The sequence below is a fragment of the Mauremys mutica genome, chromosome 12 (genome assembly GCF_020497125.1).
Source record: "Mauremys mutica isolate MM-2020 ecotype Southern chromosome 12, ASM2049712v1, whole genome shotgun sequence".
NCBI lineage: Eukaryota > Metazoa > Chordata > Testudines > Geoemydidae > Mauremys > Mauremys mutica.
In genome coordinates this window covers 52579060-52640463 of record NC_059083.1, presented here as the reverse complement: position 1 = coordinate 52640463, position 61404 = coordinate 52579060, and the positions used below count along the sequence as shown (strand labels likewise).

The 61404-nt window shown below is 49.2% G+C and overlaps 2 protein-coding genes and 2 pseudogenes across 2 annotated transcripts; all 4 read left to right on the top strand.

The window, feature by feature from the left end:
- Positions 1-7341: 7341 nt before the first annotated feature.
- On the top strand, positions 7342-8358 carry LOC123347065 (olfactory receptor 11A1-like). The gene has a single exon (XM_044984512.1). The coding sequence runs from the start codon at positions 7342-7344 to the stop codon at positions 8356-8358; it is 1017 nt and encodes a 338-aa protein (XP_044840447.1).
- An 11549-nt stretch (positions 8359-19907) lies between these two features.
- On the top strand, positions 19908-20919 carry LOC123347070 (annotated as a pseudogene).
- A 21193-nt stretch (positions 20920-42112) lies between these two features.
- On the top strand, positions 42113-43123 carry LOC123347069 (olfactory receptor 6C4-like). Its single transcript, XM_044984516.1, has one exon. The coding sequence runs from the start codon at positions 42155-42157 to the stop codon at positions 43121-43123; it is 969 nt and encodes a 322-aa protein (XP_044840451.1). The 5' UTR covers positions 42113-42154.
- A 9701-nt stretch (positions 43124-52824) lies between these two features.
- LOC123346943 lies at positions 52825-53874 on the top strand (annotated as a pseudogene).
- Positions 53875-61404: the final 7530 nt, after the last annotated feature.

Below are 61404 nucleotides of genomic sequence, written 5' to 3'. Positions count from 1 at the left end.
TTCACCGCCCCAAGCACGGCGGCATGCCGCGGGGGGCGCTCTGCTGGTCGCCGGGAGGGCAGCAGGCGGCTCCGGTGGACCTCCCGCAGGCGTGCCTACAGAGGGTCCGCTGGTCCCACGGTCTGCTGGTCCTGCGACTTTGGTGGACCTCCCGCAGGCACGCCTCATTGTATATTAATGATGAGGTAGACTGTTTTGGCACGCCTGCGGGAGGTCCACCGGAGTCGCGGTACCAGCGCCCCCCGTGGCATGCCGCCCTAAGCACGCACTTGGCGTGCTGGGGCCTGGAGCTGCCCCTGCTCCTGGAGAGCACATACCCATCAATACCTGGTCTCCAGTCATGACTATTATTCCACCATGTTTCTGTTATCCCTATAATACCTGGTTTCACTTCCAGCACCAGTAGTTCTAGTTCCTCCATTTTGTCACACCTTGCATTGTTGTACAAACTCTTAACTGTTGCTACTTGGCTTCGCCCACATTCCCTGCCTGATTGGGTACAGTTATTCTACTTCCCATATCACCTGTCTGACTGGTATCAGCACTATCCTTCCTCTTAATGTCCATTCTCCTACCCTCTGTGGCTCCTTTCTCCAGTGCTGTAACCTTTCTTATTTGATTTTCCTCCCTCTCAATGTTAGAATCAGGCATGGAGATTACATGAGCATCTCCCCCAAGTTTCTAGTTTGAAGCTCGTTTAATCAGTTGTGCCTACCTCCATCCCCAAATGGTCCCTTTTGGTCTTAAATCTAAGAATCAATGAATGAAAAAAGTTGGGGTATGGGGCAGAAGAGGAGCAAATTAACTGGGTGACAGCTCTTTGGGGTGTATGGAGAATATCTATGAATTTCTCTGAAGTGAAGAAGTTTCTCTGTTGTGAAAGAATATAAACCCAGCTCTCAGTTTGCAGGGAGAACTCTTCTGGGATCTGTCATGAACATACAGCAAAGGGTCGCATAAAACCCCTCCTTTACCTGTAAAGGGTTAAGAAGCTCAGATAACCTGGTTGGCACCTGACCAAAAGGACCAATAAGTGGAGAAAATGCTTTCAAATCTGTGGGGGAAGGTTTTTGTTGTGTGTTCCTTTGTTCTCTCTGGGACAGCCAGGAACCAGGGCAGGGAAAATACATCTCCTAAACCCATACCTGAACTAAGCATCTAAGAATACAAATTGTAAGCAATAGGAAGGAAATGCATTAGATTATCTTTTGTTTTAGCTTGTGAATTTTCCCTGTGCAAAGAGGGAGGTTTTTCCCTGTTTTTGTAACTTTAAAGTTTTGCCTAGACGGGAATCCTCCATGTTTTGAATCTGATTACCCTGTAAATTACCTTCCATCTTGATTTTACAAAGGTGCTTCTTTTACTTTTTTCTTTATAATAAAGTTCTTTTTTTAAGAATCTGATTGGGTTTTTAGTGTCCTGAAAACCCAAAGATCTGGTCTGTTTTCACGTTGGTTACTCTCAAACCTCCCCAGGAAAGGTGGTGAAGGGGTTTGGGGGGGATATTTTGGGGAAACAGGAACTCTAAGTGGTCCTTTTCCTAAATCTTTGTCTAACTCACTTGGTGGTGGCAGCAATACTGTCCAAGGGTAAGGAAGAATTTGTGCCTTGGGGAATTTTTAACCAAAGCAGGTAGAAATAAGCTTAGGGGGTCTTTCATGCGTGTCCCCACATCTGTACCCTAGAGTTTAGCGTGGAGAGGGAACCCTGACATGGAGGCAGTGCGGTGGGATCATTTTGAACCAGAAGCACAAACCTCAGGATATTAAAAGGATTATTTCTTTCTTTCTTTTGGCTGCTTGGAAAGCAGGAAGGGGTTTTGGGGGTTTTTTTTTTTTGCTGAGAGCAGCTGGAGTTTTGATTTTTTTCTCTGCCTCAGGGCAGAGTACTGAAGTCCTGCAAGGGAATTCACAAGCTTGTTTTGTTTTGTTTTGTTTTGTTTTTTCTTTCTAGCTCTTGGGTTCAGATAGACTAAGTGCAGAAAGGCTAGGATGACAGAAAATGATGTCCAGAAAAAACTGGAATTACCCAGTTTGAAGCTGAGGAAAGAAGGAAGGAACATGAAAAACAGCTGGAACTTAGATGGAGATTGACGCACAAGTGGCAGAGAAAAAGCTGCTAGGGAGGAGAGGGAAAGAGAGAGGCAGCATGCTGAGAAGGAGAGAGGAAAAGAGAGGAAACATGAACTGGAGGTGATGGAGTGGAAATGACAGAACCCTTCAGCAGCTGGCTCCACTTCCCCAAAAATCCACAAATGGGAGCGACTTTATTCACAGTATGATGAATCCAGTGACATTGCTGAATATTTCATCATCTTTGAAAGACTGTGCACCCTCCATGCAATTCCTGATGATCACAAGATGACCACATTGGTAGCAAAATTGACTAGAAGAGCTCTGCACATATTCAACAAGATACCTATTGAGGCTGCTTCAGACTTTGGTAAATTTAAGGATTTGGTTTTGAAACAATTTCAAATTACACCTGAAACTTGCAGAGTAAAATTTAGAGCCCTTAAGAGAGGGGCTGGACTAAGTAATGTGGCTTATACAAACCAGATGAAGGCTCTGTTAGATAAATGGGTCAAAGTCAGGGGTGTAACTAGCTTTGAAGGAATGTGTGATTTGGTTGTACAGGAGCTATTCCTGACTATGGCCAATGATGATGTAAAACGGTGTTGATGGGATAAGAAAATGGACTCAGCAGAAAGTCTTGCTTCTTATGCTGATCAATACGAGCAGTCCCAGACTGTCAGAGAGACGGGGCAAATCAGAACAAAATGGGTGGAGGTAGCAGAGGGGAACAACCCTGATCGCAGTTTAGGTGCATACCAGAAGGGACACCCCGAGACCACACCATACCACCGGGGGCAGCCCAAGGCCCCAACTACACCCCAAGGAAAACCCCAGACACCTTATCATCCAATTATCCAGCAACCCACCTCACCCGAGTGACCAGTCAGCTGGACGATGTTTTAAATGTAATGAGCTGGGACATGTAAAGGCCAACTCCCCAAGAACCCAAATAGATTACAGTTCATTGCACCAGGGTCACACCAAAGGTCCTCATGCCCAGATGCCTCCCAGATACCCTCAGAGCGAAGGGAAACTGTGAGTGTGAGTGAGAAGAAAGTTATTGCGTGGAGGGACACTGAAGCACAGGTGTCAGCTATCCACCAATCCTTAGTGGACCCCAAATTCATCAACCCAGAGGCCCAAGTGACAATTCAACCCTTCAAGTCAAACCCTTTTGACTTCCCTACAGTCAAGTTGCCTGCCCAGTACAAAGGCTGGCCAGGAATGTGGATGTTTGCAGTCTATGATGATTATCCCATTCCTATGCTGCTGGGGGAAGACTTGGCCAACCATGTGAAGCTAGCCAAAAGGGTGGGAATGGTAACCCACAGCCAGGCTAAGCAAGGCTTCACACCTAGCTCTGTTCCTGTGCCGTCTACAGGGGCCCAGTCTGTGTTACCAGAGACCCAGACTGAGGTGGTAGAACTGGACCCCATGCCAACATCTGCGACAACAGTAGTGGATCCAGTTGCAGAGACCCAGCCAGAGCCAATCCCAGAACTGGAACAGGTGGAGAAACCAGCACCAGAACCATTGCCAACACTGAATCCAGTGCTTGCAACCCCGTCTGCAACCCCAACACCAGAGGGCACCACTGAGCCTGCACTGGCTACAGCAGCTAAACCTTCACAACAGGCTCAACCAGAGCCTGAAATACAACATAATGCACCAGCAGAGAGTGTTTCACAGTCAACAGAAACAGCCGCATCTCCTACATCGCTTCCAGAAAGACCAAGCCTAAGTCCACAATCCAGTGAGGAACTGATGTCCCCAGCATCAAGGGAACAGTTCCAGGCTGAGCAGGAAGCAGATGAAAGCCTCCAGGGAGCTTGGACAGCAGCACGGAGCACTCCACCGCCTCTCAGCTCTTCTAACCGATCTTGGTTTGTTGTAGAAAGAGGACTTTTATACAAGGAGACTCTTTCTGGTGGGCACCAGGAAGACTGGCATCCTCAAAGACAGTTGGTAGTTCCAACTAACTACCGGATAAAGTTCTTGAGCTTAGCTCACGATCATCCTAGTAGCCATGTCCTTCCACTGAGAGGGAATGGGCAAGGACGTTTCTACTTATGTCCCGTCTTCTGAGGTATGTCAAAGAGTGGGAAAACCCCAAGACCAGGTCAAAGCCCATCTCTAGCCACTCCCCATCATTGAGGTTCCCTTTCAGCGAGTAGCTGTGGATATTCTGGGTCCTTTTCCAAAAAAGACACCCAGAGGAAAGGAGCACATACTGACTTTCATGGATTTGGCCACCCGATGGCCGGAAGCAGTAGCTCTAAGCAACACCAATGCTAAAAGTGTGTGCCAGGGATTAACAGACATTTTTGCCAGGGTACATTGGCCCTCAGACATCTTATGGATTCGGGAACTAATTTCCTGGCAGGAACCATGAAAAGCCTTTGGGAAGCTCATGGGGTGAACCACTTGTTTTCCAACCCTTTACTACCATCAAACAAATGGCCTGGTGGAGAAGTTTAATGGAATTTTGGGGACCATGATACATAAATTCATAAATGAGCACTTCAATGATTGGGCCTAGTGTTGCAGCAGTTGCTCTTTGCCTACAAGGCTGTACCACATCCCAGTTTAGGGTTTTCAGCATTTGAACTTGTGTATGGCTGCGAGGTTAAGGGGCCATTACAGTTGGTGAAGAAGCAATGGGAGGGTTTTATGCCTTCTCCAGGAACTAACATTCTGCACTTTGTAAACAGCCTACAAAACACCCTCTGAACCTCTGTAGTCCTTGCTAGAGAAAACCTAAAAGATGCTCAGGAAGAGCAAAAAGCTTGGTATGATAAACATGCCAGAGAGCATTCCTTCAAAGTAGGGGACCAAGTCATGGTCTTGAAGGTGCTCCAGGCCCATAAGATGGAAGCATCATGGGAAGGGCCATTCATGGCCCAAGAGCATCTGGGAGCTGTCAACTATCTCACAGCATCTCCCACCTCAAACTTAAAGCCTAAAGTGTACCATGTTTATTCTCTTAAGCCCTTTTATTCCAGAGAATTCAAGGTTTGTCAGTTTATAGCCCAGGGAGGAGATGATGCTGAGTGGCCTAAAGGTGTCTACTACAAAGGAAAAAGTGACGGTGGAATGGAAGAGGTGAATCTCTCCATGACTCTTGGATGTATGCAGCGACAGAAGATCAAGGAGCTGTGCACTAGCTTCATGCCAATGTTTTAGCCACCCCAGGACGGACTGAATAGGCATACCACTCCATTGACACAGGTAATGCTCACCCAATTAGAGTCCAACCTTACCAGGTGTCTCCTCATGCCAAAACTGCTATAGAATGGGAGATCCAGGACATGCTACAGATGGGTGTAATCTGCCCCTCTAACAGTGCATGGGCATGTCCAGTGGTTCTAGTTCCCAAACCAGATGGGGAGATGCACTTTTGCATGGACTACCGTAAGCTAAATGCTGTAACTCATCCAGACAACTATCCAATGCCACGCACAGAAGAGCTATTGGAGAAACTGGGATGTGCCCAGTTCATCTCTACCTTAGACTTAACCAAGAGGTACTGGCAAGTACCACTGGATTAAACCACCAAGGGAAGGTCAGGCTTCATCACCCATGAAGGGCTGTATGAATATAATGTCCTCCCTTTCGGGCTGTGAAATGCACCTGCCACTTTCCAAAAACTTGTAGGTTGTCTCCTAGTGGGATTGGGAGTATCTGCAGTCACCTACCTTGATGATGTGGCCATTTTTTTCTGATTCATGGGCAGAACACCTGGAGCATCTGCAAAAAGTCTTCAAGCGCATAAGGGAGGCAGAACTTAACTGTTAAGGCTAAAAAGTGTCAAATAGGCCTAAACAGAGTGACTTACCTTGGGCACCAGGTGGGTCAAGGAACTATCAACCCCCTACAGGCCAAAGTGAATACTATCTAAAAGTAGCCTATCCCAAAGTCAAAGAAACAGGTCCAATCCTTCTTAGGCTTGGTCGGATATTACAGGCGATTTGTACTGCACTACAGCCAAATTGCCACCCCACGGACAGACCTAACGAAAAAGAAACAGCCAAATGCAGTTCAGTGGACTGAAGAGTGTCAGAAGGCCTTTAACCAGCTTAAAGCGACACTCATGTCTGACCCTGTGCTAAGGGTCCCAGACTTTGACAAACCGTGCATAGTAACCACAGATGCATCCGAGCGTGGTGTGGGAGCAGTTTGAATGCAGAAAGGACCAGATCAAGAATTCCATCCTGCCATGTTTCTCAGGAAAAAACTGTCTGAGAGGAAAACCCACTGGTCAACCAGAGAAAAGGAATGTTACGCCATTGTGTACACACTGAAAAAGCTACGCCCATACGTTTGGGGGACTGCATTTCCACCTGCAAACCGACCATGCTGCATTGAAGTGGCTTCATACTGTCAAGTACAATAACAAAAAAACTTCTTTGGTGGAATTTAGCTCTCCAGGATTTTGATTTTGAAATACAACACATTTCAGGAGCTTCTAACAAAGTGGCTGATGCACTCTCCCATGAAAGTTTTCCAGAATCAACTGGTTAAAATCGTTCTTGAAATGTGGAAAATATTGTTAGTTTTTTATATAATCAGTAGTATGTCTAGAGGTGCATGTATCTTATTAATTCTGTTTTCTCCTAGAGCTCCAGGAAGAAATCACAGCCAGTGTGGAGCAGGCTGCCCAGCACTGCCTATGACTTGGGGGGGGGGGCGTGTCATGAACATACAGCTAAGGGTAGCATAAAAACCCTCCTTTACCTGTAAAGGGTTAAGAAGCTCAGAAAACCTGGTAGGCACCTGACCAAAAGGACCAATAAAGGGGAGAAGATACTTTCAAATCTGTGGGGGAAGGTTTTTGTTGTGTGTTCCTTTGTTCTCTCTGGGACAGCCAGGAACCAGGGCAGGGAAAATACATCTTCTAAAGCCATATCTGCATTTAGCATCTAAGATTACAAATTGTAAGTAATTGGAAGGAAATGCATTAGATTATTTTTTTGTTTTAGCTTGTGAATTTTCCCTGTGCTAAGAGAGAGGTTTTTCCCTGTTTTTGTAACTTTAAAGTTTTGCCTAGAGGGGAATCCGCCATGTTTTGAATCTGATTGCTCTGTAAATTACCTTCCATCCTGATTTTACAGAGGTGCTTCTTTTACTTTTTTCATTATAATAAAGTTTTGTTTTTAAGAATCTGATTGGGTTTTTAGGACACTAAAAACCCAAGGGTCCGGTCACTAGAGTTTAGAGTGGGGAGGTAACCCAGACAGGATCAAAAGATGGAAATCTATCTAATTTCATGGTACAGCCAAATCTTCTGAAGTTCATTACTTTTCACTATCACAGGATGCAGCTTATGGAGAAAGGAGATGTGGAAAATCAAACAGATATAACAGAATTCATTCTCCTGGGGTTTGGGGATCTCCCAGAACTGCAGATCCTTCTCTTCCTGGTTTTCCTAGTGATCTACATTGTGACCATGGCCGGGAACATCCTCATCATTGCTCTAGTTGTGACTGATCAGCACCTTCACACCCCCATGTACTTCTTCCTGGGGAACTTGTCCTGCCTGGAGACCTGCTACACTTCTGCTGTCCTGCCCAGGATGCTGGCCAGTTTCCTGACAGGGGACAGAACCATTTCTGTGGGGGGCTGCATGACACAGTTTTTTTTCTTTTGTTTTCTAGCAACTACAGAGTGTTATCTCCTGGCAGCGATGTCTTATGACCGGTATTTAGCCATATGCAAACCACTGCACTATGGAACATGTATGAATGGCAAGTTGTGCCTCCAACTCGTAGCGGGGTGTTGGATAATTGGATTTCTACCTTGTACAATAACGATGTGTTTTATGTCACAATTAATTTTCTGTGGCCCCAATGAAATGGACCATTTCTTTTGTGATTTCACCCCAATGCTAAAGCTCTCCTGCAGTGACACCAGCCAGATGATGCTGGTTCTTCATATATTTTCCTTCCCAGATGCAGTTTCCCCATTTCTATTAACCTTGACATCCTATGTCTGTATAGTTAGCACCATCCTGAGAATCCCTTCCACCACCGGGAGGCAAAGGGCTTTTTCCACCTGCTCCTCTCACCTCATTGTGGTAACACTTTTCTATGGGACCATAATGATTGTCTACATGCTACCAAAATCCAGCAACCTGAGAGCCCTGAACAAAGTGTTCTCTGTCTGCTACACAGTCCTGACTCCCCTGGCCAATCCCCTCATCTACAGCCTGAGAAACAGAGAGGTCAACGAGGCCCTGAGAAAAGCTGTCAGGAAATATCTGGCCCTCCCAAAGAATTCAGACTAGTTGAATGAAATGAGGATCAATCAATCTGGTTTCTATTGTGAAAGAAGGAGGGTTTAAGTGGGCCCTGATACAGAAATGCAGTATACAAGAGATGTGTGTGCGTGCACACATACACACACACATATATATAAGAGAGATACAGATGGTTGGAATTTTGCAGGGGGAGGAGGGGAGAGAAGGTTTTGACTTTTCATCAAAATAACTGAAACCTGAAAAATGAAAAAAAAAATTTGCTTTTTTGAAACTGACATCTGAAAACCTTCAGATGGAAACTGTAAAAATAAATAATAAAAAAAAGTTATGAACTGTTGTTATGGCTGTGTTGGTCCCAGAATATTACAAAGACAAGGTATGACCCTCTGTACCTCAAAATAGCACCCTAGACCCCAATATTGACTACTGTGATATGGTTATGGTGTGTTTGGTACAAAATATGCCTTGGGAGGTATCATTTGAGAAGTCTTGATCTGCTGAACAATAATTATCCTGTTGAATTGTGGGTACTATAATTGTATTTGATGTTATGAAGTATTGCTAAATGTGTTACTGAAATATAGTGAGGTTGGGAGATGGCCACAGCTGGCCTTTCTGTAAAAACAAAGGGGCAACCATCGCTGGCCAGACAGGCGTTGATGGCCCATCAAGAAGAATCCACTCTCCCAGAGACTCCACTGAGGGCACGTACGCAATGGGTACTGCCTGACCTCACATCACAGCAAGGAGAGAAAGTATATGGAGGGTCAATAATATCACCACTTGGTCTCTCTCCTCCACCATCTCAACACCTGGAAGATCGTCTGGAAGACAAAGACTTTGAACTGGGGAAGACTGGTCCCAGGCTGGGAAGGGATTCCAGCCTGTGTATAGAGAACTGTGAGCTGCCTGTAACATCTATTAGGTGAGAAACTGTTTGATTGAAATCTTACTTCATTTGTAGAATTTAGACTGCAAATTTATTTTTATTTCTTATGTAACTAACTCTGATCTCTATGCCTGCTTTTTATAATCACTTAAAATCTATCTTTCTGTAGTTAACAAATCTGTTTTATATTTTACCTAAAACCCTGTGTTTCTGGTTGAAGTGCTTGGGGAAATCTCAGCTCGGCTTAACAAGGGCTGTTGCATGTCTACTTTTAATTGTTGGCATGGCAAACTAATTAATGAGTTTGCACTGTCTAAGGGAGTCTTGAGCAGTGTAAGCCGGTATATTTCTAGGGTGCAAGGTTGGGGTGATTGGCTGATGCCTCTCTCTGGGTATGTCTACACTACAAAATTAGGTCGATTTTATAGAAGTCGATTGTGTATGTCCCCATTAAGGGTATTAAGTTGGCGGAGTGCATCCTCACTACCATGGCTATCATCGACTTATGGAGCGCTTCACTGAGGGAAGCTATCCCACAGATCCCGCAGTCTCCGCTGCCCATTGGAATTCTGGGTTAAACTCCCAATGCCTGATGGGGCAAAAATATTGTTGCGGGTGGTTTGGGGTACGTCGCATGATACATGAAAGCAATGGCAGGCAATTGATTCGTGTCTTTTTTCCTGGAATACCCATGCAGATGCCATAACACGGCAAGCACAGAGCCCTCTCAGCTCCCTTTCACCGCTGCTGCCTGCCTGGAATATCGTGCGAGCTGGAGGCTTCTGTCTCAGGCTGCTCTCCCAGCGGCAGTACCGCACGGTTGCACCTACCCCAGCCTACCCCTTGCTCCCATGGATCATGAAGCCTGGACAATAGTAAGAAGCAGTTAAGAGTAGGTTAGATAAATGTCTATCAGGGATGGTCTAGACAGTATTTGGCCCTGCCATGAGGGCAGGGGACTGGACTCGGTGGCCTCTCAAGGTCCCTTCCAGCCCTAGAATCTATGAATCTATAGGCTGAGCAAGTGCAGAATGGTGGTAGAATGTACCTTTGGATGTTTAAAAGCTCGCTGGTGCTGTTTGCTGACTAGGTCAGACCTCAGCACAACCAACATTCCCATTGTTATTGCTGCTTGCTGTGTGCTCCATAATATCTGTGTGAGTAAGGGGGAGACATTTATGGTGGGGTGGGAGGCTGAGGCAAATTGCCTGGCATCCGATTTTGAGGAGCCAGACACCAGTGCAATTAGAAGAGCACAGCAAGGCATGCTGAGCATGAGAGAGGCTTTGGAAACCAGTTTCATGACTGGCCAGGCTTTGGTGTGACAGTTGTTTGTGTTTCTCCTTGATGCAAACCCATCTCCTTTGTTAATTTTAATTCCCTGTAAGCCAACTCCCCCACCCTCGAAATAAAGTAAGTATTGTTTTTAAACCATGCATTCTTTCTTTATTAATTTAAAAAAAAATGAGATAATGGACAAGGTAGCCCAGGTGGGGTGGGGAGGAGGGAAGGACAAGGCCACATTGCTTATTGTAGTCACACTAAAAAACAAACTGTTTGAATGACAGCCGTCTGTTGCTTGGACCATCCCCTGGAGTGGAGTGGATGGGTGCCTAGAGCCTCTCGCCCTCCCTGCATTCTTGGGCGTCTGGGTGAGGAGGCTATGGAACATGGGGAGGAGGGTAGGCAGTTATACAGTGGATGCAGCAGGGAGTCTGTGCTCTTGTTGGCTTTCCTGCAGCTCTAACAGATGTTTCATCATGTCCATTTGCTACCCCATTAGCCTCAGCATCAGGTCCTGCCTCCGCTCTTCGTGCTCACATAATTCTTTCCTGACCTCTGCCACTGAATGCCTCCATGCATTAAGCTGTGCCCTATCAGTGCGGGAGGACTGCAGGAGCTCGGAAAACATGTAATCGCTAGCGCATTTTTTTCGCCTTCTAATCTGCGATAACCTCAGGAACAGAGATGATAGGGGGAGAGTAGAAACATCCTACGCTTTACAATTCTGGAGGGACTGCATGGTCACCTGTGCTGCTGAGTGCTGCTGAGTTCACCACTCTGACCAAACAGGAAATGAAATTCAAAAGTTCCCGGGGCTTTTCCTGTGTACCCAGCTAGTGCATGGATGATTTAGTTGGGGATTGGTCCTGCTTTGAGCAGGGGGTTGGACTAGATGACCTCCTGAGGTCCCTTCCAACCCTGAGATTCTATGATTCTATGATCAGAGTTCAAAGTGCTGTCCAGAGTGGTCACAAAGGAGCACTCTGGGATAGCTCCCGGAAGCAAATACCATCGATTTGCATCTGCACTACCACAAATTCGACCCAGCAAGGTCGATTTTAGCGGTACTCCACTAATCGGGGAGGAGTACAGAAGTCGATTTTAAGAGCCCTTTAGGTCAACGGAAAGGGTTTGGTTGTGTGGAGGCAGTAATTTTAAAATCAACCTAACGTGGCTAAATTTGACCTAACCCCGTAGTGTAGACCAGGGCTTTGTATAATTCATGACTGGCTTAGAGAACATTCATGCAATTTAACTGAGTGTGGGTCTCCACAAGCTGATGGCTGAGTCATCACAGCAACTGGAGGGGTTTGCTGCTTGTCACTGGCATACTATTGTGAGGGACAGCCCAGGCTGCAGAGTTAAGGGGACACAGCGGTCCCACACCTCCAGGTTGTACCCTGGGGATCCCATCACACAAGGAGGGTGAGGTAATATCTTTTATTGGACCATCTTCTGCTGGTGAGAGACTCAAGCTTATACAGAAGAGCTCTTCCTCAGGACTGGGAAATGTACTCAGTGTGTCAGCTAAATACAAGGCGGAACAGACTGTTTAGCATAAGTAGTTGACATATTTCAAGGGACTGCAGTAGAGTGATCTCTTTGTGAAAAGTGTTCACCCAGAGGTGATACAGTGTTTATCTTTTATCATTTTTCTGTGTCAGTTCATCTGAGAGCATAGCGATTGTCTGGTTTCACCCACATAGCTGTTGTCTGGGCATTTGATTCACTGGGTGAAGTACACCACATGTCGTGATAGGCACATGTAAGACCCATGGATCTTGAAACGTGTGTTGGGGGCAGTATTGCTCATCTTAACAGTGGAGATATGTCTGCTGCTTTTACATCTGTTGTTCTGGAAGGATCTGATGCTGCTTTGAGTTGGTGTGTCCTGATCTGTGGGGAACTTGCTTCTGATGATGAGCTTAGAAAGGATGGGGGGTTGTTTGAAAGCCAGAAGAGGGGGTTCAGGAAAGATTTCTTTTAGGATGTGGTCCCCATCGAGTGTGGATTGTAATTGTTTAATGACACTTTTCACAAAGCGATCACTGTACATCTGACCTCTCAGGCCTTTGCTACACTTGAGAGTTACAGTGCTGTTAGTGGCTTTATAGCGCTGTAACTCACACTGGCAAGGCACATACAGCGGTGTATCTCCGTGGCTACAGCACTGTTTGTATTCCACCTCCCCGAGAGGAATAAAGAGAATAGTGCTGCTGCTGCCGCGCTGGGGTGTCAGTGTAAACAGGGAATAATCTTAGTATACTGTGACTGACTTCCAGAAGCTTCCCATAATCCTTTTAAGTGACGATTACTCTCTTTGTTTTGTTGTGATGCCTCTCTTTGTTTTGTTGTTAACTCCAGGCTCCGGAGCTCCTTATCAAAAAAACAAACACAGCTACTGTTTGCTGTGAATGAGCAGAGGCAGGGGGCTCCCTTTGGAAAGCCGACAGCTAGTATTTGCTTGAGGATAGGGGGAGGGAGGGGGCTTGAGGAGAGAAGCAGCCCGGTGGGCGGGGGGGTGGTCTGTTTCAGAGCGGCTGCCTATCTGGTCTGTGAGGAAAAAAAACAACAGCTGCTGTTTGCTTTCAGTGAGTGAGAGAGGGGTTGGGGAGGGGGTCGGAACGTGCAAGGCAGCTGCTGACATAGTGTCGGCTCCAAAAACCCACTCTCTCTCTCCCCCACGCTCCCTGTCACACTCCACCCCACCCCCCACCCCTTTTGAAAAGCATGTTGCAGCCACTTGAACGCTGGGATAGCTGCCCATAATTCACCGCTCCCAATGCCGCTGCAGATGCTGCAAAATGTGGCCACGACAGTGCGCTGGTAGCTGTCAGTGTGGACAGACTGCAGCGCTTTCCCTACTCAGCTGTACGAAGACAGGTTTAACTCCCAGCGCTGTACAGCTGCAAGTTTAGCCATACCCTCAGTCCTCATTCTCAAAGAAATCTGCACAACCCTGTCAAAAGATGAGCCTGGGAACTTAAATTCATAACTTTGCAAGACACAAAAAATCATGAACTGAATAGATATGCTAGATTTATGGCTTATTACAACAAACTGTAACCAACTAACCCTCTGCCCCTGCCCCCCACCCCCACAGAGCTGCCTTTTCCACCCCTCCCTGCCACGACTGGATGGGTGTTAATGGACAGTTTCAACTTGACTGGTCCCTTGTAATGTGTGTTAACTGCATATGATAAACTATCTGTTCCAGCTTGTATTTAACTGCGATATTGAGTACATTCCCCAGACTGAAGAAGAGCTCTGTGTAAGCTCAAAAGCTTGTCTCTCTCACCAACAGAAGCTGGCCCAATCAAAGGTATCACCTCACCCACTCTGTCTCTCTCAAAAAATGTTCTCTTGCTTTCAGTTTTCTGTCAGAAAGTTAAAATCTTTGGAGGTGGTTTGCACCGTGCTCCTTTCTACTCAGCTGAGGAAAGACTCACAATCCCCCGCACCCTCACTGCTGCCCATGCGCACACACCTACTCTCCATCCTGCAGGACTCACACTTCCCCATTAACCCACTTTTCCTGGGGTGGAAGGAGCTCCTAGATACATAGATTTTAAGGTAAAAAAAAATCCATTCTGAGCATTTTAGTCCCATCTCCCACATAGCAGAGGCCGGAGCACTCCAGCCAGTGATCCCGCCTCAGGCCCATCACCCTAGGGGGCTGGTGAAGATACCCTTTGGGGGAGCTCAGTGAAACTCTCAGGCCCCACTCCCCAGTGTGGGGGGTCACTGTCTCTATCCCAGCCTGGTGCAGAGATGAGGCCCCAGCAAGGAGGGGAGGGAGGTTGTAGAGCCAGCCTGCCCCATGCTCACCCCACAGCAGCGTGTCACATAAAAGAAGAACCAGGGGTCACCCAATGAAATTAAAAGGCAGCAGGTTTAACACGCACACACGGAAGTTGATCTTCACACAACGCACATCCAGCCTGTGGAACTCATTGCCAGGGGATGTTGTGAAGGCCAAAAGTATAAGTGGGTTCAAAAAAGAATTAGATCAGTTTATGGAGGATATGTCTATTGATGGCTATTAGCCAAGATGCTCTGGGTGTCCCTAAACCTCTGCCTGTCAGAAGCTGGGACTGGATGACAGGGGATTGATCACTTGATAATTTCCCTGTTCTGGTCATTTCCTCTGAAGCATCTGACACCGGCCACTGCCAGAAACAGGACCCTGGGCTAGATGGACCATTAGTCTGACCCAGAGTAGCTATTCTTGTGATCAGATATCAAAGGGGGAGATGTGTTAGTCTGAATCTGTAAAAAGCAACAAACAAACAAACAAACAAATGCCACAGGACTCTTTGTTGCATTCTCATGATGTTACACTGTTTTAACAAGTAACACAGCATCAATACCCCTATGGAGGGAATCCAGACGATCACATGCAGCAGTCCCAAGGGAGATCCCAACAGCAGCGGCAAGGGGCAGGGGCTGGCTGCTTTCCCAGAAAAACCCTGCAAGAATCCAGAGCAGGAGACATTAAGGGTTTGTGTGATGCCAACAATCAACCCAGGCTGAGAGAGACGCCCATCCCAGCAGCCACAGGCAGGTGTCTGCCCACGAACTGAGACAAGAAGGCTGACTGACACCAGACCCACTCACTGGCGATGGGGAGCTCACTGCTTCATGTGGAGGTTTGAAGGTAAGTGTCACTAACCTCATGGCAAATCCTCAGGTCCTTGCTCATATGAAGCCCTTGCTCTGAGACATCCCCCTTGGACAGTGTCCTCACATGCTGGGAGCTCTGCTGGAGTAAGGACGTCAGAGTCCGTTTCTCTGTGGTTCACAGCTAGAAAAACTGATGAATCAGAAAGAAGACCCAGCTATCATCTCTGCCCTAACGCATCCCTCTGTCTGTCCTCCTCTTACCCTCCTGCTCGCTGGCTGGATCTCCCCATCTCTCTCTCCCTGACAGATCATTGTTTTCTCAGGGACCGTGGCCTTCAGTTTCTCAACTACTTATCAGCTGCCTCTCCAGACTTTTCTGGGGGGCAGATACCTATGCACCATCCCAGCCCAATCCTCAGATGCTTCATATCTACTGCTGAGTATCTCCTCCCTGGATTTCCATGGGGCTTGAGGGCCCTCAGCATTTCTTGGGCAGTATTGAGCACCCCACAGAGTGGCTGTATAAACAGCGGAGCAAGGAGGGGATTTCACCTCTGTAAAGAGCACTGGTGACACCAATTCTGGAATACCGTGGGCAGCGCTGGGGTGAATGTTTTAAATGCCTTTAAGGTGCCACAAGTACTCCTGTTCTTTTTGCAGATACAGACAAACACAGATGCTACTCTGAAACTTACAGTGGACAAATAACTCAACTTCTGCTCCCAGCATGATGCTGCGGGGCGAGGGCTGATGCGATCCGTGGCTGATATCTTCAAATCAAGACTGGCTGCCTTTCTGGAAGGTACGTCTTAGTCAAACAAGTTATTGATCTCAGTGTAGGGGTACAGGGGAAATTCTGTGGTTATTTTTAAGCAGGAGCTCAGACTGGATGATCTAATGACTAATAGACTTTCAAGTGTTTTAAAACAGATGTTGAAAGATAGGTGAGGGAGCAGAAAAGAGCCGGAAAAACAGTTTGAGAGCTAGAGAAGAATTCTTCCAGTGAGAAACTTATAGAGTTTGATGTGTTCAGTTTATCAAAGAGGAGACAGAGGTGATTTGATCACAGCGTATCAGCAGCTTCCTGGGGAGATAACACTGGTTATCAAAGTGCTGTTTTTTCGAACAGGAAAAGGCACAATTAGAACCAATGGCTGGAAGCTAAAGCCAGACACATTTCAATGAGAAATAAGGCACAGTTTGTTGCCAATGAGTGTGACTTTTAATGATCGACTTTAAGGGACCATCATGATCATCTACTCTGACTTCCTGCACATCACAAGCTACAGAACCTCATCCACCCACTCCTGTAATAGACTCCTAACTTCTCACTGAGTTATTGAAGTCCTCAAATCATGGTTTAAAGACTTCAAGGGACAGAGAATCCACCATTTACACTTGTTTAAACTTGCAAGTTACCTGTGCTCCATGCTGCAGAGGAAGATGAAAAACCCCAAGGGTCTCTGCCAATCTGACCTGGGGAAAAATTCCTTCCCAACCCCAAATATGGTGATCAGTTAGACCCTGAGTATGTGGGCAAAACCCATCAGGCAAAACCTGTGAAAGAATTATCTGTAGTAATTCAGAGCCCTCCCCATCTAGTGTCCCATCACCAGCCACTGGAGATATTTGCTGCAAGCAGTTGCATATCGGCTCCATGCCATTATGGGCAATCTCATCATACCATCCACACCAGAAACTTATCAAGCTCAGTCTTGAAGCAAGTTTCATTTTTTGCCACCACTGCTCCTCATGGAAAGCTGTTCCAGAACTTCACTCTTGTGATGGTTAGAAACCTTAATATAATTTCAAATGTAATCTTGTTGATGACCAGTTTGTATCCATTTTTTCATGTGTCCACATTTGTATTTAATTTAAATAACTCCTCTCCCTCCCTGGTGTTTATCCCTCTAAGGTATTTGTGGAAAACAATCATATCAACCCAGCTTTCCTTTGGTTAAGCTAAACAAGCCAAGTTCTTTGAGTCTCCTCTCATAAGAAAAGTTCTCTATTCGTCGGATCAGCCTAGTAACGCATCTCTGCACCTGTTCCAGTTTGAATTCATCTTTCTTAAACATAGGAAACCAGAATTGCACACAGTATTTCTGATGAGGTCTCACCAATGCCTTGTATGATGGGACTACCACTTCCCTCTCTCTACTGGAAATACCTCACCTGATGCATCCTAGGACTGCATTAGTCTTTTTCACGATCGCATCACATTAGTGGCTCATGGTAATCCTGTGATCAGCCAATACACCCAGGTCTTTCTCCTCCTCTGTTACTTCCAACTGATATGTCCCCAGTTTATACCAAAAATTTGTGTTGTTAGTCCCTAAATGCATGACCTTGCAATTTGCATTATTAAATTTCATCCCATTTTTATTACTCCAGTTTTCAAGGTCGCCCAGATCTTCTTGTATGATATTCTGGTCCTCCTCCACATCGGCAATAACTCCCAACTTTGTGTCATCCACAAATTTTATTAGAACACTCCCACTTTTTGTGCCAAGGTCAGTAATAAAAATGTTAAATAAGATTGGTCCCAAGACCGATCCCTGAGCCACTCCATTAGTAACCTCCCTCCAGCCTGACAGTTCACCTTTCGGTATGATCCATTGTAGTCTTCCCTTTAACCAGTTCCTTTATCCACCTTTCAAGTCTCATATTAATCCCCATCTTTTCCCATTTAACTAATAATTTCCCATGTGGAACTGTATCAGATGCTTTACTGAAATCCAGGTAGATTAAATCTACTGCAATTCCTTTGTCTAGAAAATCAGTTATCTTCTTAAAGAAAGAGATCATGTTGGTCTGGCACAATTTACCTTTTCTAAACCCACCTTTATTTTATGCCAATTACTGTTTACCTCTATGTCCTTAACTACTTTTTCTTTCAAAATTTGCTCTAAGATCTTGCATACAACTGAGGTCAAATTTAACAGATCTGTAGCTTCCTGGCTCACTTTTTTCACCTTTCTTTAATAGAGGTAGTATATTTGCAATTCTCCAGTCCTAGGATATGATCCCCTAGTTTACAGATTTATTAAAATTCTTCCCTACACTTTCTGACCTCCATGTGGTACCTTTCCTTGCTGAACCATCCCATCTTCCATTCCTTACAGGCTTTCTCTTAATCACCTGTTTGAGAAGCTTTCTCATCTGGGCTGGTCTGCAACCCTTCCCTATGAATTTTTCCCCCTTTCTTGGGATGCGGGCTTCAGATTGCTTCTGCAAGTTTGACAAAATAATTCCAAGCCACTTCCACATTCAGATCATGAAGTTCTTCACACCAGACCACTTCCCAAATAATTCCCTTAATTTTTTTAAGTTAGCCCTTTTCAAATCACACACCCTAGTTGTAGATCCAGTTTTGTTTATCCTTCCATTTAGTTTAAACTCAATTAGCTCATGATCACTCAAACCAAGGTTGTACCCTACAACCAATTTTTCTATGAGGTCCTAATTGCTCACCAATACCAAATCTCAAATGGCATCACCTCTTGTTCGTTCAGCAACTAGTTAGTGAAGGAATCTGTCAGCAATCACCTCCAGGAAAATCTGGGTCCCTACTATTATTAGTTTCAGAGTGGTAGCCTGTTAGTCTCTATCAGCAAAAACAATGAGGAATCCTTGTGGCATCTTAGAGACTAACAAATGTATTTGGGCATAAGCTTGTGTGGGCTAGAACCCACTTCATCAGATGCATGGAGTGAAAAATACAGCAAACATAATATATATTCTAGCACATGAAAAGATGGGAGTTGCCTCACCAAGTGGTGGTGGGGGGGTGTCAGTGCTTACGAGCCAACTCAAGGTGAAAGTAGCCTATTCTCAATAGTTGACAAGAGGGGGTGAATACCAAGGGAGGGAAAATTACTTTTGTAGTGCCAACTAGGCCAATGCAATCAAGGTGGCCGATTTCCAACAGTTGACAAGAAGGTGTGAGTATCAGCAGAGGGAAAATTATTTTTTGTAGCATTTGTCCTCCAATCTATCACTTCCCCAAAGTGATTTTGGCCATAAACTAGTCCATCACTTCTAATTTCTTTACAATCTATCTCATCATTAATATTCAATGCTGATCCACCACCTTTGCCTTTATTTCTGTCTTTCCTGAACAGCACATACCCATCAATACCTGGTATCCAGTCATGACTGTTATTCCACCATGTTTCTCTTATCCCTATAATACCTGGTTTCACTTCCAGCACCAGTAGTTCTAGTTCCTCCATTTTGTCACCCAGGCTCCTTGCATTGGTGTACAAACATCTTAACTGTTGCTGCTTGGCTTCGCCCACATTCCTTGCCTGATTGGGTACAGTTATTCTACTTCCCATATCACCTATCTCACAGGCATCAGCACTATCCTTCCTCTTAATGTCCATTCTCCTACCCACCTTGGCTCTTTTCTCCATTGCTGTATTCTTTCTTACTTGATTTTCCTTCCTCTCAATGCTAGAATCAGGCACGGAGATTACATGAGCATCTTCCCCAAGTTTCTAGTTTAAAGCTCTTTTAATCAATTGTGCCAACCTCCATCCCCAAATGGTCCCTTTTGGTCTAAAATCTAAGAATCATTGAATGAAAAAAGTTGGGGTATGGGGCAGAAGAGGGGCAAATTAACTGGGTGACAGCTCTTTGGGGTGTGTGAGGAATCTCTATGAATCTCTCTGAAATGAAAAAGTTTCTCAGTTGAGAGACAATATAAACCCAGCTCTCAGTTTGTAATGGGAACTCTTATGGGATCAAAAGATGGAAATTTTCTAATTTCATAGTACAGTCAAATCTACTGAAGTTCATTAACTATCACTATCACAGGATGCAGCTCATGGAGAAAGGAGATGTGGAAAATCAGACAGATTTCACAGAATTCATCCTCCTGGGATTTGGGGATCTCCCAGAACTGCAGATCCTTCTCTTCCTGGTTTTCCTAGTGATCTACATTGTGACCATGGCCGGGAACATCCTCATCATTGCTCTAGCTGTGACTGATCAGCACCTTCACACTCCCATGTACTTCTTCCTGGGGAACTTGTCCTGCCTGGAGACCTGCTACACTTCTGCCGTCCTGCCCAGGATGCTGGCCAGTTTCCTGACTGGGGACAGAACCATTTCTGTTGGGGGCTGCATGACACAGTTTTTTGTCTTTTGTTTTCTAGCAACTACGGAATGTTATCTCCTGGCAGCGATGTCTTATGATCGGTATTTAGCCATATGCAAACCACTGCACTATGGAACATGTATGAATGGCAAGTTGTGCCTCCAAGTCGCAGCTGGGTGTTGGATAAGTGGATTTCTACCTTGTACAATAATGATGTGTGTTATGTCACAATTAATTTTCTGTGGCCCCAATGAAATGGATCATTTCTTTTGTGATCTCATACCAATTTTAAAGCTCTCCTGCAGCGACACCAGCCAGATGATGCTGGTTTTTTATATATTTTTCTTCCCAGATGCAGTTTCCCCTATTTCTATTAACCTTGACATCCTATGTCTGTATTGTTAGCACCATCCTGAGAATTCCTTCCACCACCGGGAGGCAAAAGGCCTTTTCCATCTGCTCCTCTCACCTCATTGTGGTAACACTTTTCTATGGGACCATAATGATTGTCTACATGCTACCAAAATCCAGTAACTTGAGAGCCCTGAACAAAGTGTTCTCTGTCTGCTACACAGTCCTGACTCCCCTGGCCAATCCCCTCGTCTACAGCCTGAGAAACAGAGAGGTCAAGGAGGCCCTGAGAAATGCTGTCAGGAAATGTCTGGCCTTCACAAAGAATTCAGACTAGTTGAATGAAATGAGGATCAATCAATCTGGTTTCTATTGTGAAAGAAGGAGGGTTTAAGTGGGCCCTGATACAGAAATTCAGTATACAAAGAGATGTGTGTGCATGCACACATACACACACACATATATATGAGAGATACAAATGGTTGGAATTTTGCAGGGAGATGAGGAGAGAGAAGGTTTTGACTTTTCATCAAAATAACTGAAACCTGAAAAATGAAAAAAAAATTGCTTTTTTGAAACTGACATCTGAAAACGTTCAGATAGAAACTGTAAAAAAAAAAAAGTTATGCACTGTGGTTGTGGCTGTGTTGGTCCCAGAATATTACAAAGACAAGGTGTGACCCTCTGTACCTCAAAATAGAACCCTGGACCTCCATATTCACCACTGTGATATGATTATGATGAGTTTGGTACAAATTATGCCTTGGGAGGTATCATTTAAGAAGTCTTGATCCGCTGAACAGTAATATCCTGTTGAATTGTGGGTATTTCATTGTATGTGATGTTATGAAATATTGCTAAATGTGTTGGGAGGTTGGAAGATGGCCACAGCTGGCCTTTCTGTAACAAAAAAGAGGCAACCATCGCTTGCTAGACAGGCGTTGATGGCCCATCAAGAAGAATCCACTCTCCCAGAAACTCCAGAGGGCAGGTAAGCAGTGGGTACTACCCCACCTCATGTCACAGCGAGGTTTTTTTCTAGCACCTGGAGAGAAAGTATAAGGAGGGTGTACTATTGGGTTATCCGGGAGAGGGGGCGGGCGGAAGCCCGCCCCATGCTAACGGATCCCCCCCCCAGCCCAAGGGGAGGATCTACAGGGCCACGGAAACCCACTAAGTGCGGGGGACAACTAAGAAAAGAACAGGGACAGGAGTGAGGTCAAAGGGTCATAAGGAGGGAGCCTGATGGGGACACCGAGCAGAGAACCCCGGACAGCGCCCACTGCTCCTCGAAGGCGTCAAGGGAGCCAGCGGACGCCGCCCAGAGGAACTCTGCCCGGAGACGTGAGCGGACGAGGGACCGGAAACAAGCCCCACAGTCGCAGGAGTCTCCGTCGGCCAACCTCCTCTCCCTGGTCGCGTGGATGGCTTTTTTTGCCAGGGCGAGGAGGAGGTTGACCAGGAGGTCCCGCGACTTTGTGGGGCCACGGATAGGGAGTGCATGGATAAGGAGGTGAGGGGAAAAGTGCAGCCAGAAACGTAACAGAATGTCGGTGAGGAGCCGGTATAGGGGCTGCAACCTGGCGCACTCTAGGTAAGCATGCGCCAGGGTCTCCCTCACGCCGCAGAAGGGGCAGGTGTCCGGGACAGGGGTGAACCGCGCCAAGTACACGCCCGTGCTCACGGCCCCGTGAAGGAGCCGCCAGCTGATATCCCCGGCGGGCCTCGGGACCAGGGTGGAGTACAGGCTGGCCCACCGGGGCTCCTCACCCTCCAGAGGTGGCAGGAGGTCCCGCCACTTGGTGTCGGGGCGGGACACGAGGGCGAGGAAGTGGACGGTATGGAGCACGAGCGCGTAGAGTTGTTTCCTTGGCGCGGTTTGGAAATGGACCGGCTGCAGATCGTGCAGCCGGCTGGCGGAGAAGGGGCGGGGGGCCGGTCGGGTCCACGGGGCAGGGGCCCGATGAAGAGGTCCGGAGGGCTCGGGGTGGAGGGTGGGCGGGGCGTGCCCTCGCGCAGGACCCGGTCGAGGTAAGCCCGAGCAGCGGGCGGCAAAGCGGCCTTCACCTCCTGTAGTACGAGCCGGGGAGTACAAGGTCTGGAGAGCCCCATCCGCCGAGCGAGCGTCAGGGGATCCAGCCAGTCTCCCCGGTCGTAGTCCAGGAGGTCTCCGACCCTGGTGGCTTCTGCCAGGACCAACCTCTGGCGCACCGCGGGGGACTCCGCCACCTGCACACGGAGCTGAGGGTTGTGTAGCAGGGGCTCCGCGAGGAGGTCTGCCCCCTCGGTGGCCGCCACGGACCTGGTCGCAGAGAACAGCTTCCAGGTCCGGAGGAGGTCCTGGTAGAAGACCGGCAGCCCGGAGAGGTCTCGCGGAAGGCCCCTCGGGTCGAGATAAAGGAGCTGCCGGTCGTATCGGAGCCCTCGGAAGCGGCGCAGGAAGGCGTGCGCCAGGGCTCTCCATGCCGGACTACCCGCACCATAAAGGAGCCTCTGCAGTGCCTGGAGGCGGAAGACGTGGACCTGAGTGCGGAGGCACTTCAGGCCCTGCCCTCCCTCCTCCAGGGGCAGGTGGAGTACCCCTGCAGGGACCCAGTGCAGTCCTGGCCAAAAGAACTCCAGCACCACCCGCCGGAGGTCGGTCAGGAACACCGGGCCGGGACCAGGGTGTTGAGCCGGTACCAGAGCATGGACAGGACCAGTTGATTGAGCACCAGTGCCCTCCCTCGGAGGGAAAGGCACCGGAGGAGTCCTGTCCATTTCCGGAGCCGCTCCGCCACCCTGCCCTGCAAACCGTGCCAGTTCTCCGGCGGAGAGGGATGCGTGGCAGAAAGGTAAACGCCGAGATAGAGCAGCGGACCCGCGCTCCACCGGATGGCCTGAAGCGCGGGTGGGAGGGAGCTCGCCTGCCACCCGTCCCCTACCACCAAGCCAGAGCTCTTGACCCAGTTGACCCGGGCGGAGGAGGCCGCCGAGTACACGGCCTGGCAGGCCTCCACCCGCGCCAAGTCGCCCGGGTCCTGGACCACGAGGAGCACATCGTCGGCGTACGCCGACAGGACCAGCCGCAGCTCCGGCTCCCGAAGCACCAACCCCGTCAACCTCCTGCGGAGGAGACAGAGGAAGGGCTCGATCGCCAGGGCGTACAGCTGGCCCGAGAGGGGGCACCCCTGCCGCACTCCCCGCCCGAAGCTGACCGGCTCGGTCAGGGTCCAGTTGAGCCTGACCAGACACTCTGCGGAGGCGTACAGCACCTGGAGAAAACCCACAAACTGGGACCCGAAGCCTAACGCCTGCAGAGTGCCCAGGAGATACCCGTGGTCCACCCTGTCGAACGCCTTCTCCTGATCCAGGGACAGGAGGGCGAACGACAGACCATCCCTGCACCCAAGCTCCAAGAGATCCCGGACCAGATACAGGTTATCGAAGATGGTACGGCCCGGGACGGTGTAGGTCTGGTCTGGGTGGATCACGTCCTCCAGCACGGACCCTAGCCGAATCGAAATGGCCTTCGCGACAATTTTATAGTCCGTGCTGAGGAGCGAGATGGGACGCCAATTCCGTAAATCGCGGAGGTCCCCCCTCTTCGGCAATAAAGCGAGCACGGCTCGCCTGCACGAGAGAGGGAGGACCCCGCTCCGCAAGGACTCGGCCCAGACGGTGACTAGGTCCGGGCCGAGGACGTCCCAGAACACGCGGTAGAACTCCACGGTCAGCCCGTCCATGCCCGGGGATTTATTGGTGGGCATGCGACGGAGGGCTTCCGAGAACTCGGCCAGAGTGAGAGGCAGCTCTAGCCGGTCCCGGTCGCCCGCGCTGACCGTCGGGAGTCCGTCCCAGAGCACTTTGCAAGCGGCAGGATCGGTCGGATCCGGGGAGAAAAGGCGCGCGTAGAAGGTCCGGGCCCTCTCGCACATCTCCGCCGGATCCGTGAGGGGGGAGCCGTCCTCCGCCAGGAGGCAGGTGACGTGCTTCTTGGCCCCCCTCCGTTTCTCCAGGGCGTAGAAGAAGCGGGAGCCGCGATCCATCTCCCGAAGGAGGCGGATGCGGGATCGAACAAAGGCGCCCCGGGCCCGATGGTCTTCGAGGACCCGGAGCTCCTCCCGCTTCTCCCGGCACGCTCCGCAAAGGGATGGATCCTCGGGGCTGGCGGCCAGACGCCTCTCCAGCTCTAAGACCTCCCGCTCCAACTGCCCTATCGCCGCATCCCTCCGTCGGCTGGCGCCCCGGGTGTAGTCACGGCAGAAGAGCCGGGCGCGCACCTTCCCCACGTCCCACCACCGCCGCGCCGAGGGAAAGGCGCACCGCTGCCCTCGCCAGGCCAGCCAGAACTCCCGGAAGGACGCCACGAAGCCCCCATCCTCCAGCAAGCTGTTGTTGAAGTGCCAATAGGCCGGCCCCGGCCTCTCCGCGCAGAGAGAGGCCGTCACAGTGACGAGGTGGTGGTCCGAAAAAGGGGCCGGCCGGATGCTGGAGGACTGGGCCCGTGAGAGATGGAACCGGGACAGATAGATGCGGTCCAACCGGGAGTGGCACGACCGATGGGCTTCCACCCGGACATAGGTGTACGTGGAGGCGTCGTCCGGGTGGTGGTCGCGCCAGACGTCCACCAGGGAGTGATGGGCGACGATCTCCCTGAGGACGTCCGCGGCGGCCGGGCTCTGCTCGGTTCCCGACCGGTCCCGCTCCTCGAGGACGGTGTTAAAGTCCCCGCCCAGGACCAGGCACTCGCGAGGATCCAGGGAGCCGAGGAAGGCGGACGCCTGCCGATAGAACTGCAGCCGCTCCGGGGCAAATGCCGGGGCATAGATGTTGATGAGGTTGACCACAAGCCCCGCCATGCGGACCCGGAGGTGCAGCAGGCGGCCCGGCACAGCCTCGGCGACCCCCAGCACCTCTGGCCGTAGGTCGGGGGAGAACAGGGTAGCCACTCCAGCCTGATGGGTGGTGAGATGGCTGAAGTAGACCCCGTCCCCCCACTCCAGCCGCCAGTTAGCTTCGGCGGCCGGATCCGTGTGGGTCTCCTGCAGGAAAACCACGGAGTACCCCCCCTCCCGAAGGAAGGAGAGCACCTGGCTCCTGCGGAAACCCACCCTACAGCTCCGGGTGTTTAGTGTGGCAAAGGTGATGACTGCCATGAGGAGGGCTGGGGGGGATCTACATCAGCAGGGGCGCTCACGGCTCCCGTTGGGCCGCGCAGCAAACTGTGGCCCACCCCGAAGGCGAGCAGGGAGTCACGGAAGCCGCGCGCCCGGTGGTAAGCCGCGACATTCCGCTTCCCGGTCCCCTTGCCCTCCCCTATGAGGGCCCGCGTGGCCAGGAGGAGCTGGTGGAAGTCCCCCCAGCGCTGGAGAGCAAGCACGACCTTGTTGCGGGAGCCCCGGACGTCCTCCAGGAACTCCTGCAACTCCTCTCTCAGCACATGGGGGGGTGGGGCCTCTGGCGCAGCCCCGTGGCCGACTGGGACGGGCAAGCAAGGGGCGGACCCCGGCTCAGTGGGGGGCGGCGGAGGGAAGATTGCAGCCCCTAGTGGGTCGGGACTGTGAAATTCAAAGGCCGCTCCCTGGGAGTCATCCTCTGGGAAAGGGAAGGAGACAGCCCCAGGGGCGGCAATAATATCATGGGAGGTGGAGGGGGCAGGGCTGGGGTCAGGAGCAGGGGTGGGGGGAGGGAGAGAGACGGGACCCTGGGCCTCAGGAGCTGAGCCATCAGTAAGAGGCTCCTCGCGGCCAGGTAGGGGAGTTGGAGGGGAAGGGAGGGGGTCCCCAACGACACCGGGCTCAGGCTCAACGGCAGGCAGAGCAGCCTCGGCACGGGGAGATGTGGAAGCCTCAGGGGGGCCCCCACCCGGGAAGGAACCCGATTGCTCCGCACCACCGAGGGACACCCCCGGTAGCCCATCTCCCTGCCACGAGGCACCGGCCGTCATTCCAACAGGCTCGGCGGCCAGCAGCGGGGTGCCATCCGCAGCCGGGCAGGTCGAGGAGTCCAGGGGACCCTCGGAGGCGGGAGCAGACGCAGCTGGAGGGTTGGTGGAGCATGGGGAAGGGGAAGCTGGGGTGAGGTCGGCTAGATCAAGGCCCGTCGGCAGAGGGTCGTCCTCCCCCGGGGTGACCGGGGTCAGACCCAGGGCCTCGATCTCCTCGAAGATGGAGGGGAGCTCGCCTCCCACCACCCCGGGGTCCTCCCCACTCGCGCCCGAGGCGACGCTCACCTCGGGTGTTGCAGGGGGTACAGGCGGCAAGGGACCAGGAGGGGCCGCAGCGGAGGCCTCCGCAGGGGGGGACTGCGGGGGAGGGATGGTGGTACCCTCCGGCGCTGCCACGTCTGCCCTAGCCGTCATCGGCGGATGGGTTGTCCCCGTGGGCATGGCGGAAGGCTCGGTGCCTGCGGCCCCCCGTCTGGTCTTACAGGGGGCTTCCGCCTCAGGTGGCACGGGCGGAGCCCGAGCCTTCCGCTTACCCCGCTTACCCTCCACCCGGGTCCAGCCCTCCATGGCATCGCCTGCGGGCTGGTCAACAGGGATCGGGTCGGGGGGTAGGGAAGACAGTTTGGGGGCTGGGAGAGGCACTGGTGGAACAACAGGAGGGAGGGAGGAGTCCCCCTGGGGAGCCCCCTCCCATGCCCGGCAGTACCCCTGCCGCACCCTCCTCCACAGGCCCCGCCAGAGTGCAGGCAGCGGAGGCGGGGCTCTCCCGCTCATCTGGGCGCTCCGGAGAATGCACCCCTGAGGCCCGAGCGGGAGCAGTGACGGACCGAGGGGGAGGAGGGGCGACTCTGGGTACCGGGCGGTCAGGGGCACCGGCGATGGCGGGGCCGGCACCCTGCCGGGGCTCGGGGGTCCCGAGAACTCCTCCGAGCCGGGCCAAGGGGCAGTCCCTCCGGACGTGCCCCGTCGCCCGGCAGAGGAAGCACCGGGCCTCCCCCGTCGAATAGTGCACCCGGTAATGGGCCCCCTGGTAGGGGACCAGGAAAGACCCCTCAAGCGCCTCTCCGCCACGCGCCGCCGGCGGCAGTTGAATCTGCACCTGCCGGCGGAACGAGAGAACGTGACGGAGGGCGGGGTCTTTGCAGCCCAAGGGGAGAGGGCTCACAATGGAAATGGGCTTCCCCAGGGTCGAGAGGGCGGGTAACAGGGCGGCATTGGGCAGGAAGGGAGGGACGGAGGTCAGGACGACACGGACCCCCAGGTCCTCCAGCGGCTCCAGGGGGACGAACACGCCCCCCACCGCCAGGCCCTTCTCCACCGCCTCCTGTGCGGCGGCCTCCGAGGCAAGGAAGAAGACCACCTTGCCGTACATTTTGGAGGCCGCCACGATGGCCGTGGGCCCCACCACCCTCGCCAACGCCCGCACGTAGGTCTCCACGTGGGGCGAGGCGGGCACCAGGAGGCAACGGACGCCGTGCTTCCGGGTCAAGGTGGGGAAGGGGCCCCGGCCGCTGTAGATGGTAGCGGAGGCGGCGGTCGGGGGAGATGACGTAGCGGCGGGCGGGGGGGCCGCCGCCACCTGGGCGTACGCTCTGGGGGCCGAGGAAGGGACACCCGCAGAGCTGGTGGAGGGAACAGCGGGGAGGGACGCCGCGGCCGGTGGCGGGGCCGCGGCAGCGGGGGCAGGCACCGCCATGGAGGGCTTCGTCTTCCTAGCGGGGCCCTTTCCCTTCTTTTTGCCCTGGCCCTTTCCGCCGGCTGGGGGGGCTCCCCCAGAGGCGGAAGGGGCGAGGGACGTGGCAGCAGCAGAGGGCACCCCGTCGGTCGCCGCTGCCGGCGCCTCAGCGGGAGCGGTGGCAGGTGGTCCGGCAGCGGCGGGTGAGGTCGAGACCGGGAGGCGTTTGGGGGGAGCAGGCGAGGGAGGGGGGGCAGACGTCGTCCGGGAATCCCACCCGCCGCGCCCCCTGCCATGCTGAACGGGGAGGGAGGGCAAACACAGGAGAAAGGGGGGTGGGGGTAAGGGACAGGTCACCTACTCCTCCCTGCTAGGCTGTGGGCAGGGAGGATGGTGCCAACAATAGAGAGGGGGGGGGCAGATACGGGGACTATCAAGGACTTCGGGGGGGGGGGGTAGTCACCGACAGAAGATCGAAAACCGGCTCCTCTAGCTGCACTAGGGGAGGGGAGGGGAAACAAGAGCAATGGGGGTGCAGTGCAAGAGGGGCAACTTAAACAAGGGAGAGGCACAAGCGCACTGATGGGGCTATGGGCGCACGAGGGGAGGGGCTAATCAGGGCGAGGGGCCGCGGAGGGAGGGGAGCAACCAGGCTGGGAGTGGGGCAGAGGGACTAAGGGGCTGGCTTCAGGGCTGGGGCAGGACAAACAAAGCTGCAAAGGGAGACGGGCGGGGCAGGCAAACAAACTGAAGCTGGGCGGGGCGGGGGAGGGGGGGCCACAAGGGGCAAACGGGGCAGGCAACAAGGGGCAAAGCTAGGGGGCCTGTTGCAGAGGGGCAGGGGGGAGTCCGGGGAAGGGGGGGGGTGCGTGCACCCACAAGCGCTTGTGCAAAGTCAATGGCTGGCTGGCTGCTGCTGGAGGCCCAAACGGTGGCAATAGGGCGCGGCAGGCCAGGCAAGCAGCTGAGTCCCAGAGGCAGGAACTGAGGCAGATGGTAAGGGGCCAGCAGGGGTGGTGGAGGGGGCAGCGGTGGTGGTGGGGGTTGGGGGGGGACACAGATGGACCAGGGGGCAGGCTCAACGCCTCACCCCCTGTGTCCCCACAAACACAGTCTAAACCCCCACCACTAGAGCACAGTCAAAGAGTTACTCAGTTTTTAAGGCCCCCTCCACAGTGGTCTTCAGATTCCTGTGCACTTCCCAGCAGCCGGTGGTCTTCTCAATCCTCCTCCAGGCTCCAGCAGCTCCCCGGGACAAACACAGCTCCAGCAGCAGCAGCCTCTCCTCCTCCAGCAGCCCTGGTGGCCAGGCAGGGAGGACCCCCCACAGGTGGTAGCTGTAGTGGTGGTGGTGGGGTCCTGGCTTCTCCCTCCAGAGGTGGGGGAGTGGGGGCTGGCCAGCAAGGCCCCCCCCCACCCCTCACTCACCCACTCAGCAGCAGTTGTAGCAGGAGCAGCAGTCTGGGAAGAAGCACTCCAGCCAGCAGCAGCAGCCCAGGAAGGGTGAAGGAGCTCCAGCCAGCAAGGCAGCCAGAGAAGGGGGGGCACTCCAGCCAGCAGGGCAGCCCAAGCAAGCAGAGTGCTCCCTGTAGCAGGGTGGACCCTGCTCCGGCCCTGAGGGCTTGGAAAAGCAGCCTGGCAGGGCTTGAGAGCTGCGGCTGGAGGCTGGGCTGATGGGGAAAGTGGCTACAGCTGGAGGCCACGCCCCAAACTGAAGCCCTGGGGCTTATAAGAGGCAGGGAAGCTAGAGCCCAGGCAGAGTCTCTCTCTGCTCCAGAGAGAGATGGGCCTAGCTGCTTAGGGAGCTGAGAAGGCACCTAGGGTGAACCAGAGCTGGGGGATAGGCTGAGGAGCCAGGGAAGCTCTAGCCAGGACAGCCCCAGGCTGCGGCCTAGCGAAGGGCCATAGGTACTGTGGGTTGCAAGGGTCAGCCCAGGGGTAGGACGAAGCAGCAGGTCCAAACCCCCTTTGCCTGTGATGAGTGGGCTGATACTGCAGTCTGCCCCAGGGTGTGGGGCTAGACCATGACTGTCAGTAGCCACTACTGAGGCAAGGCGGGGATAGTAGCGCGGGGTTCCCCTGGGAGGGGGAGACCCAATTATAGATAGCGGGCACCGGGTCCAGGGAGGGACGCCGGGGCCAGAGAACAGGCGGGTCACCGGCCTGCCGGGGGTGCTCCAGGGCCGGACCGAGGGACATTCCGGGACCGACCAGCAGGAGGCGCGGCAGGGGTGAGTACCACCCTGTCACAGAGGGTCAATGACATCAATACTTGGCCTCTCTCCTCCACCATCTCAACATCTGGAAGATCATCTGGAAAACAAAGACTTTGAACTGGGGAAGATTGGTCCCAGGCTGGGAAGGGATTCCAGCCTGTGTATAGAGAACTGTGAGCTGCCTGTAACATCTTAGGGTGAGAAACTGTGTGATTCAAATCTTGCTTCATTTGTCGAATTTAGACTGCAAATTTATTTTTATTTCTTATGTAACTAACTCTGATCTCTATGCCTGCTTCTAATAATCATTTAAAATCTATCTTTCTGTAGGTAATAAATCTGTTTTATATTTTACCTAAAACCATGTGGTTTTGCTTGAAGTGCTTGGGGAAATCTCAGCTCAGCTTAACATGGGCTGTTGCATGTCTACCTTCATTTGCTGACGTGGTGAACTAATTAATGATCTTGCACTGTCCAAGGGAGTCTCGATCAGGGTAAGACGGTATATTTCACGGTTACAAGGCTGGGGTGATTGGCTGGTTCCTCTCTCTGTATAATTCATGACTGGCTTAGAGAACATTCATGCAATTTAACTGAGTGTGGGTCTCCACAAGCTGATGGCTGAGTCATCACAGCACCTGGATGGGTTTGCTGCTTGTCACTGGCCTAGTGTTGTGAGAGACAGCCCAGGCTGGAGAGTTAAGGGGACACAGCGGTCCCACACCTCCAGGTTGTACCCTGGGGATCCCATCACACAATGAGGGTGAGGTAATATCTTTTATTGGACCATCTTCTGCTGGTGAGAGACTCAAGCTTATACAGAAGAGCTCTTCTTCAGGACTGGGAAATGTACTCAGTGTGTCAGCTAAATACAAGGCGGAACAGATTGCTTAGCATAAGCAGTTAACATATTTCAAGAGACTGCACTAGAGTGATCTCTTTGTGAAAAGTGTTCACCCAGAGGTGATACAGTGTTTGTCTTTTATCATTTTTCTGTGTCCGTTCATCTGAGAGCATAGCGATTGTCTGGTTTCACCCACATAGCTGTTGTCTGGGCATTTGATTCACTGGGTGAAGTACACCACATGTTGTGATAGGCACATATAGGACCCATGAATCTTGAAAGGTGTGTTGGGGAGAGCATTGCTCATCGTAGCAGTGGAGATATGTCTGCTGCTTCTGCATCTGTTGTTTTGGCAGGATCTGATGCTGCTTTGAGTTGGTGTGTCCTGATCTGTGGGGAACATGTATCTGATGATGAGCTTGGAAAGAATGGGGGGCTGTTTGAAAGCCAGAAGTGGGGGTTTAGGAAAGATTTCTTTTAGGATGTGATCCCCATCGAGTGTGGATTGTAATTGTTTAATGATACTTTTCACAAAGCGATCACTCTACATCTGACTTCTCAGTCCTCATTCTCAGGGAAATCTGCACAACCCTGTCAAAAGATGAGCCTGAGAACTTAAATTCATAACTTTGGAAGATATTAAAAATCATCAACTGAATAGATACACTAAATTTATGGCTTAGTACAACAAACTGTAACCAACTAATCTCCTCCCCGCCACACACACACACACAGAAACACAGCTGCCTTTTCCCCTGTCCCTCCCACGACTGGAGGGGTGTTAAGGATCACTTCAACTTTAATGGTCCCTTGAAATGTTTGTTAACTACTTATGATAAACTATCTGTTCCACCTTGTATTTAGTTGTGATATTGAGTACATTCAACAGACTGAATAAGAGCTCTGTGTAAGCTCACAAGCTTGACTCTCTGACCAACAGAAGTTGGCCCCGTCAAAGATATCACCTCATAGACTCATAGACTTTAAGGTCAGAAGGGACCATTATGATCTTCTAGTCTGACCTCCTGCACAAAGCAGGCCACAGAATCTCACCCATCCACTTCTATAACAAACCCCTAACATATGTCTGAGTTACTGAAGTCCTCAAATTGTGGTTTGAAGACCTTAAAGCTGCAGAGAATCCTCCAGCAAGTGACCCGTGCCCCATGCTGCAGAGGAAGGCGAAAAACCTCCAGGGCCTCTGCCAATCTGCCCTGGAGGAAAATTCCTTCTCAACCCCAAATATGGCGATCGGTTAAACCCTGAGCATGTGGGCAAGACTTACCAGCCAGCACCCAGGAAAGAATTCTCTGTAGTAACTCAGATCCCACCCCATCTAACATCCCATCACAGACCACTGGGCATGCTTACCTGCTGATAATCAAAGATCATTTGCCAAATTAATTGCCAAAGTTAGGCTATCCCATCATACCATCCCCTCCATAAACTTATCAAGCTTAGTCTTGAAGCCAGTTATGTCTTTTGCCCCCACTACTCCCCTTGGAAGGCTGCTCCAGAACTTCACTCCTCTAATGGTTAGAAACCTTTGTCTAATTTCAAGTCTAAACTTCCTAGTGTCCAGTTTATATCCTCACCCACCTTCTCCCTCTCTAAAACAATGTTCTGTTGTTTTCAGTTTTCTGTCCAAAAGATAAAATCTTTGGAGGTGATTTGCACGGTGCTCCTTTCTACTCAGCTGAGGAAAGAGAGAGGGGTCCAGACTCACAATCCCCCCAGACACTCTCCACCGCCATTCTGATTATTTAAGTAACATATCCTACATATCAGAGGCCAGAGCATTCCAGCCAGTGATTCCCCCCTCAGGCCCATATCACCCTAGGGGGCTGGTGAAGATACCTTTGGTGGAGCTCAGTGAAACTGTCAGGCCCCACTCTCCGGTGTGGGGGTCACTGTCTCTCTCCCAGCCTGGTCCACAGATGAGGCCCCAGCAAGAAGGGGAGGGAGGTTGTAGAGCCAGCCTGCCCCCCGCTTACCCCACAGCAGCCTGTCACATACAAAAAGAACCAGGGGTCACCCAATGAAATTAAAAGGCAGCGAGTTTAACACACACATAAGGAAGTTGTTCTTCACACAACGCACAGTCAGCCTGTGGAACTCATTGCCAGGGGATATTGTGAAGGCCAAAAGTATAAGTGGGTTCAAAAAAGAATTAGATCAGTTTATGGAGGATATGTCTATTGATGGCTATTAGCCAAGATGCTCTGGGTGTCCCTAAACATCTGCCTGTCAGAAGCTGGGACTGGATGACAGGGGATGGATCACTCGATAATTTCCCTGTTCTGGTCATTCCCTCTAAAGCATCTGATACCGGCCACTGCCAGACACAGGACCCTGGGCTAGATGGACCGTTAGTCTGACCCAGAGTGGCCATTCTTGTGATCAGGTATCAGAGGGGAAGACGTGTTAATCTGGATCTGTAAAAAGCAACAAACAAACGCCACAGGACTCTTTGTTGCATTCTCATGATGTTACAGTGTTTTAACAAGTAACACAGCATCAATACCCCTATGGAGGTGTTATATCCTTGGGGCAGCCGGTGTAGGAAGCAATCACTTGAGGCCAGAGAGCAGGCAGCTAACCAAAACCTCCATTTTATTTACATATATACAGAGAGCTCCCTCGGCCGGTTGAAACCGGTTGAGCTAACCCATAATAATCTAACTCAGTTGCCATAGCAACAAAACCATGACAACCAAATATACAACATATTCCTCCCCCCCTAATAAGAACATCCCCTAAATAAAACACACACTAGACTAGAGAAGGAGGGTAGACTGCCTCCATTCCCGGCTAAACCCTGGGGATTATTTTGCCCCATAACCGTGGGTTCGCCCTAGCTAAAGATCCAGCCGATGAGGAGGCCTTCTGTCTCTAGGTGGATTACGGCAAACTACTGGTGTTATTGCACCCGAAAGCACTAGGGGCTCAGGGTCCGCAGCACGAACAGGTGAGGAGGTGGTATCAGCTCGTGCTGGGCAAAGGGATATCTCAGCCGCCGGCAGTAATGGAGGAGAACAGTCAGGAACAGGTGACTCGTGATTCGATCCCTCACCAGAAGAGGTGAAGTCAGACCCCTCAACTGCAGATGGGTCCTGAGGACTGGCATGACCTGGCAACAGCTGATCTACATGTCGCCGCCAGGTAAGATTCTCTGCAGTCCGGACTGTGTAGGAAACAGGTCCTGTTTGAGTGATGACTGTGGCCGGAACTCATTTAGCTCTGGAAGTATAATTCCGAGCCAAAACTGGCTGTCCCGGGCTAAAGGTTCGGTCTTTTGCTCTGGGTGCCCGTCTGATGACTTGATATTGCTGCTGATGTTGCACAATTTGTCGGGGTTCAGAAGGTTTCAGCAGATCAAAGCAAGTGCGCAGCTGTCGTCCCATCATTAGAAAGGCCGGAGATGTGTGGGTCGTAGCATGAGGTGTGTTTCTGTAGGAAAGTAAAAAGGTATCCAGACGCTTTTGAATGGAGTGTTGTCCCCTTGCTGATTTCAAAGCGTTTTTCATTGTCTGCACAAATCTTTCAGCTAATCCGTTGGTGGACGGATGATATGGTGCTGACGTGATGTGGTGTATCCCATTTGCCTTCATAAAATTTTGAAACTCCTGAGAAACGAACTGCGGTCCGTTGTCGCTCACAAGTTGTTCTGGCAGACCAAAACGACTAAAGAGTCCTCGTAGTTTTTGGATAGTACTCTCTGCAGAAGTGGACTGCATTATAGAGACTTCTGGCCATTTAGAATGGGCATCTATTGCCACCAAGAACATGCTTCCTTCAAGGGGGCCAGCAAAGTCAACGTGAATACGTTGCCACGGGTTTTCAGGCCAGTCCCATGGGTGTAGGGGTGCCCACTGGGGTGCATTCCTCACACCCTGACATGACATACAAGCTTTTGCCTTCTCTTCAATAGCGCTGTCCAGTCCAGGCCACCAAAAATAGCTTCGTGCAATTTCCTTCATGCGCACTATTCCACAGTGACCGGAATGTAGCTGTTCTAACATCTGTGATCTCAGGGGTGGTGGAATAATGAGACGTCTCCCCCACAACAAACAACCAGTTTGGACCGATAACTCCGTCCGCTTGGACATGTAGGGAACAAGGTCGGATGAGACCGGAGAGGTTTGTCGAGATGTTCCATGCATCACCAGGTCCATAACGTGGGACAATACTGGGTCAACGCGAGTTGCCTTCTTTATCTGAGTAGCAGTGATGGGTGTATTCTCTACCTGTTCAAAGTAGAAGATTTCCTTGTGGGCACTATCTTGGTGTTTGACCAGCAAAGGCAACCTTGAGAGGCCATCTGCATTGCCGTGTAGAGTGGATTTCCGATATTTGATTTCATATGTGTGTGCTGAAAGTAACAATGCCCAACGTTGCATACGACTAGCAGCTAATGGGGGAATGCCTGTGTAAGGTCCAAAAATTGATGTCAGAGGTCGATGGTCTGTGAGAAGAGTAAATTTTCGCCCAAACAGGTACTGATGAAACTTCCGAATTCCAAAAACAATTCCTAATGCCTCACGTTCGATTTGGGCGTAGTTAGTTTCTGCTTTGCTTAGAGTGCGTGAAGCAAAAGCAATAGGTCTCTCTTCTCCTGAAGGCATAATATGTGACACGACTACTCCCACTCCATAAGGGGAGGCATCGCAGGCCAATTGCAGTGGTAAGGATGGATCAAAGTGCGTTAGAACTTCAGAATTTAGCAATGCATCCTTAGCTTTGTTGAACGCAACATCACAGGCTTCAGTCCACTTCCAGGCCTTGTTCTGCCCAAGGAGCTCATGAAGTGGTTTTAGCAGTGTGGCTAACTGTGAGATGAACTTTCCATAATAGTTCAGGAGTCCTAGAAATGAGCGCAGCTGGCTTACATTTTGAGGTGGGGGAGCCTCCACAATAGCTTTAACTTTTGCAGGGGCCTTATGAAGACCTGCAGAATCAATGATGTGTCCCAAATATTCAACAGAGGGCTTGAAGAATTCACACTTGTCTTTGCGAACTCATAGGCCATACTCTTCCAGTCTTTGTAGGGTAGCCTCTAAATTCTTTAAGTGATCCTCTTCATTTCTTCCAGTGACCAGGATATCATCCAGATAGCACTGAACTCCTGACAAGCCACACAAGATCTGGTCCATAGCCCTCTGGAACAGGGCGGGAGCAGATGTTATTCCGAAGGGTAGACGACAGTATCGATAAAGCCCCTTATGAGTCACAATAGTCAACAGCTCTTGGGACTTTTCATCGACATGCATCTGTAAATATGCTTGACTCAGATCAATCTTACTGAACTTTTGTCCCCCAGCCAGGCCTGCGAAGAGGTCATCGATGCGGGGAAGCGGGTATTGCTCTGCACACAACACTGGGTTGACAGTGACTTTAAAATCCCCGCAAATCCGGAGAGAGCCATCTTTCTTCACTATTGGAACGATAGGAGTGGCCCATGAGCTATGGGTAACTGGTATTAGGACTCCATTGGTGACCAGGCGCTCCAGGTCTGCTTCAACCTTTGGCCTGATGGCATATGGCACAGTTCGGGCTTTCAGATATTTTGGTGGACTGTCAGGTTTAATGTTCAATGTCACAGTGATTCCCTTCATACTTCCCAAATCATCTCCAAAAACAGCAGCATGTTTCCTTAGTATAGGGGTTAGACTGGTTTCTTCTTTAGTCATCCGGTGCACTTCTGCCCAGTTCAGTTGAATCTTCCCAAGCCAAGACCTACCCATTAAGGCTGGGTAGTTACCTCTCACCACAAACAGTGGCAATTTAGCCACCTGTCCATTGAGCTCCACCTTAACATCAATAGTGCCCAGCATAGGCACAGCTTCTCCCGTATACGTCTTCAGAACAGTTTTTGTTGCCTTAAGCGGAAGATGCTGTAGCTTTTTTAAAATGGCTACAAATTGTACAACTGTTTCATCTTCCTTTTGGTCTCTTTTGTGGAACCTATATCTTTCAGCAATTACCAGTGGTTTTGGGGAGAAATGAGACCCCAGGATTTCCACAATGTCACTGTAAGATTTAGTCTCAGGCTTAACAGGGTGTAGTAAGCTGCGTAGCAGAGAGTAGGTTTTAGCCCCTACAACACTTAAGAATATTGGCACCTTCTTCGCTTCTCTAATGTCATTTGCAATACCAAAAAGCTCAAAACGCTCAGTATACACATGCCACTGCTCTGTATTCTCATCAAAAGGCTCCAGGGGCCTGGTCAGAGTAGCCATGATTTTTAGTTTCACTTTCACAGTCAGTGCAACAAGCAGCTTTTTTGTTTGTTTGTTCTTTACCTTAACTTCTACTTCCTTCTGTTACTGGAGCAGCACCGGAGTCTCACCCTTGTCGCCAGTGTTATATCCTTGGGGCAGCCGGTGTAGGAAGCAATCACTTGAGGCCAGAGAGCAGGCAGCTAACCAAAACCTCCATTTTATTTACATATATACAGAGAGCTCCCTCGGCCGGTTGAAACCGGTTGAGCTAACCCATAATAATCTAACTCAGTTGCCATAGCAACAAAACCATGACAACCAAATACACAACAGGAGGGAATCCAGACGATCACTGGCAGCAGTCCCAAGGGAGATCCCAGCAACAGTGGCAAGGGCCAGGGGCTGGCTGCTTTCCCTGATAAACCCTGCAAGAATCCAGAGCGGGAAACATTAAGGGTTTGTGTGATGCCAACAATCAAGCCAGGCAGTGAGAGACGCCCATCCCAGCAGCCACAGGCAGGTGTCTGCCCACAAACTGAGACAAGAAGGCTGACTGACACCAGACCCAGTCGCTGGCGATGGGGAGCTCGCTGCTTCATGCGGAGGTTTGAAGGTAAGTCTCACTAGCTTTGGGGCAAATCCTCAGGTCCTTGTGCATAGGAAGCCCTTGCTCTGAGACACCCCCCTTGGACAGTGTCCTCACACGCTGGGAGCTCTGCTGGAGTAAGGACCTCAGAGTCGATTTCTTTGTGGTTCACAGCTAGAAAAACTGATGAATCAGAAAGAAGACCCAGGTATCATCTCTGCTCTTACACATCCCTCTGTCTGTCCTCCCCTCACCCTCCTGCTCGCTGGCTGGATCTCCCCATCTCTCTCTCCCTGACAGATCATTGTTTTCTCAGGGACCGTGGCCTTCAGTCTCTCAACTACTTATCAGCTGCCACTCCAGACTTTTCTGGGGGGCAGATACCTATGCACCATCCCAGCCCAATCCTCAGATGCTTCATGTCTACTGCTGAGTATCTCCTCCCTGGATTTCCATGGGGCTTGAGGGCCCTCAGCATTTCTTGGGCAGTATTGAGCACCCCACAGAGTGGCTGTATAAACAGGGGAGCAGGGAGGGGATTTCACCTCTATAAAGAGCACTGGTGACACCAATTCTGGAATACCGTGGGCAGCGCTGGGGTGAACGTTTTAAATGCCTTTAAGGTGCCACAAGTACTCCTGGTTTTTTTGAGGATACAGACAAACACAGCTGCTAATCTGAAACCTACAGTGGACAAATAACTCAACTTCAGCTGCCAGCACGATGCTGCGGGGCGAGGGCTGATGCAATCCGTGGCTGATATCTTCAAATCAAGACTGGCTGCCTTTCTGGAAGGTACATCTTAGCGAAACAAGTTACTCAGCTCAGTGTAGGGGTACGGGGGATATTCTGTGGTTATTGTTAAGCAGGAGCTCAGACTGGATGATCTAATGACTAATAGACTTTAAAGCATTTTAAAACATATGTTTAAAGAGCCAGAAAAACAGTTTGAGAGCGGGAGAAAATATCTTCCAGTGGGAAACTTATAGAGCTCGATGTGTTCAGTTTATCAAAGAGGAGACAGAGGTGATTTGATCACAGCGTATCAGCACCTTCCTGGGGAGATAACACTGGTTATCAAGGTGCTGTTTTTTCGAACAGGAAAAGGCACAATTAGAACCAATGGCTGGAAGCTAAAGCCAGACACATTTCAATGAGAAATAAGGCACAGTTTGTTGCCAATGAGTGTGACTATCCATTGGAACAAACTACCAAAGGAAATGATGGATTAGAATCTCCTGACATCTTTAAGGCCAGAAGGATCCATCATGATCATCTACTCTGACTTCCTGCTCATCACAGGCTATAGAACCTCATCTGCCCACACCTATAATAGACCCCTAACTTCTGGCTCAGTTACTGAAGTCCTCAAATCATGGTTTAAAGACTTCAAGGGACAGAGAATCCACCAGTTACACTTGTTTAAACCTGCAAGTGACCTGTGCCCCATGCTGCAGAGGAAGAAACCTCCTCAGGGTCTCTGCCAATCTGACCTGGGGAAAAATTCCTTCCCGACCCCAAATACGGTGATCAGTTAGACCCTGAGCATGTGGGCTAAACCCATCAGAATTCTCTGTAGTAACTCAGAGCCCTCCCCATCTAGTGTCCCATCACCAGACATAGGAGATATTTGCTGCTAGCAGTCGCAGATGGGCTCCATGACATTGTAGGTAGAAATTTTAATCTAATTTCAAGCATAATCTTGTTGATGGCCAGTTTGTATCCATTTGTTCTTGTGTCCACATTGGCGCTTAATGGACATAACTCCTCTCCCTCCCTGGTGTTTATCCTTCTAATGTATTTATAGAGAGCAATCATAAATTCTTTGAGTCTCCTCTCCATCTCTGCACCTGTTCCAGTTAGAAGTAATCTTTCTTAAACATAGGAAATCAGAACTGCACACAGTATTCCTGATGAGGTCTCACCAGTGCCTTGTATGATGGGACTACCACTTCCCTCTCTCTGCTGGAAATACCTCACCTGATGCATCCTAGTACTGCATTAGTCTTTTTCACGGCCGCATCACATTAGCGGCTCATGGTCATCCTCTGATCAACCAATACGCCCAGATCTTTCTCCTCCTCTGTCTCTTCCCACTGATACGTCCCCAGTTTATAGCAAAAATTCTTGTTAGTCGCTAAATGCATGACCTTGCACTTTGAACTATTAAATTTCATCCCATTTCTATTACTCCTTATTTCAAGGTTGTCCAGATCTTTTCTAAAACCACGTTTTTTTTATGCCAGTTACTGTTTACCTCTATCTCCTTTACTACTTTCTCTTTCACAATTTTTTCTAAGATCTTGCATAAAATTGAGGTCAAATTTAAGAGCTCTGTTGTTTCCTGGCTCACTTTTTTTCCCTTTCTTAAATAGAGGTAGTATATTTGCAATTCTCCATTCCTAGGATATGATCCCCAAGTTTACAGATTTATTAAAAACCTTCCCTACACTTTCTGACCTCCGTGTGGTAGATTTCCTTGCTGAACCATCCCATCTTCCATTCTGTGCAGGCTTTCAACCTTTCTCTTAATCATCTGTTTGATAAGCTTGCTCATCTGAGCTGGTCTGCAACCCTTGCCTACAAATTTTTCCCCCTTCCTTGGGATGCCAGCTTCAGATAGCTTCAATTCCAAGCCTCCTCCACATTCACATCCTGAAGTTCTTCGCGCCAGTTCACTTCCCAAATAATTCCCTTAATTTTTTTAGGTTAGCCCTTTTGAAATCAGGCACCCTAGTTGCAGATCTAGTTTTGTTTATCCTAAAATTTAGTTTAAGCTCAATTAGCTCATGATCACTCGAACCAAGGTTGTCCCCTACAACCAGTTCTTCTATGAGGTCCTCATTGCTCACCAATACCAAATCTCAAATGGCATTACGTCTTGTTGGTTCAGCAAAAACAATGAGGGGCACCTTAGAGATGAACAAATGTATTTGGGCATAAGCTTTCGTGGGCTAAAACCCACTTCATCAGATGCATGGAGTGAAAAATAAAGTAAACAGAATATATATTCTAGCACATGAAAAGATGGGAGTTGCCTCACCAAGTGGTGGGGGGTCAGTGCTTACGAGCCAACTCAATTAAGGTGGAAGTAGCCTATTCTCAATAGTTGACAAAAGAGGGTGAATACCAAGGGAGGGAAAATTACTTTTATAATGACAACAAGGCCAATGCAATCAAGGTGGCCCATTTCCAACAGCTGACAAGAAGGTGTGAGTATCAGCAGAGGGAAAATTACTTTTTGAAGCACTTGTCCTCCAATTTATCGCTTCCCCAAAGTGATTCTGACCAAAACAGACTCTGTCTTATCTATTCTATCGCTTCTAATTTCTTTACAGTCTACCTCATCATTAATATACAATACTACTCCACCACCTTTGCCTTTATTTCTGTCTTTCCTGAACAGCACATACCCATCAATACCTGGTCTCCAGTCATGACTATTATTCCACCATGTTTTTGTTATCCCTATAATACCTGGTTTCACTTCCAGTACCAGTAGTTCTAGTTCCTCCATTTTGTCACCCAGTTTTCTTGCATTGGTGTACAAACATCTTAACTGTTGCTGCTTGGCTTCGCCCACATTCCTAGCTTGCTTGCTTGGGTACAGTTATTCTACTTCTAGTACCTGACTGGTATCAGCACTATCCTTCCTCTTAATGTCGATTCTCCTACCCACCGTGGCTCTTTTCTCCATTGGTGTATCCTTTCTTATTTGATTTTCCTTCCTCTCAATGCTAGAATCAGGCATAGAGATTACATGAGCATCTCCCCCAAGTTTCTAGTTTAAAGCTCTTTTAATCAATTGTGCCAACCTCCATCCCCAAATGGTCCCTTTTGGTCCAAAATCTAAGAATTAATGAATGAAAAAATTTGGGGTATGGGGCAGAAGAGGGGCAAATTAACTGGGTGACAGCTCTTTGGGATGTGTGGGGAATCTCTATGAATCTCTCTGAAGTGAAGAAGTTTCTCAGTTGAGAGACAATATAAACCCAGCTCTCAGTTTGCAGTGGGAACTTTTATGGGATCAAAAGATGGAAATTTTCTAATTTCATAGTACAGTCAAATCTTCTGAAGTTCATTACCTTTCACTATCATAGGATGCAGCTCATGGAGAAAGGAGATGCGGAAAATCAAACAGATTTCACAGAATTCATCCTACTGGGGTTTGGGGATCTCCCAGAACTGCAAATCCTTCTCTTCCTGATTTTCCTAGTGATCTACATTGTGACCATGGCCGGGAACATCCTCATCATTGCTCTAGTTGTGACTGATCAGCACCTTCACACTCCCATGTACTTCTTCCTGGTGAACTTGTCCTGCCTGGAGACCTGCTACACTTCTGCTGTCCTGCCCAGGACGCTGGCCAGTCTCCTGACTGGGGACAGAACCATTTCTGTGGGGGGCTGCATGACACAGTATTTTGTCTTTTGTTTTCTAGCAACTACGGAATGTTATCTCCTGGCAGCGATGTCTTATGATCGGTATTTAGCCATATGCAAACCACTGCACTATAGAACATGTATGAATGACAAGTTATGCCTCCAACTAGCAGCTGGGTGTTGGATAAATGGATTTCTACCTTGTATAATAATGATGTGTTTTATGTCACAAATAATTTTCTGTGGTCCCAATGAAATGGACCATTTCTTTTGTGATGTGACCCCAATTTTAAAGCTCTCCTGCAGTGACACCAGCCAGATAATGCTGGTTCTTTATATATTTTCCTTCTCAGATGTAGTTTCCCCATTTCTATTAACCATGACATCCTATGTCTGTATAGTTAGCACCATCCTGAGAATCCCTTCCACCACCGGGCGGCAACGGGCTTTTTCCACCTGCTCCTCTCACCTCATTGTGGTAACACTTTTCTATGGGACTGTAATGATTGTCTACATGCTACCAAAATCCAGCAACCTGAGAGCCCTGAACAAAGTGTTCTCTGTCTGCTACACAGTCCTGACTCCCCTGGCCAATCCCCTCATCTACAGCCTGAGAAACAGAGAGGTCAAGGACGCCCTGAGAAAAGCTGTCAGGAAATGTCTGGCCCGCCCAAAGAATTCAGACTAGTTGAATGAAATGAGGATCAATCAATCTGGTTTCTATTGTGAAAGGAGGAGGGTTTAAGTGTGCCCTGATACTGAAATGCAGTATACAAGAGATGTGTATGTGTGCACACATACACACACACACACACACATATATGTATATGAATATAAGAGAGATACAGATAGTTGGAATTTTTCAGGGGATGGAGGACAGGGAAAATTTTACCTTTCATCAAAATAACTGAAACCTGAAAAATGAAAAAAAAAATGTTTTTTTGGCAACTGACATCTGAAAACCTTCAGATGGAAACTGTAAAAAAAAATGCTATGCACTGTTGTGGCTGTGTTCATCCCAGAATATTACAAAGACAAGGTGTGACCCTCTGTACCTCAAAATAGCACCCTGGACCCCCATATTTACCACTGTGATATAATTATGGTTTTGTTTGGTACAAAGTACGTCTTGGGAGGTATCATTTGAGAAGTCTTGATCTGCTGAACAGTAATATCCTGTTGAATTGTGGGTACTATAATTGTATGTGATGTTATGAAGTATTGCCATGTGTGTTACTGAAATCCAGTGAGGTTGGGAGATGGTCACAGCTGGCCTTTCTGTAACAACAAATTGCTGGCCAGACAGGTGTTTATGGCCCATCAAGAAGAATCCACTCACTCAGAGATTCCACAGAGGGAACATAAACAGCAAGGATCTTTCTAGCACCTGGAGAGAAAGTAGAAGCAGGGTCAATGACATCACCACTTGGCATCTCTCCTCCACCATCTCAACACCTGGAAGATCATCTGGAAGACAAAGACTTTGAACTGGGGAAGATTGGTCTCAGGCTGGGAAGGGATTCCAGCCTGTGTACAGAGAACTGTGAGTTGCCTGTAACATCTATTAGGGTGAGAAACTGTTTGATTGAAATCTTGCTTCATTTGTCGAATTTAGACTGCAAATTTATTTTTATTTCTTATGTAACCAACTCTGATCACTATGCCTGCTTCTTATAATTACTTAAAATCTATCTTTCTGTAATTAATAAATCTGTTTTAGATTTTACCTAAAACAGTGTGGCTTTGGTTGAAGTGCTTGGGGAAATCTCAGGTCAGCTTAACAAGGGCTCTTGCACGTCTACTTTCATTTGTTGGTGTGGTGAACAAATTAAAGAGCTGCACTGTCCAATGCAGTCTCGAGCAGTGTAAGATGGTATATTTCTAGGGTACAAGGCAGGCGTGATTGGCTGGTGCCTCTCTCTGTATAATTCATGACTGGCTTAGAGAACATTCATGCAATTTAACTGGGTGTGGGTCTCCACAAGCTGATGGCTGAGTCATCACTGCAACTGGAGGGGTTTGCTGCTTGTCACTGGCATAGTATTGTGAGAGACAGCCCAGGCTGGAGAGTTAAGGGGACACAGCGGTCCCACACCTCTAGGTTGTACCCTGGAGATCCCATCGCACAAGGCGGGTGAGGTAATATCTATCATTAGACCATCTTCTGCTGCTGAGAGACTCAAGCTTATACAGAAGAGCTCTTCCTCAGGACTGGGAAATGTACTCAGTGTGTCAGCTAAATACAAGATGGAACAGACTGTTTAGCATAAGCAGGTAACATATTTCAAGGGACTGCAGTAGAGTGATCTCTTTGTGAAAAGTGTTCACCCAGATGTGATACAGTGTTTGTCTTTTATCATTTTTCTGTGTCAGTTCATTTGAAAGCATAGTGATTGTCTGGTTTCACCCGCATAGCTGTTGTCTGGGCATTTGATTCACTGGATGAAGTTCACCACATGTTGTGATAGGCACATGTAGAACCCATGGATCTTGAAAGGTGTTTTGGGGGGAGTATTGCTCATCTTAGCAGTGGAGATTTGTCTGCTGTTTTTGCATCTGTTGTTTTGTCAGGATCTGATGCTGCTTTGAGTTGGTGTGTCCTGATCTGTGGGGAACTTGTTTCTGATTATGAGCTTGGGAAGGATGGGGGGTTGTTTGAAAGCCAGAAGTGGGGGTTCAGGAAAGATTTCTTTCAGGATGTGATCCCCATTGAGTGTGGATCGTAATTGTTTAATGATATTTTTCACAAATTGATCACTCTACCTCTGACCTCTCAGATCTCATTCTCAAAGAAATCTGCACAACCCCGTCAAAAGATGAGCCTGGGAACTTAAATTCATAACTTTGCAAGAAACTAAAAATCATGAACTGAATAGATTCACTAGATTTATGGCTTATTACAACAAACTGTAACCAACTAACCCTTCCCCCCCCACACACACCAGCTGCCTTTCCCCCCTCCCTCCCATGACTGGAGGGGTGTTAAAGGACCATTTCAACTTGAATGGTCCCTTGAAATGTTTGTTAACTACTTGTGATAAATTACCTTGTATTCAGCTGTGATACTGAGTTCATTTCCCAGACTGAAGAAGAGCTCTGTGTAAGCTCAAAAGCTTGTCTCTCTCACCAACAGAAGTTGGCCCAATCAAAGATATCACCTCATTCACTTTGTCTCTCTCTGTCTCTCTCCAAAACAATGTTCTGTTGTTTTCAGATTTCTATCAAAAAGTTAAAATCTTTGGAGGTGGTTTGAAGAGTGCTCCTTTCTACTCAGCTGAGGAAAGAGAGAGGGGTCCAGACTCACAATCACACACCCCTGCCCTCTCGGTTAGGTCTGTTCCTTAGGGGAGAGTTAAGGAGGGGGGAAAGGTCACCAGCCCCACATACAGTGAAGTTGGGATGCTGGTGCCAGGGTAAAGGGGTCAGGGGCCCTGTGGGGTGTTCTGGGGTGAACCCCAGGGGACCGGAGTGACTGAAGAAGGGAGGCAGGGGTTGGTGTAGCCAGGAGCTGTGGGCATTCAGGCTGATGTTTAGGGTAGATGGACCTGGGTGTTGGGGGCCGCAGAAGGGCCCTGGGTGGAGATGGGGTGCTGGGGAAGTGGCAGAAGGGGCTGGGGTGTAGAGAGAGGGGGAAGTGAGGGAAGGGAAGTTGTTTGAGGATGGTGGCGTAGGGACGGTTTTCAGAGGTGGGTTTATTGGGTAATGGGGCTGAGAGGATGATGAGCAGCGGCAGGGGAAGGTCTGAGTGGGGGTGAGGGGTGTTGGGGTGGAAGGGGGTGCTGGCAGGGTGATGTTTTCTGGGGGTGTTTAGTTGGAGGGGTGTGCCATGGGGTGGATATATGTGGGAAGAAGGGCGTTGGTGCAATGGGGTGAGTGGGGGATGTGGCAGAAGGAGGTTTTGTGGAGGTTGGGTTTCTCTGGGGGTGTCTGGATGTGTTTATTTGGGGATGGAGTAGCAGGGGACTGAATGGGTTTAAACAGGAGCTGGGGGAGGGTTGGGGGTCTATGGTGGGGGTATTGGCTGTGGACTGCAGGAGGGTTTTGGGGGGTCTATGGTAGAGGGTTGGGTGGGGACTGTTGGAGAAAGTTGGGGGCACTGTGGGAAGGGGATGGGGGGATGTGGGAGGGGATTAATTGGGGGGTCTATGATGGGGGCTTGGAGGGGGCAAAGGGAGGGGCGGTGTGGGGCTGGGAGCACAGGTATCCGTGGGGCAGTGCCAATGGCCACAGCTGGCTGTGTTTGTGTCTGTCTCCCTCCTCTACATCCCCTTCCCCCTCTCCTCCCTTCCCTCCATTTCACTACCCACACCAGGGACAGGGCTGGAGTGCTGGGCACGGTCAGGATGGACTCTGCCCGCAGCACCACGCCGGGCCACCTGCTGATCCTGCTGCTGGGCAGCCAGGCGGGGGGGTAGGTCTCGCCAAATGGGTGGCTCGCTCAGATCTGGTGAGGGGTGAACCCCCTCTAGCCCTAGCCCACTGCTGGCAACACCCATGGTTGGTCCCGGAGCTAGAGAGGATCTTTTAGAAGGAGGTGTCCAGTCCTGATTTAAAGACTCCAAGTGACAGAGAATCCACCACAGCCCTGGACAAACTGTTTCAATGGCCAATTGCCCTCACCATTAAAAACATGCCCCTTCTTTCTAGCCTTTCTAGCTGCCAGCCATTGGATCTCATTCATCTTTGCCTAGGAGACTGAAGAGCCCATGGCAACCAGGAACACCCTCCCCTGTAGGTACTTCTAGTCAAGTCTTTGTTGAAGCTTTGCTCACCGTCTCCCTGTTAAGTTACATAGTTTCAGGTTCTTGAGTCTCGCACTGTAAGGTCAGATTTCCAGATCCCCAAATGGTTCTTGGAGCAGAGGTCAGCACCACCATGTTGTATGACGGACACTTGACAAAATTACTGGACTTAGTGACAGACATTGGGGGGAGGGTTATGTCTTCAGTCATTAAACCTGGACTCAGATCGCCATGGACCTCAACATTTTTACCACAGAGACTTGTGTCCATGTACGGACATGTTGCCTACCCCTGTCTTGGAGCAACTCTTAACCATTTAGTAAAGGATGTGGTGGAGTCGCCATCATCTGGAGACTTTACAGGATGGCTGGAATCTCCTTCTAAAAGCTACACACCAAATAGGGTCATTGATTTTAAATAATGAACATGCCTTTACAGCAGTGGGACTGGATCCAGGGTCTCCTATGTCCTGATGGAGCCCTGTATCCACTGAGGCTCAGAGTTAGGGTGCTCCTTTCTACTCACAATCCCGCCCCACCCCGCTCATGCACACACACCTACTCTTCACCCTGCAAGACTCTCTCTTCCCTATTAACCCACTTTTCCTGGGGGGAGAGGAGCTCCTCAATACATAGATTTTAAGGTAAAAAAATCCATTCTGATCATTTTAGTCCAATCTCCCACATAGCAGAGGCCGGAACATTCCAGCCAGTGATCCCCCCTCAGGCCCATCGCCCTAGGGGGCTGGTGAAGATACCCTTTGGGGGAGCTCAGTGAAACTCTCAGGCCCCATTCTCCAGTGTGAGGGTCATTGTCTCTATCCCAGCCTGGTGTGGAGATGAGGCCCCAGCAAGGAGGGGAGCGCGTTTGTAGAGCCAGCCTGCCCCACGCTTACCCTACAGCAGCGTGTCACATACAAGAAGAACCAGGGGTCACCCAATGAAATTAATAGGCAGCAGGTTTAACACACACATACGGATATGCATCCAACGAAGCGGGTATTCACCCACGAAAGCTCATGCTCCAATACGTCTGTTAGTCTATAAGGTGCCACAGGACTCTGCTACTTTTACAGATCCAGACTAACGTGGCTACCCCTCTGATACTTGATACGGAGGTTGTTCTTCACACAACGCACAGTCAGCCTGTGGAACTCATTGCCAGGGGGATGTTGTGAAGGCCAAAAGTATAAGTGGGTTCAAAAAAGAATTAGATCAGTTTATGGAGGATATGTCAATTGATGGCTATTAGCCAAGATGCTCTGGGTGTCCCTAAACCTCTGCCTGTCAGAAGCTGGGACTGGATGACAGGGGATGGATCACTCAATAATTTCCCTGTTCTGGTCATTCCCTCTGAAGCACCTGACACCGGCCACTGCAAGACACAAGACACTGGGCTAGATGGACCATTAGTCTGACCCAGAGTGGCCATTCTTGTGATCAGGTATCAGATGGGGAGACGTGTTAGTCTCGATCTGTAAAAAGCAACAAACAAATGCCACAGGACTCTTTGTTGCATTCTCCAGATGTTACACTGTTTTAAAAAGTAACACAGCATCAATTCCCCTATGGAGGGAATCCAGACGATCACTGGCAGCAGTCCCAAGGGAGATCCCAACAGCAGCGGCAAGGGCCAGAGGCTGGCTGCTTTCCCAGATAAACCCTGCAAGATTCCAGACCAGGAGACATTAAGGGTTTGTGTGATGCCAACAATCAAGCCAGGCAGCGAGAGACGCCCATCCCAGCAGCCACAGGCAGGTGTCTGCCCACAAACTGAGACAAGAAGGCTGACTGACACCAGACCCACTCACTGGCGATGGGGAGCTCGCTGCTTCATGTGGAGGTTTGAAGGTAAGTGTCACTGGCCTCGGGGCAAATCCTCAGGTCCTTGCTGAAACGAAGCCCTTGCTTTGAGACGCCCCCCTTGGACAGTGTCCTCACACGCTGGGAGCTCTGCCGGAGTAAGGACATCAGAGTCGGGTTCTTTGTGGTTCACAGCTAGAAAAACTGATGAATCAGAAAGAAGACCCAGCTATCATCTCTGCCCTTATACATCCCTCTGTGTGTCCTCCCCTCACCCTCCTGCTCGCTGGCTGGATCTCCCCATCTCTCTCTCCCTGACAGATTGTTGTTTTCTCAGGGACCATGGCCTTCAGTCTCTCAACTACTTATCAGCTGCAGCTCCAGACTTATCTGGGGGGGCAGATACCTATGCACCATCCCAGCCTAATCCTCAGAGGCTTCATGTCTACTGCTGAGTATCTCCTCCCTGGATTTCCGTGGGGCTTGAGGGCACTCAGTATTTTTGGGCAGTATTGAGCACCCCACAGAAAAAGGGTGTACATTAGTAAGACACTGAATGGAGACTGGATTCCTTACAGATAAGGAAACAGCAACACTTGTGTCGCTGTTACAAACTTTGCCCAAGCATTTACTGGATGATCTAATGATAGACTTTAAGGGCCCACCATGATCATCTAGTCTGACCTCCTGCACATCACAGACAACAGAACATCTCCCACCCACTCCTGTAATAGACGCCTAACCTCTGGCTGAGTTACTGAAGTCCCCAAATCATTGTTTAAAGACTTCAAGGGACAGAGAATCCACCATTTACACTTGTTTAAAATTGCAAGTGACCTGTGCCCCATGCTGCAGAGGAAGGTGAAAACACCCCAGGGTCTCTGCCAATCTGACCTGGGAAAAAATTCCTTCCCGACCCCAAATATGGCGATCAGTTAGACTGTGAGCATGTCGGCTAATACCCATCAGGCAGATACCTGTGAAATAATTCTCTGTAGTAACTCAGAGCCCTCCCTATCTAGTGTCCCATCACCAGCCACTGGAGATATTTGCTGCTAGCAGTTGCCGATCAGCTACATGCCATTGTGGGCAATCTCATAACACCATCCCCTCAATAAACTTATCAAGCTCAGTCTTGAAGCCAGTTAGGTTTTTTGCCACCACTGCTCCCCTTGGAAGGCTGTTCCAGAACTTCATTCTTGCGTTCGTTGGAAACCTTAATCTAATTTCAAACATAATCTTGTTGATGGCCAGTTTGTATCCATTTGTTCTTGTGTCCACATTGGCGCTTAACGTAAATAACTCCTCTCCCTCTCTGGTGTTTATCCCTCTAATGTATTTATAGAGAGCAATCATATCTCCCCCAGCTTTCCTTTGGTTAGGCTAAACAAGCTAAGCTCTTTGAGTCTCCTCTCAAAAGACAGGTTCTTTATTCATCGGATCATCCTAGTAGCCCATCTCTGCACCTGTTCCAATTTGAATTCATCTTTCTTAAACACAGGAAACCAGAATTGCACACAGCATTCTTGATGAGGTCTCACCAGTGCCTTGTATGATGGGACTACCACTTCCCTCTCTCTGCTGGAAATACCTCACCTGATGCATCCTCGCACTGCATTAGTCTTTTTCATGGCGCATCACATTAGCGGCTCATGGTCATCCTCTGATAAACCAATACGCCCAGGTCTTTCTCCTCCTCTGTCTCTTCCAACTGATATATCCCCAGTTTATAGCAATAATTCTTGCTGTTAGTCGCTAAATGCATGACCTTGCACTTTGCACTGTTAAATTTCATCCCATTTCTATTACTCCTTATTTCAAGGTCGTCCAGATCTTTTCTAAAACCATGTTTATTTTATGCCAATTACTGTTTACCTCTATGTCCTTAATTACTTTCTCTTTCAAATTTGTTCTAAGATCTTGCATAAAATTGAGGTCAAATTTAACAGATCTGTAGTTTCCTGGCTCACTTTTTTCCCCTTTCTTAAATAGAGGTAGTATATTTGCAATTCTCCAGACCTAGAATATGATCCCCAAGTTTACAGATTTATTAAAATCCTTCCCTACACTTTCTGACCTCCATGTGGTACCTTTCCTTGCTGAACCATACCATCTTCCATTCCTTGAAGGCTTTCTCCTTTCTCTTAATCACTGTTTGAGAAGCTAGCTCATCTGGGCTGGTCTGCAACCCTTCCCTACAAATTTTTCCCCCTTCTTTGGGATGCCAGCTTCAGATTACTTCTGCAGCTTTGACGAAGTAATTCCAAGCCTCCTCCACATTCACATCCTGAAGTTCTTCGTGTCAGTCCACTTACCAAATAATTCCATTATTTTTTTTAAGTTAGCCCTTTTGAAATCACGCACCCTAGTTGTAGATCTAGTTTTGTTTATCCTTCCATTTAGTTTAAAATCAATTAGCTCATGATCACTCTAACCAAGTTTATCCCCTACAACCAGTTCTTCTATGAGGTCCTCATTGCTCACCAATACCAAATCTCAAATGGTATCACCTCTTGTTGGTTCAGCAACTAGTTGGTGAAGAAATCTGTCAGCAATCACACCCAGGAATATCTGGGCCCCTGTTATTATTAGTTTCAGAGTGGTAGCCTGTTAGTCTGTATCAGCAAAAACAATGAGGGGCACCTTAGAGACTAACACATGTATTTGGGCATAAGCTTTCATGGGCCAAAACCCACTTCATCAGATAAACAGAATATATATTCTAGCACATGAAAAGATGAGAATTGCCTAAGCAAGTAGAAGCAGCAAAGAATCCTGTGGCACCTTATAGACTAACAGACATTTTGCAGCATGAGCTTTCGTGGGTGAATGCCCACTTCGTCGGATGCAAGAGAGGGTGGTCAGTGCTAACGAGCCAATTCAATTAAGGTGGAAGTGGCCTATTCTCAATAGTTGACAAGAGGGGGTGAATACCAAAGGAGGGAAAATTACTTTTATAATGACAACAAGGCCAATGCAATCAAGGTGGCCCATTTCCAACAGTTGACAAGAAGGTGTGAGTATCAGCAGAGGGAAAATTACTTTTTGAAGCACTTGTCCTCCAATTTATCGCTTCCCCAAAGTGATTTTGGCCAAAACAGACTCTGTCTTATCTATTCTATCGCTTCTAATTTCTTTACAGTCTACCTCAAAATATACAATATACAAAACTACTTAATATACAAAACTACTCCACCACCTTTGCCTTTATTTCTGTCTTTCCTGAACAGCAGATACTCATCAATACCTGGTCTCCAGTCATGACTATTATTCCACCATGTTTCTGTTATCCCTATAATACCTGGTTTCACTTCCAGCACCAGTAGTTCTAGTTCCTCCATTTTGTCACCCAGGTTCCTTGCAATGGTGCACAAATATATTAACTGTTGCTGCTTGGCTTTGCCCACATTCCTTGCTTGCTTGATTGGGCACAGTTATTCTACTTCTAGTACCTGACTGGTATCAGCACTATCCTTCCTCTTAATGTCCATTCTCCTACCCACCGTGGCTCTTTTCTCCATTGGTGTATCCTTTCTTACTTGATTTTCCTTCCTCTCAATGCTAGAATCAGGCATAGAGATTACATGAGCATCTCCCCCAAGTTTCTCGTTTAGAGCTCTTTTAATCAATTGTGCCAACCTCCATCCCCAAATGGTCCCTTTTGGTCCAAAATCTAAGAATCAATTAATGAAAAAAGTTGGGGTATGGGGCAGAAGAGGGGCAAATTAACTGGGTGACAGCTCTTTGGGGTGTGTGGAGAAACTTTATGAATCTCCCTGAAGTGAAAAAATTTCTCTGTTGAGAGACAATATAAATCCAGCTCTCAGTTTGCAGTGGGAACTCTTATGGGATCAAAAGATGGAAATCTATCTAATTTCATAGTACAGTGAAATCTTCTGGTGTTCATTACCTTTCACTATCACAGGATTCAGCTCATGGAGAAAGGAGATGCGGAAAATCAAACAGATTTCACAGAATTCATCCTCCTGGGGTTTGGGGATCTCCCAGAACTGCAGATCCTTCTCTTCCTGGTTTTCCTAGTGATCTACATTGTGACCATGGCCGGGAATATCCTCATCATTGCTCTAGTTGTGGCTGATCAGCACCTTCACACTCCCACGTACTTCTTCCTGGGGAACTTGTCCTGCCTGGAGACCTGCTACACTTCTGCCGTACTACCCAGGATGCTGGCCAGTCTCCTGACTGGGGACAGAACCATTTCTGTGGGGGGCTGCATGACACAGTTTTTTTTCTTTTCTTTTCTAGCAACTACGGAATGTTATCTCCTGGCAGCGATGTCTTATGATCGGTATTTAGCCATATGCAAACCACTGCACTATGGAACATGTATGAATGGCAAGTTGTGCCTCCAACTCGTAGCGGGGTGTTGGATAAGTGGATTTCTACCTTGTACAATAATGATGTGTGTTATGTCACAATTAATTTTCTGTGGCCCCAATGAAATGGACCATTTCTTTTGTGATCTCACCCCAATTTTAAAGCTCTCCTGCAGTAACACCAGCCAGCTGATGCTGGTTTTTTATATATTTTCCTTCCCAGATGTAGTTTCCCCATTTCTATTAACCTTGACATCCTATATCTGTATCGTTAACACCATCCTGAGAATCTCTTCCACCACTGGCAGGCAAAGGGCTTTTTCCACCTGCTCCTCTCACCTCATTGTGGTAACACTTTTCTATGGGACCATAATGATTGTCTACATGCTACCGAAATCCAGCAACCTGAGAGCCCTGAACAAAGTGTTCTCTGTCTGCTACACAGTCCTGACTCCCCTGGCCAATCCCCTCGTCTACAGCCTGAGAAACAGAGAGGTCAAGGATGCTCTGAGAAAAGCTGTCAGGAAATATCTGGCTCTCACAAAGAATTCAGACTAGTTGAAAGAAATGAGGATCAATCAATCTGGTTTCTATTGCGAAAGAAGGAAGGTCAAAGTGGGCCCTAATGCAGAAATGTAGTATACAAGAGATGTGTGCGCGTGCACACACACACACAAATATATCAATATAAGAGAGATACAGACAGTTTGAATTTTTCAGGGGGCGGAGGGGAGAGAAGATTTTGACTTTTCATCAAAATAGCAAACCTGAAAAATGATTTTTTTTTTTGCTTTTTGGCAACTGACACCTGAAAACCTTCAGATGGAAACTGTAAAAAAAAAAAAAAATGCTATGCACTGTTGTGGCTGTGTTGGTCCCAGAATATTACAAAGACAACGTGTGACCCTCTGCAGGGGGGATCTAGGTATTTTGCTGCCCCATGCATGGCAGGCAGGCTGCCTTCGGCGGCTTGCCTGCGGGAGGTCCCTGGTCCCGCGGATTCGGCGGCATGCCTGTGGATGGTTCGCCAAAGCCGCTGGACCAGCGGACCCTCCGCAGGTATGCCGCAGAAAGCAGCCTGCCTGCTGCCCTCGTGGTGACCGGCAGAGTGCCCCCCATGGCTTGCCGCCCCAGGCATGCGCTTGGTGTGCTCGTGCCTGGAGCCACCCCTGACCCTCTGTACCTCAAAATAGCACCCTGGATCCCCATATTCACCACTGTGATATGATTGGTTTCAGAGTAGCAGCCGTGTTAGTCTGTATCTGTGAAAAGAACAGGAGTACTTGTGCACCTTAAAGACTAATAAATTTATTTGAGCATAAGCTTACGTGTTTGTTAGTCTTGAAGGTGCCACAAGTATTCCTGTTATTTCTGTGATATGATTATGGTGTGTTTGGTACAAACTATGCCTTGGGAGGTATCATTTTGAGAAGTCTTGATCTGCTGAACAGTAATATCCTGTTGAATTGTGAGTACTGTAATTGTATGTGATGTTATGAAGTATTGCTATGTGTGTTACTGAAATACAGTGAGGTTGGGAGATGGCCACAGCTGACCTTTCTGTAACAACAAAGGGGCAACCATTGCTGGCCAGACAGGTGTTGATGGCCCATCAAGAAGAATCCACTCTCCCAGAGACTCCACAGAGGTCACGTAAGCAGTGGGTACTGCCCGACCCCACATCACAGCAAGGATCTTTCTAGCACCTGGAGAGAAAGTATAAGGAGGGTCAATTACATCACCACTTGGCCTCTCTCCTCCACCATCTCAACACCTGGAAGATCGTCTGGAAGACAAAGACTTTGAACTGGGGAAGATTGGTCCCAGGCTGGGAAGGGATTCCAGCCTGTGTATAGAGAACTGTGAGCTGCCTGTAACATCGGTGCTGGGGCCGGTTTTGTTCAATATCTTCATTAACCATCTGGAGGATGGTGTGGACTACACCCTTAGCAAGTTTGCAGATGACACTAAACTGGGAGGAGTGGTTGATACGCTGGAGGGTAGGGCTAGGATACAGAGGGACCTAGACAAATTAGAGGATTGGGCCAAAAGAAATATGATGAAGTTCAACAAGGACAAGTGCAGACAGGGGCGGCTCTAGCGATTTCGCCGCCCCAAGCACGGCACCACGCCGTGGGGGGCGCTATGCCGGTCGCCAGTCCCGCGGCTCCGGTGGACCTACCGCAGACGTGCCTGCGGAGGGTCCGCTGGTCCCGCGGCTTCAGTGTACCTCCCACAGGCACGTCTGCGGGGGGTCCACTGGAGCCGCGGGACCAGCGGACTCTCCGCAGGCACGCCTGCAGGAGGTCCACCGGAGCCACCTTCCGCCCTCCCGGCAACCAGCAGAGCGCCCCCCGCGGCATGCCGCCCCAAGCACATGCTTGGCGTGCTGGGGCCTGGAGCCGCCCCTGAGTGCAGAGTCCTGCACTTAGGACGGAAGAATCCCATGCACTGCTACGGACTAGGGACCGAATGGCTGGGCAGCAGTTCGGCAGAAAAGGACCTAGGGATTACGGTGGACGAAAAGCTGAATATGAGTCAACAGTGTGCCCTTGTTGCCAAGAAGGCTAATGGCATTTTGGGTTGTATAAGTAGGGGCATTTCCAGCAGGTCGAGGGATGTGATCATTCCCCTCTATTCAGCACTGGTGAGGCCTCATTTGGAGTACTGTGTCCAGTTTTGGGCCCCACACTACAAGAAGGATGTGGATAAATTGGAGAGAGTCAAGCGGAGGGCAACAAAAATGATTAGGGGGCTGGAGCACATGACTTATGAGGAGAGGCTGAGGGAACTGGGATTGTTTAGCCTGCAGAAGAGAAGAATGAGGGGGGATTTGATAGCTGCTTTCAACTACCTTATAGGGGGTTCCAATGAGTATGGATCTTGACTGTTCTCAGTGTTAGAAGATGACAGAACAAGGAGTAATGGTCTCAAGTTGCAGAGGGGGAGGTTTAGGTTGGACATTAGGAAAAACTTTTTCACTAGTAGGGTGGTGAAGAACTGGAATGGGTTACCTAGGGAGGTGGTGGAATCTCCTTCCTGAGAGGTTTTTAAGGTCAGGCGTGACAAAGCCCTGGCTGGGATTATTTAGTTGGGTTTGGTCCTGCTTTGAGCAGGGGGTTGGACTAGATGACCTCCTGAGGTCCCTTCCAACTCTGAGATTCTATGATTCTATTAAGGTGAGAAACTGTTTGATTGAAATCTTACTTCATTTGAAGAATTTAGACTGCAAATTTATTTTTATTTCTTATGTAACCAACACTGATCTCTATGCCTGCTTCTAATAATCTTTCTGTAGTTAATAAATCTGTTTTATATTTTACCTAAAACAGTGTGTGTTTGGTTGAAGTGCTTGGGGAAATCTCAGCTCAGCTTAACAAGGGCTGCTGCACATCTACTTTCATATGTTGCAGAGCAGCAGCCGTGTTAGTCTGCATCCGCAAGATGAACAGGAATACTTGTGGCACCTTAGAGACTAACAAATTTATTTCAGTATAAGCTTTCATGGGCTAAAGCTCACTTCTTCTCCAGTTGGTATGCATACTTTCACCTTTTCATGTTCTCTGTATGTATAAATATCTCCTGTCTGTGTGTTCCATTCTATGCATCTGAAGAAGTGTGCTGTAGCCCACAAAAGCTTATGCTGAAATAAATTTGTTAGTCTCCAAGGTGCCACAAGTACTCCTGTTCTTTCATTTGTTGGTGTGGTGAAAAAACTAATGAGCTTGCACTGTCCAAGGGAGTCTTGAGCAGTGTAAGACAGTATATTTCTAGGGTGCAAGGCTGGCGTGATTGGCTGGTGCCTCTCTCTGTATAATTCATGACTGGCTTAGAGAACATTCATGCAATTTAACTGGGTGCGGGTCTCCACAAGCTGATGGCTGAGTGATCACAGCACCGGAGGGGTTTGCTGCTTGTCACTGGCATAGTATTGAGAGAGACAGCTGAGGCTGGAGAGTTAAGGGGACACAGCGGTCCCACACCTCCAGGTTGTACCCTGGAGATCCCATCACACAAGGCGGGTGAGGTAATATCTATCATTGGACCATCTGCTGCTGCTGAGAGACTCAAGCTTATACAGAAGAGCTCTTCCTCAGGACTGGGAAAAGTACTCAGTGTGTCAGCTAAATACAAGGCAGAACAGATTGTTTAGCATAAGCAGCTAACATATTTCAAGGGACTGCAACAGAGTGATCTCTTTGTGAAAAGTGTTCACCCAGAGGTGATACAGTGTTTGTCTTATCATTTTTCTGTGTCCATTCATTTGAAAGCATAGTGATTGTCTGGTTTCACCCACATAGCTGTTGTCTGGGCATTTGATTCACTGGATGAAGTACACCACATGTTGTGATAGGCACATGTAGGACCCATGGATCTTGAAAGGTGCGTTGAGGGGAGTATTGCTCATCCTAGCAGTGGAGATATGTCTGCTGGTTTTGCATCTGTTGTTTTGGCAGGATCTGATGCTGCTTTGAGTTGGTGTGTCCTGATCTGTGGGGAACTTGTTTTTGATGATGAGCTTGGGAAGGATGTGGGGTTGTTTGAAAGCCAGAAGTGGGGGTTCAGGAAAGATTTCTTTCAGGATGTGATCCCCATTGAGTGTGGATTGTAATTGTTTAATGATACTTTTCACAAATTGATCACTCTACCTCTGACCTCTCAGACCTCATTCTCAAAGAAATCTGCACAACCCCGTCAAAAGATGAGCCTGGGAACTTAAATTCATAACTTTGCAAGACACTAAAAATCATGAACTGAATAGATTTGCTAGATTTATGGCTTATTACAACAAACTGTAACCAACTAACCCCTCCCCCACACACACACACCTGCCTTTCCCCCCTCCCTCCCATGACTGGAGGGGTGTTAAAGGACCATTTCAACTTGAATGGTCCCTTGAAATGTTTGTTAACTACTTATGATAAACTACCTTGTATTTAGCTGTGACACTGAGTACATTTCTGATACTGAAGAAGAGCTCTGTGTAAGCTCAAAAGCTTGTCTCTCTCACCAACAGAAGTTGGCCCAATCAAAGATATCACCTCACTCACCTTGTCTCTCTCTGTCTCTCTCCAAAACAATATTCTGTTGTTTTCAGTTTTCTATCAAAAAGTTAAAATCTTTGGAGGTGGTTTGCAGGGTGCTCCTTTCTACTCAGCTGAGGAAAGAGAGAGGGGTCCAGACTCACATTGACACACCCCTAACCCTAACCCTAACCCTCTCGGTTAGGTCTGTTCCTTAGGGGAGGGCTAAGGAGGGGGGGAAAGGTCACCAGCCCCACATACAGTGAAGTTGGGATGCTGGTGCCAGGGTAAAGGGGTCAGGGGCCCTCTGGAGGGTTTTGGGGTGAACCCCAAGGGACCGGAGTGACTGAAGAAGGGAGGCAGGGGTTGGTGTAGCCAGGAGCTGTGGGCATTCAGGCTGAGGTTTAGGGTAGATGGACCTGGGTGTTGGGGGCCGCAAAAGGGCCCTGGGTGGAGTAGGGGTGCTGGGGAAGTGGCAAGAGGGGCTGGGGTGAATAGAGAGGGAGGTGGGGGAAGGGAAGTGGTTTGAGGATGGTGGCGTAGGGACAGTTTTCAGAGGTGGGTTTATTGGGTAATGGGGCTGAGAGGATGATGAGCAGCGGCAGGGGAAGGTCTGGGTGGGGGTGAGAGGTGTTGGGGTGGAAGGGGGTGCTGGCAGGGTGATGTTTTCTGGGGGTGGTTAGTTGGAGGGGTGTGCCATGGAGTGGACATATGTGGGAAGAAAGTGTTTGGTGCAGTGGGGTGAGTGGGGGATGTGGCAGAAGGAGGTTTTGTGGGTTTGGGTTTCTCTGGGGGTGTCTACATGTGTTTATTTGGGGCTAGATGGGTTTAAACAGGAGCTGGTGGGAGGGTTGGGGGTTATATGGGGGTCTATTTTGGGGGTGTTGGCTGGGGACTTCAGGAGGGTTTTGTGGGGTCTATGGTAGAGGGTTGGGTGGGGGCTGTTGAAGAAAGTTGGGGGTACTATGGGAAGGGGATGGGGGGATGTAGGATGGGATTAATTGGGGGGGGTCTATGATGGAGGTTTGGAGGGGACAAAGGGAGGGGCGGTGTGGGGCTGGGAGCACAGGGAGCTGTGGGGCAGTGCCGATGGCCACAGCTGGCTGTGCCTGTCTCCCTCCTCCGCAGCCCCTTCTCCCTCTCTTCCCCTCCCTCCATCTCACTCCCCACACCAGGGACAGGGCTGACATGCTGGGCACGCTCAGGACAGACTCTGCCCGCAGCACCACGCCAGGCCACAGGGACTCTCCCTGCTCGTCCTGCTGCTGGGCAACCGGCGGGGGTGGGGGTGGGGCAGGGTGTCTCTCCAAGTGGGTGGCTCCCTCAGATCTGGTGAGGGGGGTGAACCCTGTCTAGCCCTAGCCCACGGCTGGCAACACGCATGGTTTGTCCCAGAGCTAGAGAGGATCTTTTAGAAGGAGGCATCCAGTCCTGATTTAAAGACTCCAAATGATGGAGAATCTACCACAGCCCTGGACAAACTGTTCCAATGGCCAATTTCCCTCACCATTAAAACATGCCCCTTCTTTCTAGCCCAAATTTGTCTCCTTTCTGTTGCCAGCCATTGGCTCTCATTCATCTTTGTCTAGGAGACTGAAGAGCCCCCGGCAACCAGAAACACCCTCCCCTGTAGGTACTTCTAGTCAACTCTTTATTGACGCTTTGCTCACCGTCTCCCTGTTAAGTTACATAGTTTCAGGTTCTTGAGTCTCGCACTCTAAGGTCAGTTTTCTAGATCCCCAAATCGTTCTTGGAGCAGAGGTCAGCACCACCATGTTGTATGACGGACACTTGACAAAATTACTGGACTTAGTGACAGACATTGGGGGGAGGGTTATGTCTTCAGTCATTAAACCTGGACTCAGATCGCCATGGACCTCAACATTTTTACCACAGAGACTTGTGTCCATGTACGGACATGTTGCCTACCCCTGTCTTGGAGCAACTCTGAACCATTTACCAAGGGATGTGGTGGAGTCGCCATCATCTGGAGACTTTACAGGAAGGCTGGAGTCTCCTTCTAAAAGCTGCACTCCAAATAGGGTCATCGATTTTAAATAATGAACATGCCTTTAGAGCAGTGGGACTGGATCCAGGGTCTCCTATGTCCTGAGATGCTAAGCACAAGGGTGCGTTCTTCCCCCCCTCCCCAAAGTTCAGCACCTAAATCCTGCCTGGACAAAGGCACATCCTTCTGACTGGGGCTCTCAGCCCCTCTCTTTGAATTAGACACAGCTGCCCCATAACTCTGAGCCTCAGGGAGCCCTGTATCCCCTGAGGCTCAGAGTTATGGGGCAGTTGTGTCTAATTCAAAGAGAGGGGCTGAGAGCCCGTCAGAAGGTTGTGCCTTCGTCCAGGCAGGATTTAGGTGCTGAACTTTGGGGAGGGGGGGAAGAACACACCCTTGTACTTAGCATCTCCCAGTGGCGACCTTAGGCGCCTTCCTGCAGAGTGCGCTGGCTTTTGACACTCCCAGTTTTAGCCTCGTCTCTCCCCATTCATTGTTCAGGGAGCCTAAGTACCTATCTCAGGCATTGTGAATCCCAAGGATTTCCTCATTGCTGATAAGCTAGGAGTTGCTACACTCTAAGTTCCTGTGTGAATCACAGAAATGTAGGGTGGGAAGGAACCTTGAGACATCCTCACTGCCCATGGCAAGATGACCCCAGTGCCCTGATATTGACACAACCTAAATCAGTTGTTTTCAACCTGGGGTCCACAGATTATGTCTAAGGTTTCCAAAAGGGTTTGCACCTCCATTCAAATTTTTTTTTAGAGGTCCGCAAATGAAAAACAGCTTGAAAACCACTGACCTAAATGATTATGTATTGGAATGGTTATTGACAGCGGTGAGATGGGATGCGAGAGTGGTCTGCAGCTTTAATGATGGGTAGGGAAAGTATAGGGTTAGTTGGTATCATGCATGCAACAGTGAAGGGGTTGTTGTAACACAGGGGCCCATTGGTGCCAACCGGCAAAGAGTTTGATGTTTACAAGCAACTCCTGTCTCAAACCTCATAGACTTTAAGATCAGAAGGGACCATTATGATAATCTAGTCTGACC

What these genes read in the sequence shown, in the direction of transcription:
- LOC123347069 (XM_044984516.1), top strand. Translation starts at nt 42,155, where the DNA reads ATGCAGCTCATGGAGAAAGGAGATGCGGAAAATCAAACAGATTTCACA.
- LOC123347065 (XM_044984512.1), top strand. Translation starts at nt 7,342, where the DNA reads ATGGTACAGCCAAATCTTCTGAAGTTCATTACTTTTCACTATCACAGG.